Below are 72,089 nucleotides of genomic sequence, written 5' to 3' on the forward strand. Positions count from 1 at the left end.
TTTTTTTTTATTGTCGCATTTTGGGATTTTTGACCTCTAGATTTCTTGCTGAGAATTATGCATAGTACTGTTAGTGCAATTGTCTCAGTGTAACCTTGGATTTTGATGATTGGGTTTAAATTAGGTTTTTACCTATTGTATTTTATGTATATGTTTAAGTGTGCATACATTTAAAGAACACACATAGAGCAACTTTCGAGCTTTGATTGCACGACTAGGTTGGCTACTCCATGGCTCGAGATTCATAGAGATCAGATAAAGTTGTTTAAGATAGATCGAGGGATCGCAAGACAAGAATAATTGACACAACAAAGACAAAATGAAGGAAGTAGACTTCAAAGGAAAAGGGATGGAGGATGGCACATAGAAGAGTTATGACGAGTGCATCTGAAAGGAAGAAGACTTAATGTGAGGTCAAGCTACAAGGGTATGTCCCCAGGGTTGAGTGACTTGTACCAATGTGGGGACGAGGGTAGATCTCAACTTACGCAAAATTAACCTTAGAGAATTGTAATCAAGGTTTACCAATTGGTTAGTATTAGAGATCAATCAACTAATAACTAAGAAATCCAATACACCAAATTAATTCAAGGTTTGAGGATTTATTGATTGATTGAAATGTGTATTTCAGTCAACTAGATAGTTGATTGGACCCATGAAATTAGCAAATAAAATGATTCTCTTCATGGTTGAGTCGATTGGGTAAATTATTAATAGCATCAATTGACTACTGGAAAGTTTTTGGTCAACTAATGACCTATGAGGAAAGTAAAAAAGAGTCATTACTGTTGGATAACGGTTGAGTAGTAAGGACCAACCAACTATTGGGCAATAGACAACACTTACAACAAGGTCTCAAAGGCTATAAATGGAAACTCGGAAGGAAGTTTAACTAATGGCAAAATAATATTGGTCAAACATCTATTAGAAGTCTTATTCTCCCTATAATCTTTTTTTGTTGTATTCTTTGTAATCCATAAGTGTTGTAAGAAGTTTCTTCACCTTTGATTTAGTATTGAGAAGGAGAAAGATATAGAGGCTTTCGAGATCGATCCACTTGAAGCATCCTAAACATGGAGTAGAAATCAAAGGTCTCTACCATGTTGCATCACCTTGTTCATTTTGTCTTCCTATCTCTTGCGTATTTGGTCTTTATTTTGTGTTGTTATTAGCCCGCCTTGTAAAGCAAAACACAAAAGAGAAGCATGCTAACTACTCACCCCTCTCCTCTAGCTGACCATCACATCCTACAAGTGTTGGTGGAGTTTCTTCAAGATTTGCATGTACCTAGCTTGGTTGACATTTGCCTATATTTTTTGCTCTAACGTTATTGTAGTTTTCATATGATAAGTGAAGCTAGCTTCACAACAAACCTAGTTTGTGTAGAACATGACACATATCAAATACAAATATGCTAATAACTTAAATTGTTTATCTAAACATAAAAAAATTATAATTGATCTCAATCACTCATGACCTAATTGCCCTAACACTAATGGTCAAGTCTTCGCCTAAGTTGAGGACTCCCCTCTCTTGGATATAATTTCTCAAACACAATTCACTTAAGAGTTTACTTCACAAGTCCTTTTCCATGAGGGCATCTTTCGTTAGGCTTCTTATCCCTTTAACGCACCCAAGCACTCAGCTAATTTCATATCTTGTCTTTCACATTCTGCCTGCATAGTTTGCCGCCTCTAATTTAGTTGCACTCTCTTGCTTTTCATCTTGTTTGTCCCTCAAATGTCTTATATCATCTTTGTCCGATCTCTTATAAACTGAGTCATCGAGTCCTCTAGAACCTTGGTCATTCCACATTATTTTCATATGCATATCCATCAAGTCCTACACGATCCTAATTTAAACTGTCCTTAACATCAAATCTCATTTAAGCTTTTAGAAAATCTCATGTCATAAGATTTAATAGTAAAGATCAAACTATTTTATTTTATTACTATGCTAAAAATAAAATAAAATGCTACAAATAAATACCCTGAAATCCTTAATTTAAACATATTGTATTTATTTAAATCCCTCAATGAGTAATTTTTAAATTTTCTATAAAGCACATAAAGGATGGTCAACCATATTGTTTATGTTTCCATAAATTCGACTATTGTTTAAATTTTCTTAATGATTTAACATAAAAATTTTCTTAATAATTTAACATATATTGTTAACATCGAACTTTGTTTGTATGCTGCCCTCAGGACTGGTATAGTGAAAGTGTATAATTGTCATCCAATATCCATGATTTGATTTTCAATTATGATATATTTATAAAAAAAATTCCTCTAAATAGAATGCGCAATCAAGGGATAGGGATGCTGAGCCTTCCGAACACTTCTTGATTTTTCCTAGCTGCCTGATTAATTTTTTTTTCATGCTGCTTAAGTTTTCAGATATGTTAGTTTTTCTCACACAAGGGGTTCTACGGACAAACCAACCTCCGACGATCAATGGCTAGCAAAGACAACAAGAGCAGGAAGATCGACTTGCAGGACGAGGGACAGTTCATATTGCGAACATCTAGTTCAATGACAAGGCCACAAAAGATTCATCCCCTATGCCCCCTTGAGGTCTGCCAATGGTCATACCCTGCCCCCACTAGAATCTCAATTGGACAAGCTCAGGGCAGTGGTGTTAGAAAATCTGCAGCACTGCAGGATCATTTTCGAAAGCAAGACTGCAAGAGTATCAAGATTGAATGGTTAGTGCAGAATCTGCAGTTGCTAGTGCAGAAGGCCTTGCTAATCATGGCAGCCTCCTAGCGTTCATTTCTGGTTACTTGTTGCAGTAGGGAATTCACGTGTCTTGTTGCATACAGTGTGTAGATTTATCATCACACGTATGTCGCGCTCTTGAGACTAGCTGTTGCCAATTTGTTGAATACTACATGAGATGTTCAAATATCTTGCAACATCCACACAAGCAACAACGCCAATTTCTCAAAACCTTGTCTGCACCAACTGATGATAATTTTGATCTCCTGGTCACTCAAGTCTATAACACAGAAACAACTCTTCATAATAATTTATCGAGCAAGGATCAAATATTATTCTATCAACAACGAACTGCATTAAGGAATTGTAATTTCCTGCTCAACAGAGAACCATCTATCATTATGCGGCACTCCTTAACAGTGGAAGCAAAGTCAGTGCGTAGAAATTGGCCGTCATCTTGAAGCAGACAGTGGATCATGTTTTCTTTGAAAGCGCCATAACATTGAAGTTCAAGGAGTCAGGAGTCATGTTGATCATGGCTTTTATAACCTTTGCTGCATCCTATCAAAAGCACTCATAGCATTAAACGTATAAGCAGAAAACAAAAATGTTGTACATGCTCGCTTGAAATTGGACAAATCCTATTAAGGTCACAACGCAAAAATTGATTCATCTTACCTCACTGCAGAGGCATAAGTGTAATTGAACACAACTAATACATGGATGCCGATTGTTTTAAGGTGGCAGTTTTACTTGACACTTGTGCCAAACCTTAGACTGGTAGACAGCAATACCAAAAATATACATAGATTTTGGCTAAATCATTAAGATGAAGGTTTCAAGACCAAAGTGATCAGCCAATATTAAAATAACATCCAGGATCATGTAGCAAATTTATATCTAAGCTTGGATAAACTGCCAAAAATCACAAAGAAAATTAGTAAGAGTAATCATGGAGAGGATTACATAGCTTTTGACCACAGACCTGAACAAAAGATATGGAAGTTTGACTCACAAATGATATGTTTACAATCATTTTGAATATCTAGAGAAGTTGCATATGTGACAGAAGGCTTGATCATCAAAAACACTAACTTATAGGAAATGAAGATACATATATCTACTAGTGGGAAGTTATCCAGTGTGCATGACAAAGTTGGAGCAATATAGGCGACCACAAAGCAGACACAAACACCGAAGGCTTGCTTACTTGGAGAGAGTATGGAGTCAAAGAGACAGGTAGGGGATAGGATACAAATCTTATTTACATAAGCATAGAGGCAAAGAGAAGGGAATGAAAGAGGGATCCCTCGGTCATTTTTTCCATCAAAAGTGATATGTCCCGATGTTCAAAATCTCAAGTCATACTAAAGTTTTGGTCTTGAATTAAAACAATACTGTTTCAATAAGGTGCCAATGTTTTGATGAATAACCAGTAGTAGATTGGAATTGAACAAGGAGATGAAGTGCAGTGTGTCGAGAATGATTTAAATCTTTTATCATGCTAGGCAAAATGATCGAAACATATCCTTCTAATAAATTATCATAATTCGATATCACTTAGTACTAACAATGTCCCCTTCTTTTGCTTCATCTCCTTCCTCCAAACTCCATCCAATCTATCGCTAGCACTATGCATCAGAGTATCAACACAATATTGGAATAATATCTTTTAAGTCAAAGACCGAAACTATGGCACAACTCGAGATTTAGAAATTTATAACTTTGGTGTTGAGTGATATCAAGTTCCAGTGATTTACCGAAATAATATGTTTCGACCATTTCACCTGGCATGGTATAAGATTTCAAACCATGTTGTGTCCCAAAGAAGAGATTAGAAGGGAAGAGAGGGAAGTGGCATTAACCTAGACTTACAATCTTTTTCTTGGATGACCCTTGTTCATCACCATTGCCACCAAAGCCACCTTCCTAACTTGGGATGGACAGAAACTTGAAGAAGAAAGTATATATGGAATTTTCATTCTCCCCTTGCTCCTCATCCAAATAAACATAATTTTCTCTCCTCTCTTGTCCTCCCCCTTTTCTCCTTCCTTTCTTTTATGTTCAATCTTGATCCCTCCAAGTAAACATAGTTTAAGAAGGGTACGTGGAGAGCTTCCATGTATCAACTGGTGAAAGGAAAACCCCTCTAGGTGGCTAACCATATCACTATCAGTTAGGACCATTTGCTCCGTGAGGTGAGCTACCTGAGCATGATAATAGACTTCAAAATTTGATAATTGATGTGTCTTGGATTGATTTGCCTTGCTCAAATGAAGGTTTAAGGGAAAATTACTCGAAATAGACAAGAATTCAATGGCCAATGCAAAAAAAAAAAAGAAAGAGAAAAGAAAAAGGCTCCTATTGTCAATTCCAGTATCCAATACTCTTCAACATAATTAATAAGCCAAAGAGGGAGCTGATCAAGGTAAAGGGTATGCTGGGTCATAGGAAGCGGTGAGTTGCCTCGGGGAAGTTGAGCCCAAGAAAATAGGTGTTGGACCAATAAAAGCATCATTGCCTATGGATGTTGGGCTGAATGATGAGTTCAGCAACAAGTATTGGATCAATAAGAGTATCCATACCAGCTTCCTTATCCAAAATGCATAATTTAGGGTAAAAAAATCACTTTAAATTTAGATATCCACTTTTCACTATACCATATATCAACTTCCTTATTTTTTTTCTCCCTCCTCTATAATATTTAGGGAATGAAATTCATTCCCTAAATTTAGAAAAGTATTATTCATAAATGCTAAATTTAGAGAATGGATAAGGTAGTTGATGTAAAGATTTTTTAGCTACCCTATCCAAAATTTAGGGTAAAATCTTTGGATAGGGTAACTAATGTGGATGCTCTAAGAGCATTGCGATCATGCTAACAGATGAACATAATAATGAAAGGGTAGTCTTGCTGTAGTGGCAAGTGATTTCTAGTGGGACTTTAGGCTTAGGTCCGCGACAAAAAGATAAATAAATAACAATAGGGTGGACAGAAAGAAAGAATGACTTGATTATGATTTGAGTTAGTGATTTTGGAGGCCATCTCACCCACCAGACTAGTGATTTTGTGTTAGAACCTTTTGCAGAGAGAAAGCACAAAGACAAGATGGATAATTGGCTTAATGTTCACTTGGCATTGACTCAATACAATCATTTAACATAAAATGCTTAATCTGACATAACAATAGGTATTTGATTGCGTTTTGTAAGACTTTGAACTTAGATATTGCTAACATATTAATACCAGAAACAGATGAATTTAGGTAAGTAGTTTCAAATTTTTAAGTCTGGTATCTGTCAGACTATCAAAGCCCACCGTGGACAAGAAATTGGAGTAATTAAATTATGTTTTTCACCCACAGGAACTAGTTTCCTAAGTTATTACTCAAATGCCAACCAATGCTCAGAACAGGTAATTCTATTAAGATTTCAGTATAGGAAAGGAAAGGAAAGGAAAAGGAAACATGAAAAAGTTGTCATTATCAGTCCAAAAAATTGAGAAAGTAATCTGAAATTCTGTTTAGATTATTTTTTGTCCAACTACATCCTTTGCTTAAGGTTTATTCCAACTACACATAAAAGTAATAACCAAGAGACATAGAAATGAATTTACCTGTAATAAGTTATCTGGGGATGATGGACCATGACTTACTGGTTTAGACTTCACTCCATCAAGTTCGTAAAGCTCTCCTGGAAATACATCAAGATTATGGAACTTTGCATAGACAGTAGATAATATGGATCCTTAACTTGTACACATTCATACAGAGTCTCTAAAACATATCCAAACCAGCAACTCAATATCATAAGTCTAGACTTTGGTTTAGCTAAATGAATAAATTGTACTAAGATGTGTTTGCCTACATCTAATTAAATCTTGAAAATTCTTAGTATTAACATATGACATCAAGCAATTGAGCTATGACATCAAGTTTTTAACGAGCGTATGCAAGAAAAATATGGTAAATTTGCCCTATAATGCATATGCAATATGTAAATGCGTATATGTACTCCATATTCTTAATATCCAAGTCATGTTTATCCCAACTCCCAACTATTTATCTTCATTGAGCTTGATGCAAAGCTATAGCACTGCAGTATCCAATTTAATGAAATTGTTTGTTACTAGAGCAACTAATGTTTTCTGCATCCTTTTATACCTCACACCTGCTCTAATAGATTCAATTTACTTATTATAGAATCTATTGGTAGTCTTTCAATATATTCATGTCATCTCAAATTATTCTCTCATTTTATCATCTAGTAAAATTATGGCTAATTTCTCTTGAATATTAATATTCTTTATTGTATCATTTTTAGTAACTTCATGCATTTGCTTTTTCAAATCTATTATATTAATTTTTTGTACATATTTCTTAACAATGTAATCCTTTAATATATAAAGTATGGCGCATGGTGACACAATCTTATAAAAATTTTCTTTTAGTCCAAGGGGATAAAACAATCAGAACTTCTTTATTTAGATCATTCATTCTTTATCATATTAATAATATAGATATCTATATCCATTTCTTACAAAATAATAAATCAAATATCTAGAAATATTTATAGGATTTCATATCTATTCATCTTAGCTATTTCAATACTCTTTTTTTTAATGAAATTATATTTGATTTATTGAAGGGGAGCCTTGGCGCAACGGCAAAGTTGTTGTCATGTGACCAAAAGGTCACGGGTTCGAATCCTGGAAACAACCTCTTGCAAAAAGCAGGGTAAGGCTGCGTACAATGGATCCTTCCCCGAGACCCCGCATGGCGGGAGCTTCGTGCACCGGGCTGCCCCTTTTTTTTATATTTGATTTATTCAATTTTAGTTTTAGATATATTAAAAGCTTTATTTTCTAAAGTATTTCTTCCATAAATCAAGTTTCGAATTTCACATAATTACACTCTCATTAGCTTACACAATATTGTTTATGAGTAATACAGACCAAAATGGCTAATCTTGAATACATTTACTTCATCAAATACTACAAATACAAAATAATAATAATAATAATAAAGATTTAGAACTAACCCCTGATGTAAATTCACAACACAAAAAGATCATGTCATACTCCAAGTAGCTTCAACACTTGTAAGAACACAATGAAGTATATTTTTTATCCTATCAATATAATTAAATTCAATATTTTCCCCCAAATTATCTTGTTTGTCAGACTTTTTTGTACTACCTTATCTAGGTTTTCTCAAAACCTAGAAGATTTTAATAGGAAGAGAAATAGGCATGTAGGACTAAGAAAGGAGGAATATGATAGTGTATGAGAACTAATTTTGAAACAGAAAGAAATAAAGAAGGAAAAGTTATCTTGAATTTTGTAATAACATATGAACTTATACTAACTAATATTTTTCAAGAAGAGAGCACATCTAATTACTTTCAACAGTGAGAACAACAAGTCGCAAATTGACTAATTGGAAGAAGAGATAGAAAAATTTATAAAGATTGTACGGCCGTTATTGGAGAAAAGTTAATCACTCAACAAAGGTTAGTGGTGTTAGTACGCGTCTCAAGTATAATATCATGAAAAATATGCATCTCCTCGATCAAGTGGTGAAAAATAAAGAATGAAAAGCAAAGTATATTCAAGGAGAGGGTAAAAGCACAAATATTATGAGAAATACATGGTGTCTTGAATATAACATAGGATAAAATGACATCAAATTTTAAAAATAGTAGTAGCTAAGAGCATACTCAATGAGTCAAAAGGATAAGTACTACTAAATAAAGAATCTTAGTGGTGGAATAAATAAGTACAGGATAAATTGAAGGGGAAAAAGCAGCCTATAAGTTATTGTACACTTGTACAAATAAAAAAAAAACAGTAGCCAAGAAGAAGGCTCAAAAAGAAATGAGTCTTGATTAAAAAAGGGGGAAAGGGGCATCTATACAATAGTTAAAGAGAGAGGGAAAAACAAAGGATCTTATATAAAATACATTAAAAATGAATTCGATAGGGTACTAGCGAAAGATGAGAAAAAAAAATAATGGAAAAGGTATTTTCATCAACTTTTTAATGAAGGATAGGTGACTAATTTAGCTTAGAAAATTTAAATAGGTTAGAAGAGTATAGAAATTTAAAGTTTTATCGGGGAATTCAAATTTTATAAGTAGAATAAACATTAAATGAAATGAAAAATAGAAAAGCAATTAGACCAGATGATTTTCCAAGTGGTATGGAAATGTTTAATGAAGCAAGGTACTGAATGGTTTACGAAGTTATTCAATCTGATATTGAAAACAAAGAAAATATATAATCAATGGAGGATAAGTACTTTAGTCCCTCGTATAAAAATAAAGAAGACGTACAAAATTGTGCTAATTATAGGACATTAAGCTAATGAGTTATAGTATGATATTTTAGAGAAATGATATAAAAATATTAAGAAAGAAGGCTAATGTGACTCAAAATCAATTCAAATTCATGTCTGAATGGTCAACAATAAAAGTCATACATCTTCTTAAACAACTGATTTAAAAGGATAAAGAAAAAAATCGGACTTACATATGGTATTCATTTTGCAAAAGAATGGAAGGGTTGATAGAGATGTTTTACATTGGTACAAGTAAAATGGTTGAAATGAAGGAGAACCTCAAGTATTCTTTATGATGGTAAGATACCCAGAAAGTTTAAAGAGAGATTCTACAAATCGACGATTAGACCTACTGCACTATATGAAACAGAATGTTTAACTATGAAACGAGCACACGAGCCAAAGATGAAGTCACAAAAATGAGGAGGTTAAGGTGGATCATGTCAACGTTATGCTAATTTATAAATCTCGGATCATGCTAATTTAAATCTATGACTAGAAAGATACTAATTTCAATCTTTGACTAGAAAGATACTATTTCTATCATGTCAACGTTATGATGTAGGGTGACAGTGACAAATTAGAAGTTGAAGGAAGAAAGAGATGAAGCAAAGAAAAAAGACATTGTCTGTGTTGAGTTATATTGAGTTTTGATAATTTACTGAAATGATATATTTTGACTATTTCATCTAGCATTGTACAAGATTTAAAACTATACTCGATACAAACAATGTCTTCTTCCTATGCTTCATCTCCTTTCTTCAACTCCAAATACATTACTAACATCATGCATCAAAACATTGGCATGATACCAAAATAGTATCGTTCCAGAAACTTTGACACTACTTAAGATTTTGAACCTTGGATAAGAGAGTTATCAACAACAAAGGAAGAGTAATAGGATAGTCTGAGATTAAGGTTGATATGCCAACTATGCTTGGTTATCGGTGTCAATGAAAATTCTAATTTTTTTAAGTAGGGCATAGTTATAGGCTTCATATTCTATGAAGATATGTCAATTTTAGTTGATTATGATTTCATATTTTCCAACATAATTATGATAAGGAAACAACTTCTATCTAATTAATCAAATCTAGCTTCTTTAATTAGATCTGCGTCTTCTTTCATCGCAGATTCTTCGTCTTCTCTCATCGCGGAGTGCTTTCGGTAAGTTTTTATTTTTTGTTTCTGTTAATTTATTTTTTTGTTTCTTTATCGTCGCGGCAACTCTCCGACAACGTTGGACGCGTCGCAGGGCGTCAGATGCTGCCGGAAGCGTCGTCGGACGCGTCCGCCAAAGTCCGACGTTGCTTCCAGCAACGCCGGTAGCGTCACTATGCTTCTGGCAACGCCGAAAGCTTTCCGCGACGCTACCGGCGCCACTGGAAGCAACGCTGGACTTCATCGGACGCACCGGACTCGTCCGGCGACGCTTCCGGCGGCACCGGAGGCCTCCCGCAAGGCGCCGCGTCCGCGTCGTCGCGCGACGGCATTTTTTTTTGTTTTGTATTTTTTTTTAGATTTAATAAATTAAAACAATTCCTAAATGGGATAATTTCAATAATAGGATTCATAAAGCCTAATAGGATAATAGGATTCAATAATAGATTTAATTTTTTTTAATAAATATTATTAAATATTAATTTATATAACAGATTTAAAAAATTATAATAACTATTATCATTTATCAGATTTAAAAATATAAAAAAAATATTTTAAATTTTAAAAATTATAATACATATTATTAATTTATATAAATCAGTTTTAAAAATATGAAAATTAAATTAAAATTTTAAAAATTCCAATAAATATTATTAATTTAATAATTTATGTATAAAACAGATTTAAAAATATAAAAAATATATTTAAAATTTAATTTTTTTAAACAAATATCTAATAAATTTTTTAATTAGATTAAGATATATAAAAAAATATTCTCAGACTTGTTAATGTTATATTTCATTATTTTGTATCGTATGGTAAAATTAAATTTTATTATCATGTTATGTTGTTATATATAATTTTTTCAGGTTATCTATTATCATAATGGCAAGCAATCCATCTTCGACAGCAACTGTCACTCAACCCGAATCCGGGATTCTTAGAAGAAAGTCAAATGACATTGGATGGGAGTTTGTGATATTGATTGATCCTAAGAACCTCGACAAAATTAAATGCAAGTTATGTGGAAAAATAATGTAGGGGGAGTGTATAGGATAAAGGAGCACATTGAAAATATACCTGAAAATGTATCTAGTTGTCGAAAAACATCTCAAAAAGACAAAAATAAATGCAAACAGGCTATTTTAGAAGGGAGAAACAGAAAGAAGAACAAAATAATGGAAGAACAAAGTTGTAGAGCAGAGGTGGCTATTTCTCTAGACGAAGAAGAAGGTCTTGAAATTGAAGGGATGGATGGAATTAAAAAACCTCTTCCACTTGGCCCCATGGATAGATATGCATCGGCAATTGCTCCAGAAAATGCAGGCTCTAGTGGAACTAAAGTGTTTCGCCAAAAAAATATAAATAAGGTTCTTTTCAAAGAGAGAACTCAACAAGTTCAACAATATGTTGGGAGATGGGTTTATGAAAATGGAATCTCATTCAATGCTGTTGATAATGATAGCTTTAAGCAACTAATGGAGGCAGTGGGTCAATTTGGATCAGGATTCAAGCCTCCAACTCAATATCAACTTAAGGAGCCACTATTGAAAGCCGAAGTTAAAAGAACAAAACAATTACTGAAGAAACATGAAGAAGAATGGACAAAGAATGGATGCTAGATCATGAGTGATAGAAAAAGAAGAAACATCTTAAATTTGTATGTTAATTGCAAGGAGGGTACTATATTTTTAGAGTCTAAGGAGTCTTCAGACGAGGCGCATACAGCTGAACTTATTTTGAGTATGTTGACAAGTGTGTTGAACAAGTAGGAGCTCAAAATATTATTCATATTGTAACAGACAATGCCACCAACAATATGGTTGCAGCTAAATTGATGAGAGAAAAGCGACCTGGGATTTTTTGGAGTTTATGTGCAACTCACACGGTTAATCTCATGCTTGAAAGTATTGGCAAACTTCCACGATATAAAAAAGTTATTGAGCAATCCAAGTCTTTTACCATTTTCATCTATGCTCACCATAAGACTGTCATTGATGAGAAGTTTCACGAAGACGAGAGACATAGTCCGGGAGTTACCAGATTTGCATCAAATTTCCTCACATTGCAAAGTTTGATTGAAAAAAAAAAAAAACTAGTTTAAGGGTCATGTTTACAAGTGATATGTGGGAGAAACGTAAATGGTCAAAAACAAATAAAGGAAAATTGGCTTACTCTACAGTGATGAGCATGAGTTTTTGGAATGGTGTGACACTTTGTTTGAAAATATTTGCTCCTTTGGTAAGAGTTCTTCAATTGGTAAATGGAGATAGAAAACCATCGATGGGGTTTCTATATGGGGAGCTTCTTCAAGCTAAAGAAAATATTAAGGTGGCTCTGAACAATGTAGAATCACATTATCAGTCTATCATAGTCATTATTGAGTTAAAAATGAAGGATAGACTTGATACATCATTGCATACCACTGTTTTTTTGTTGAATCCTTATTTTTACTATAAAGATAGTTCTATTGCTCTTTATGAGGAGGTCGCGATGGGGATTTTTGAATGCATGGAAACTTTACATGTCAATGAGTTAGATCTACAAGATACAATTATTAACAAGGAATTTCCAAAATATAGAGATAAGACTCGGTTATTTAGAAAAACATTGGCAGCAACAACATATGAAAAAAATAATGATACATTTGATCCATGTGCATGGTGGAGTGCATACGGTGCTCACACACCAAACTTGCTAAGGGTGACATTGAGGATACTTTCATTAACTACAAGTTCATCTGGGTGTGAAAGAAATTGGAATACATTTGAAGGAGTAAGTTTTAAACTTTCAGTCTTTAATTAAATTAGCTATAATTCTTAACGTCTATACTCTATATTCAGGTACTAACTATAATATCTACTTTCTCTATTTTTTTTAGATTCATACAAAGAAAAAAAATAGGTTGGATGCCAATAGGTTGAACAATCTAGTATTTGTCCAATTTAATGCTAGATTGTTGAACAAACAAAAAAGAGAAAAAGAAAGGAATGTCAATGTCCTTGCAAAAGATGCTTCAAATGCACAAGGTTGGATTATAAATGGTGGGGAAGATGATGAAGTTGAACTAGGTTCCAGACTCACTTGGCAAATGGTTGATGAAGCAAATGGAGCAGATAAAAATCTACAACTCCGAAGAAGCTCTAGAGTGAGAGAACTTCATGAAGATGATTTTGCATCCGAAGAAGAAGAGGAGGATCACAATAATGATATTGAGTTTGTGTCCGATGAAGAACAAGTTATTAAAAATTATGGAAAAGAAGAGGTAGAATAAATATAAGTCTATGAGATATTATTAGTTGTGTAATTTTGAACTCATTTTGTTAAGACATGATTTATGTTATTCAATAATTATATTTTGCTTAGTGGTTACTGGTTCACAATGCATTGTAATCTTGAATTAAACTATTGCTACTATTTTCTAATGTTTTCCACCACTAAAGTTGTTTTAGCTTATAGCAAAATTTTAAAATTCAAGTTGAATATATGTTCTATTGTTTACTACATGATTATGATAACTTACTACATGTTCTACTGTTCAACTATTTCTTTTACTCATATTTACTGAGTCTAGTATATTTCCTTTGCACAAAACTGTTAGTTTTCTTTTATAGTTTTTCATTTTTTAGTATTGGAAAGTGTGCATTTATTTCAACATACATAGTTAGATCTCCATTGCTATGAAATTGTTTAAGACAACATTTAGATTTGCATATGACATTGCCCACAGTCCACATACAACAAGGGATACCAAGGAATCCGCCTAGCGGCACCTAGTCCCCGCCTAGACGGTCTAGGCGCTAGGCGCTAGGCACTAGGCGCTGGTCTGCCGCCCGACTAACGCCTAGCGAATTTTAGAACCTTGAATTTAGCATTTACTCCTTCACGTGTTGCATTTACCAAAACAATATAATCTGCAAACAATATGCACCACGGTACTATGTCTTGAATGTGCCGAGTTCGTCCATAATTAGTGTAAAAATATAAGGACTTAGAGTTGATCCTTTATGTAACCCTATCGTTATTAGAAATGCTTCAGTTACTCTGCCTGAAGTCTTTACTCTGGTTGTTACATCCTCGTATATATTCTTAATTAGTTAAATATATGTTACGCTAATACCTCTCTTTTCTAGAATTCTCCATATAATTTCTCTTGGGATTCTATTATAAGTTTTTTCTAAGTCAATGAATATCATATGTAGATTTTATTTTTGCTACCAATATTTTTAAATTAATTGTCTAAGAAGACATATAGTTTCTATTGTCGACCTTCTAGGCATGAACTCAAATTGATTTTCGATCACTGTGGTCTCCTTCCTTAATCTTTTTTTCTATTACTTTTTCCTAAAGTTTCATGGTATGACTCATTAGTTTAATACCCCTATAGTGTGCATAATTTTGTACGTCCCCTTTATTCTTATATAAGGGAATTAAAGTACTTATCCTTCATTGATCAAACATTTTTTTCATTTTAAATATCATATTAAATAATTTTGTAAGTCATTCAATACTTTATTTCCCTAGGTACTTCCATATCTTTATCGGAATATCATCTGATCCAACGACTTTTCCATTATGTATCCCATTTAAAGTTTATTCTACTTCTGAAGTTTGAATTCTATGATAAAAATTAAAATTTTTATGCTCATTTGACCTACTTAAATTACCTAAGTTAAGTTGGCTACCTAAACCTTCAAGATTTAACAGTGATCAATATAAGGCATGAGTCTCAAAGACAATATTAGTTGATTAAGGCTACATACTCTAATTCCTCTCCACTCCGATGTCTAAAATCATGTAGCCTTCAAAATCTACAAAAGATGGTCCCTAATTTGTTAATTTATCCAATCATTGGAATCTTGAATGTGAGTCTTATGAAAACATGTTCAATTTTAATTTCCTCCAAGCATTTATAAATGATGTTTTGCACCATTCTCCCTTGTATATTTTGATATTTAGGGGTCTAAGTCATATCAACTCAAATTTAATTTCAAATATGGTTTAAAATTCCACGAGTCAGAATCTCAGCCTCTAACCTATACAACATGATTTTTGTATGCTATTATGTTGTACTAATATGGTTTCAATACTTATTTATGTTATTAATCATAACATGATTAATTTTTACTTAATATTTTATTGTAAGTAATTATTTATTTATTAATAATTAATTAAATTGCGAATCAATTCTTTTTTTCTAGTTGTATTTGTTGATTAATTTGATTCTTAGAGTTAAAATGCTTCCAACCAATTAAGATTTAATTTTTAGTTTTACTCTACTTCTTTTGTTCCATAAAATTTTATAATCTACTTAACTAAGAGAATGGGAGCTACACTAGTCTTCTATAAAAACTGAGACTTGTTTTTCTTCAGATTCTACAATATTGAAGTAATTTCAGATTTAAAGGTATTAGAGAAATTAATAATGCTTATGATTTGTTTTAGATAATTTTTTAACATTTGATAAATGCATGCACTCATTATAATTTTTCTTAATTATGAGCACTATAGATTCTACAGGTTGTAACAATTACATACTAAACATTCTAAAAACAATTTCATTTCATTCTGAATTATGCTCTAGTTTTATATACTTTAGTTGGTGATTTGATTGATACAATGTGTTTATAAATGATTTCAAATTTTAAATGTTTCTTAAATCTTTATATATTATAAATAAATATGATTCATGAACTACAAGTTCTACATAATTCATGAATTTTTAGTTTGAACATTATAACTTAAACTTTGTTTACTAATTGAGGTCAGTTAATTGTCACCTTTTAGCTTTTAAAATGAATGTAAATTTTTAGATTTATGTAATTGGATTTAAAATGTTCATGAGCATTTAATAGAATCTTCCTTTATTGTACAAAACTTTTGAATGTAGTGAAACAATTTAAAATTTTCTTGTTTGATTTTAATTTGGTTTCCCTTCGTACACATAACAACAATTATTAGAATGATCAAAAAAAATATAGAGATCTAAGCTATTTCAGTTTTTGTAAAAATGTAACATATGAAACTCAAATCGAACTCTAACAAATTTAAAAATTTTGATATTTTTATAAAATTAAATTTGAATTTGAAATTATTTTATATTTGTAAATTGAACCGGATAGAATTTTAAAAAATAATTTCAATAGTGCATATCAATTGCAAAATGTTTTAATAAAATGAATTAAAAATATAAAAAAATACTTGTATTTACTCTACTTCTTTTGTTCCATAAAGTTTTATAATCTACTTAACTAAGAGAATGGGAGCCACACTAGTCTTCTATAAACTGAGACTTGTTTTTCTTTCAGATTCTACAATATTGAAGTAATTTCAGATTTAAAGGTATTAGAGAAATTAATAATGCTTATGATTTGCTTTAGATAATTTCTTAACATTTGATAAATACATGCACTCATTATAATTTTTCTTAATTATGAGCACTATAGATTCTACAGGTTGTAACAATTACATACTAAACATTCTAAAAACTTCATTTCATTCTGAATTATGCTCTAGTTTTATATACTTTAGTTGGTGATGTAACGCCCCCGCCCCGGCCCGGGCGGGCCCCACCCGGATCGAATCGGGAACGCTACCTTAATTACCCATCGGGTTGACGACTAGCTCCACAGACCACCGAAGGTCCTTTCAGCGTGCTTTGTCCTCACTCGCACGCACTCTGGAAAATTTCCCAGGAGATCATCCATCCTCAGATTTCTCCAAGCCAAGCATGCTTAACTTTGGAGTTCTTAAGTTTGGGCTTCCGAAAAGGAAGGTGCACCTTGGTGATATGGATGGTACCATCTAACCTTTTAAGCCATACTTAACCAGAATCTCAAAACCGGGGTATTACAGGTGATTTGATTGATACAATGTGTTTATAAATGATTTCAAATTTTAAATGTTTCTTAAATCTTTATATATTATAAATAAATATGATTCATGAACTACAAGTTCTACATAATTCATGAATTTTTAGTTTGAACATTATAACTTAAACTTTGTTTAATAATTGAGGTCAGTTAATTGTCACCTTTTAGCTTTTAAAATGAATTTAAATTTTTAGATTTATGTAATTGGATTTAAAATGTTCATGAGCATTTAATAGAATCTTAGTTTATTGTACAAAACTTTTGAATGTAGTGAAACAATTTAAAATTTTCTTGTTTGATTTTAATTTAGTTTCCCTTCCTACACATAACAACAATTATTAGAATGATCAATGATCAGAAAAAAAAATATAGAGATCTAAGCTATTTCAATTTTTGTAAAAATGTAAAATATGAAACTCAAATCGAACTCTAAAAAATTTAAAATTTTGATATTTTTATAAAATTAAATTTGAATTTGAAATTATTTTATATTTGTAAATTGAACTGGATAGAATTTTAAAAAATAATTCCATTAGTCCATATCGATTGCAAAATGTTTTAATAACATGAATTAAAAATAAAAAAAATACTTGTATTCAACTTAATAAATAAATTTTCATTTAATCAAAGCCAGGTGTTGAATTCGGTAAATTATTGAAACTTAATATCATTCAACTCAAATAATGTCTCATTCCTATGTTTCATCTCCTTCTTTCCAATCTATTATCAACACCATGCACCGAAATATGCACAATACCGAAATAATATTATTCTAGTCAAAAATTGAAACTCCAACAAAGCTCGATATTTTGAACATTGGTGTCGAACCTAGTTGCTTTTTGACACAGACGAAAGCTAAGAAAAGGCAGAAGAAGCTCAATACAACCTTCTTTAGAAAATAATTCCTAAGATTTTATAACTATTATTAATGATATATTATGTTTATTTAAATAATAATTAACAATTTATTTATAATAAAAATGTATCTATTTAAAAAATTAAAAAATAACCTTAAAAACAAAATCAAGATAGTGCAAATCGCGACCATAGAGGACCACGACACGGTCCACACCATAGTAGAGTCGTAACCTTGCGACAACCTCGAGCGTGGATGGTCAATGTGCCCTTCGTACCCCTCCGTGCCCCCGCAGACCCTAGCACCCTCCTCAACCTCAAGGTGTCCTCGTGAGGCCGCCGTGAGGTTACAACGGCCTCGCGGTCAAGATGCCTATAAGGTACTGGTGTCGGTCCTGTCTCGAAACAATAAATACCACTAGTTTTGGGAAGCATGACACTATTTCAAACCCTGATTAAATCACTTGTTTTTTTTTTCATGTCTAGAAAGTGTCTTTTTTATCATAGTGAATATATTATCATCATTGATGATGACTACTAAAGTCAAAAGTCTGCAAGCATACATTCTTAAGCACTTAAAAACCAAAGATCTTGTGAACTTAAAGTATTTTCTTGGCAAAGGTTATTCACTCAGAGACAGTGAACATTATCTTTAGTCGAGGAAAGCAAGTTAATATTTCCATACATCCTAAACATATGCAATGTTTTAAATGGCAGTTGAGGTGTCCGCCCAAGTAGGAGGCAGACCTCAACCGCACCGCATTTGTGAAAGGCTATGATTTAGGCAGCGATCAAAGTCAACCTAAGTTTAAAAAAAACTTTGATTTTTCCACCTACCTCAAACAGCTGCCGCTACCATAGCAATCAAACTATTTCGGCTTCGAAAGAGAACTGGATGATTCTTCCAGGCTCGTCACCGGGCTTGGGTGACGTGTGGGCTCACGTGTGAGGCGATGGGTCCGAACTCATCGTCAGGCTCAGGCAACTAGTCAGACCCGTCCTCGAGATCAGACGACGTGTCCGGGCACGTCCCCAGGCTTAGGTGACATGTCCGGACGCATTGCCCAAGTTCAGCGACGTATCTGAGGCCAAGCCCGAAACATCAAACAGCACGTTTTTTTAACTTAGGATTTCATGGAAACTCTAGATTAATAATTTTAATCAACTCAAAGCTATGATTGAGATAATTTAAATAGGTTTAATTAAAGTCTAATAAAATTATACTGTTAATTTTATATATATATATATACAAAATTAATTTTTTAATTATTTTAAAAAATATTTAGATTAGTTATTTTTTTATTTTTAGTTAATATATTTTATAGTAATATTTTTTAAATTTCTTATCCTTTATTTAATTATTGAAATTTAATGACGGAGAATGAATAGTAAAATAATATTATGTATAAAAATAATAACAAAAATTCAACCACCTAGGCGGCTCCACCACTGCCTACCGCCATTTAAATGAAAATAGGAGTTGTTATTTGATCCAAGTAACTTACATCCACTAGGCTTAATATCTCATTTTTGTGTGTGATTGACCAATTATTTAAGCACTATTGTTAGGATCGATGTGTGGCTAGAGGGGGTAAATATTACTTGGAATTAAAAAATTTCTTTTTTGATCTTATAAATGCAAACCTTGGATAATCAGATAATCAGATAACAATTAATATCAAAGATATGCAATGGGAAAAAAACAATCAATAGTAAGACAATGTGTTGAACATGGTTTGATCAAGTGCTACTTCATGGCCTATGACTCAAGATAAATTACACTTCAAAATCCCTTATATGAAATAAGTTCCCATTGTAGCATAGACACACACATCTTTCTCGTTTACAAATGATATGAAAGTAATGCATAAAAGATAATTGAGTGCTAAAGGGGGTGAATAGTACTTTTAAAAGTTTTGAGAAATTTTAAAAGCTTTAAAGAAATTATTTAAAAATCTTATTGAAATGAGATGCACAACGGAATAGAAATTTAATTTTTCAATGGTTAAAAAATAAACATGTTTTATGAAAATAAAAGTAATAAAGATAAAAGGTAACGTGATTCAGAAACCTTAAGTCCCTACTCCGCGGCCTATGATTCATTAGGTGAATCAACCCTCAAGAAACAACCACTATACTTTCTTCTTTTTGAAAACCTTTAGAAGCGGAGAAACTTTACAACACTTTGACTTAGTTTGACTCGAGAATAATATTAAAATAAAGTGTAGAAAGCCAAAAGCAATGTAGCAAGCAAGCAATAGAAATATAACTTAAAAAATAATACTGAAATACATAAATATAGAGAATTGTCTGGGATATGAATGTGCCGTTGTGTGCAGAGAATTTCTAGAAGGAAGAATTGAGAGTTTTTTTAATTGCAATGAATGTATGTTGAGTGAATTGGACGTGCAACATAGGCCTCTATTTATAGTTGCAGTTCGATTTGATCTGGTCGACCAATTTATCCATCCTGGTCAACCAAATTGAGAGATTTGATTGTTATCCATAGCAGCAATTATCCTATTCTATTCGACTAACTTCATTCTAGTCGACCAACTTATCTGGTCGACCACCACTTTTGGATTCTAATCAACTAGATTGACTGCCACATAAGCGCTTTGTTTGGTTCACTTGTCAATTATGTCATCTGGTCAACCACATTGTATATGCTAGTCGACCAATCCAAATAAGTTTCGCTATTCAGACTTTATCTTTTTGCTTCATCGAGCATGTGGTCAACTAACACTCTTCATGTGGTGGGCCAACTCAAATAAGTTTCAAGTTTTGATGTTTTTCTCTGATCTTTTCTGGGAGCCACATCAATTGCTTGCCAAGCAAGTCATCAATTAGTACTATTCATGTGGTCGACCACGTCCATATGGCTTTATTTGTTGATTGATCTCCTACTGACTTTGACATCTAGTCGACCACCCATTACCATATGGTTGACCAACTTTGAATAAATTAGAATTACTTGATTCGTGCCCAAACATAAACTAGCTGCCAATGTGGTCAACTAAGTCCTACAATTTGATCCACCAATATTCTATTTTCCAAAATAGTAATAGATAAATATAGAATATTTGAAGTAGATAAAATAACAGTGAATGATGTTGAATAATGATAATTTTGATCAAACTTGATTATGACTTTAGAAGTCAAATATAGTGGAGTAAGTGTTTTGATCTCAGTTAACTCTTGTCAATTGCCTCTTTCACTTTTACTTCGAAACTCCTATTAGTCAAGTTCCTATGTTACAAGAGGCTACCCTTGTCCCAAAGTAAGGGTTGCTCCCTCATAGCCTGCTTTACCAGAAGGTTCTTTTCTGAACTTGGTAATTTTGCCTAGTATTCGATTGTGCTCAACCTATCATGTAGTCCTCAATCTACTGGGGCTTTTAACTTTGTCAAATGTTCGGTCCAATTGACTCATTTGGGGTCTTTTCTCCTACCAACTCCTGTTGGTCTTTTCCATTGTTCTTGCAACATTTCTATCAAGTTTTTCTGCACCTACACGTACACATGATGTTAGGTCACACAGTGACAAGGATTGCGGTGCCGTTTCGTGCCGGGCGGCACGGACAGTTTTTACCGTTCCGTCGCCCGGCCGAAACCTGCACACGACACACAGCAATTTCAGCGCGTGTATCGCGCGAGCGTGGGTTGTGCTTTCGGCGCGTGATACGCGCGTTGATGCGCGCCAGCACAAGCGACACTCGTCGCGACAGAAGGAATCGAATCGATTCCTTCTGTCGCGCGATCGATTACAGAAGGAATCGATTCCTTCTATCGCGCGATTCCTTCTGTAATCGATCGCGCGACAGAAGGAATTGATACGATTCCTTCTGTCGTGCGAAAAAACCCTATAAAACGTACCGATTAGCAGCAGCAGCAAGGCGGTGAGGCGAGGCGAGGGGCGGCGCGACGAGGCGAGGCGCGGCGCGACGAGGGGCGGCGCGACGAGGCGAGGCGCGGCGCGACGAGGCGAGGCACGGCGCGACGAGGCGAGGCGCGGCAAGGCGAGGCGCGACGAGGCGAGGCGCGACGAGGCAAGGCGAGGCGCGGCGAGGCGAGGCGCAGCGCGGCAAGGCGAGCACCAGGAAGGCGAGCAGCGGCAGAGGTACGATTCCCTATTCCCTATTCGTCCCGTCTCATATGCATCGCTGGCGGCGCCGAAGGCGTCGCCGGACCCCTCTGGTGGCCCCGGAGGAGTCTGGCGACGCCTTCGACGCCGCCGGACCCTGCGATCCGCCGCTGCCGAGCGGCGTGATCGCTCCCAACGACGAGATGGCTGTGCCCGTGCGTGCCCGTGTAGTGTGCATGTGTTTTGAAAAATAAATTGTAATTTAGATTTATAACAATTCCTAAGGTAGGCGTGATATTCCAAACAAGATTTTATAATTCCTAATTAAATTTTCTCAATAAAAATTAAAATATATAAAAAAATATATTTAAAAATCAAAATTTAATTAATATTCTGAAAAATTAATTTTTAATGTTTTAAATTGTATTTAAAAATTTTAAAAAATATATATAAGAAATCTGTTTACAATTTTAAAAAAAATATAAAAATTCAGATATATATTATAATATTTTTTTATTTAAAATTTAATTTAATTTTCTTAAAAAATAATAAAAATTCAGATTTATATTCTAATATTCTAAAAAAATAAAAATTCTAAAAAAAACTAAAAAATTAATTTTTATTATGATATTTTTATTATTTTATATTTTTAAATAATAATAATTAATTAATTAATTTATATAATTATTATATATAAAATAACATCTTTATGCTAATTTATATATTTATTATAGATAATATTTTTTATCTTAGAATTAATTTAAAATTTGGATCCATGAATATTAACTTTTGTACTTTTGTAATATGTTTAGAAATATTACAAGTCTTTTATTTTAAAAATCTTGATAAAGATATGTTGTCATGTTTATGATTCCTAATAAAACACTATTAATCTTGTGCAATTTTGATCGATCTAAATTGAGAAAGATGAATTAATATTTTTAGGAGATTGTTTCAAATTTCAGAAGTTGATGTTTTCATGTTTATAGTTTATATACTTAATTTGTAAATTTACAATGATAAATACATTTTTGACATTATAAAATGATGATCATTACCTAGAAATGTATATTATCCTTACTTTTTGTATAATGCATAGGTAATGGCATCAAAACAACAATCTCATAATCCAGCTTGGAGACACGCACGTCGATTAGAAAATCGATTTCATTGGCAATGTTTGCATTGCGATATGATTGGACGCGGCGGCGGGGTCACACGCCTAAAACAACATCTTGCTGGTGGATATCCGGATGTTTCTAATTGTCCAAAAGTTTCTCAAGAAGTTCGTCGTGCAATGAAAGAGGAACTTGATGGCAAAAAGACATTAAAGTATAAACAACAACGAGAACGTGAACTTATTGATAGTCGAAGTTCTAAAGAACCAATCTATGATGAAATGGAAGGTCGTGGTGAAGTTCCAAATGACGAAAACTTTTTAGCAGCTCTCAATGCCTCTCGAACTCAATATGACTATGAACAAAATATGCGACATAGAAGTGGCTCAACTACTGCATCAACATTAGGAAGGAGTGCAAGTGTTCGTATTCCTTCAACACAAGGTGGTATTGGTCGTTTTTTTCCTTCTATGGGAGGAAGACGTGCAGTCGATATTGCTGATATTGATCTACTAGCATTCCCAGACCAAGCTAGCAAACAGACTAGGATTGATGATGCATATTCAAAAGAGAAGAAGAAATCAATCGGTAAAAGTATTGCTAAATTTTTCCATTTTAATCATATTTCCCCTAATGCAGCAAACAACACATACTACCGTAGCATGGTGTCCAACATTCAAAAATCTGGTCATGGTATTCAACCTCCGACTGCATATGAAATTGCCGGTCCATATTTAAATGAACAAGTGGAGGAGATCAAGACTTGGATCCTATCATGCAAAAAACAATGGAGCTTATATGGGGTAACGTTGATGTGTGATGGCTGGACAGGACCTACACGGATGAGCATCATCAACTTTCTACTATACTGCAATAGAAAGGTGATATTTCATAAATCTATTGATACAACTACAGAGTATCATGATGCACCCTACATATTTCGTTTGATGGATAGTGTAGTTCACGAGATAGGTGCAAAACATATAGTACAGGTGATTACAGATAATGGTGCCAACTTTAAAAGGGCTGGAGAGATATTGGAGCAGGGTATCAAACATTATTTTGGACACCATGCACAACACACTGTATCGATCTAATGATGGCAGATATCGGTAAGCTCGATATAGTGAAGAAGGTAGTGAAAAAAAGTCAATCTTTAACAAAATTCATCTATAATCATCATTGGGTTCATGGATTAATGAGGAAATTTATTGATGGGGGGATTCTGCGACCAGGAGCGACTAGATTTGTCACTCACTTTCTACTGTTAAAATCGTTGAATCAGAAATAAGTCGGATTAAAGGTCATGTTCTCTTCTGAGGATTGGGAAGCCTCTCGATATTCTAACACGACTGAAGGTAAGGAGGTGCAAAAAATTATTATGTCTGTCAGATTTTGGGACTATATCGCAGATATTCTTATAGCAGTAGAACCATTGTACGTTATTCTACGTAAAGTTGATATGGACAAGAAGCCACAAATGGGCAACGTTTACCACCTAATTCATGAAGCAAAAGAGGAAATTAAGAGACGTCTACAATCACCGACCAAGTATCAACATTACATTGATATAATCACTACAAGATGGGATGATCAAATGGGAAAACCTATTCATTTGGCCGGTACGTATTTTTTAATGATAACGAATTTTTAATATTGTTATTAATAATTATATATGTTTAATTATTATAGGCTATTATCTCAATCCGGCATATCAATATCGTTATAATCTTGGCACAAATGATGATTTATTAGTGGCCCTCAGACATGTAATATCAAGACTGCATACAAACACAAAATCAATTGCTGAGACTATTAATGAAAGTCGATTATTTCAAGAGGCATATGGTTCTTTTAGCGATCCTATTGCAGTTTCATGTAGATATAAAATGGATGCAGGTAAATATAGTAAAAATTATTACTAATTATTGTCAACAAATATAAATAATTATTTTAATTTTGTTCTTATTTATCTTACAGCTGGGTGGTGGTTTACAATATGGAGGATCGACTCCAAATTTAAAAAAGATTGCAGTACGAATTCTCTCACAGACAACGTCTTCAAGCAGTTGTGAAAGAAATTGGTCAACTTTCTCCCTCATTCATACAAAAGTACGAAATCGTCTTTCTTATCGTCACTTGGAGAAGATGATTTACGTTCATTATAATATACGTCTTCAACTAAGAGCAATAACAGAAGAGCATGAAGAACAGGAGTCTGGTGATGTAGACCCATTTGATATTGGATTTGTCCAAACTGAGAATAATCCAATGATGGATTGGTGGAGCGCTGTTGAGGCTGAGAATCCATTACTTGATGAAGCAGGAGACCCACCACGACCATCTCAATTTCTTACTCAACAGATTGAAAAAATACAAGCTAGAGGAGATATCTGCGAGGAAGAAGATGATGAAGCTTTTGATAAGAATTTCGATTTTCTGGATCTCGGTCTAGGCATTCTCAAACATCACAAACCCAACCAAAGTCCATAGATAAAGGCAAAGGCAAAGCTCCTGCAATTTTTACTAAAAAGAAAGAAAAAGGCAAACCTCCTGCTTTTATGGGAAAGGGTGAATTTAGAATTAAAGAAAATCCACTCGATGCAATTGATGAGCAAGAACATGATGACAGTGATGAAACATCATCACCTTCTGACACTGTAGTCCGACGAGAAGTTCGAAATGAGGATAGTGATGTTGATAGCAGTGCGAGTACTCATGGAAGTGATGACAGTGGTGATGCATCTAGTGGTAAAAATTATGTCCCCCCTACTCTAGCACCAGAGCCATGGACATGTGAGATAGATTACACACATGTAACTCAAGATGATGATCATGGAGCTAGAGGTAGTACTATTCAATGTCAACGTCGATATAAGGGTGACAAACAAAAGAAAGCTCATAATTATCAAGATATGCGGGAGAGTTTAGCTGAGATTGATTCTAGTCAAAGTTCATCATACTCGCAACCTTCTTATTATAACTCTGATGCATCATATGGTGATCCGTCATACCAGAGCTCGGGGGCGTATGCTTATCCTTATCCTTATCCTGTGCCTGTACCTATACCCGTTCCGATTTCAGTGGTGCCAGTTCAAATCCAACATCCAGTGATGAATCGAGACACGCTGATGAACATGTGGAGAAATCAATATCAATATTGCATGTCATGGGATGCTTATTTAATCTGGTCATTGGAGAACTATGGAATTGACCTAAGCAGAATGTCACAAGAACCAATGCTTCCATCTGATTCACGTCACTCCTTTTGGTATTAATAAGGTAACATATTATGATGTATCAATTTTAATTCAAGTTATTCATAGATCAACTTTTTTTAAAGAAAACTATATTTAATTATTTTTTCTAACCATATTAAGTTGTTCAATAATTGAGAATTTATAAAATTAATATACAACTTATTTTTAAATTATACACAATAAACATATTTATCTAATAATTACTTTATATGAATAAAAAAATACCGAAACAGTATCGGCACGGAACGATACGATACCGAAATCGTATCGTTCCGGTCCGGGACCGAAACCTCGGCACAGGTCGAGATTTTAAACCTTGCACAGTGACTAATGTTACATCACACAATAATTAACTTTAAAGCATTTGTCATACATTAAAAGATTACTTAGTGTCTCCTTACACCAACAATAGTAATAGAAACAATATAAATGAACCAAGACTATCCCCTTCAAGGCTATCGAGAACACTTCTAAAATGCAAGTTAAAAGCTTGTCATTAATCCAAATTCTTGTATTTCGTTTATAGTTGTAGTTTACAATACTTGAAAATAATTTGCACATCAATACTAAAATGTCGATTTTGAATACTTATATACAAACGTAGGAACTCTTTCTTCTCCAATCAACTCAATATCCATCCAATCAACTCAATCTTCATCACTTGACTCAAAATCATATTAGCCGACTCAACTCAATAATTACTAACCTTCTCCACCAACAATTGTGTCTTCAATCAACTCGCATTATTCATCAATCCACTCAAATATTTAGTTTTTGACTCCAACCTCATCAATCGACTCACATTGTTCATTAGTCAACTCAAATTTTTAGTTTTTAAATCCAACTATCAATCGACTCATCTGGATAGTCCTTTAACCTTTTCTTGTTACGACTATCTTTAATTGACTAATTAGCATTCAGTCAATTCACTTGAATAACCTTGTGAACTTTTTGCATCTTATGGTCCTTTTGTTGTATCTCAATCAACTCAAATCATATTGCCACGTATGCCATTTAGTAAAGAACAAGTCTCGAGTCGACTCACAAGCATTCTAGTCGACTCAACTCAACCAAACATAACTTGAGTCAATTAAGTTGTCAACTTTAGTCTACTCAAGCCCAAACAAAACATTTGTGTTCACAAGCAATGACTATCGAGTCGACTTGACTATTTAGTTGATTGAGAAACTTTTAGTCACACGAATCGACTTGACTTCAAGCTTATTCTTTGACTTTGTGCCAAACCACATGTTCTTTGGTCAGTTATATGCCTAAGTAGAAAATTTGCAGCCAAAAAGGTCAAAATGACATTCACTTGTACTCTTATTTCACATTCCTTGATGTTGATGATATTCCTCCCTCGAATGCTTCTCGACAAGCCTTTAATCTTTAGGAGTATTCTAGCTTTCCATGTTAGCCCTGCCTTCAAGTTTTACTCAATCGATCAGGTCCTTAAGTCATTGAATCAACATGTCACAAACATATCTTCCTCAACACTTATCGATTAATAGCTATTTGCTCCACAAACAATCTACTGAGAGTTCACTCCTTTAAAATTTCATTGTTTGCCGATGCCAAGGACTTCTTAGATTTCTACCAACACCTATTAAACTTCTTCCACATTTGCCAAACACCCCATGGATTTTTTCTCTGCTAAGTCTCCAGTTACCTTGACTCATTTAGACTTCATCTGCCAAGCATCTAATCACTCTAACCAACTTGAACTCTTTTAAGTATCCAGCCAACTTGATGTAATTTCTAAAGTTCTTGCGCAACACGCTTGACACTCATTACTAAGTTTAACTTGAACCTTTTATCAACAACTTCAAAATCATATATGCCAACAATCTCCCTCTTAACTTAAGTCTCTAAGACACGATTGTACCAACAAGTATATCATGATTAGTAGGAAGCAGGGTATGAAATGTCGTTTCGTGCCGCCCGGCACAGACGGTTTTTACCGTTCCGCCAAGCGGCCGAAACCGGCACGGGAGGCGTCCCGGTCTCGGCGACGCCGGAGGAGACACGGGACAGCTCTGGCAGCGTCCTGCGACGCCTTCGGCGCCGAAGGCGTCGTGCGCAACACCTTCAGCGGTGCCGAAGGCCTCCGGCAGGGTCGCCGGACGCTTCCAGCGACCCTTCCAACGCCGCAGGACGCCCCCGCGAGATCGCCCACGATGATCGCAGGATCGGCAGCGATGATCGCGAGATCGCCCGCGATGATCGCGGGTGATCTCACGTACGCAGGTTTTTTTTCTTTTTTAATAATTATTTATTTTATTTAATTAATTTAAACAATTCCTAAAGAGGATGTGTGATATTTCAAAGAGACTTTTATAAACCCTAATTAAATTATCCTAATAAAATATATAAAAAATATATTTAAATTTAAATAAATTTTATTAATTAATATTCTGAAAAAAAAATAATGTTTTAAATTTTATTTAAAAATTTTAAAAAATATATAATAATTCTTATTTATATTCTAATATATTTTTTATTATTTTAAATTTCATTTAAATTTTTTAAAAAATTCTAAAAAATTTTTTAAAAAAAATCTAATAAATTATATTTATATTCTGATATTTTTTATTTTTTAAATTTTTTTACTTGATATTTTTTTACTATTTAAAATATATATTATTTAATTAATAATTAATTAAATGAATAAATAGTTAATTTATATAGTTATTAATATAACGTAATATCTCCTATTAATTTATATTATTATTATTATTATTATTATTATTATTATAGATACTTTCATTTTATTTTGAATTATTGATATATCAATTCTATTTAAATAAAATTATTTTTAATTATTTTTTCTAACAATATTAAATTATTCAATAATTGAGAACTTATAATAAATCAATATACAACTTATTTTTATATACACAATAAACATATTTATCTTATAATTACTATAGATAAATAAAAAAATACCGAAACTGTATCGGCACGACACGATACGATACAAAAACCGTACTGTTCCGGTCTTAAGACCGAAACCTTGGCACGGGTCGAAATTTTAAACCTTGGTAGGAAGTGACCTTAAAAATTAAAAGGGATTCCAGAATGTTCTAGGAAAATGTCTTTTATATTGTGACCATGATCATTTACACATTGTATGTTCATTGCCATGTTAAGTGTAAAGATAGAGTAGAGCTATAGGTCCTGTTGTGTATAAGCTTATCTAGATCAAAGAGTTAATGATCGAGATAACTTTCCTAGTAAAGCAATAAAGTTACATAGTGATACTCAAGTTGTCATGTGGATTGCTTCCTTCTTGTCCATGATAAGATCATGAAATATATTAAGAATGAATCTCACTTCACCCAGAAAAAGGTGTGGTCCAAGAAGATCTTCACAGCTTTTGTAAATCAAATGATCAACTATCTAGATTTGTTCACAAGTCGATGTGGCATTCTAGAATCACCCTTTGCCTTCCAAGCCCTTTGCATCTTCGGATTTTTTTTTTCACTTTTCTTTCCTCTTCTTCCAAATGAGAAAAGGATCAATGGTTTCTTCTGTTGCCCTTAAGAAGTAAATGTTGGCTTTCCCTTCTATATAAAACTAAACCACCTAACTTGTTTCCTCTAATGTTGTTGAACGTATAATCGTCTTCCCTTTTTCTTCCCTTTCCTTTCCCTCCAATAGCCACCAGCATCACATTGCAATCTTCACTGATCCTTCTCTAGGATCTAAAGGTCATCTTTTGAGAGGTCCTTCAATTGAGTATATCTATAATAACAAGATTTTAGGATATTTTTGACTAATTCAAGGGGAAGCATTGAGCAATAAGTTATAAGGCTCAATTATAAATATAGCACCATGAGGAGTGTAAATGAATAACAACAATAATGGTAATCTATATTAAGTTACAGAGGCCTACCTCTGATTAATAATTTTTTCAAAATTCTACACTCACATTTGGCTTCCACTAAACTAGAATGGGAAAGTCAGTATAACAAGTTACAACACTAGTTATTTTATGACAAAAATTAAATTATTACTATAGATTTAGTGGTCATTATTTCTCATTGTATGCTAAAAATTAAATTAATAAATTTACTCTTCTAAGAAAACAAAGGGTGAAAAGTTTTATATACTTCTTCCCTTAAAGGACTTTCTTTCACAAAAATATTTTTCTTTCTAATTTTCTTTCACTCCTAAAAAGCGTCAACGGACTGAATAAACCCAAGACAAGAAAAGCTCAAATACTTTCAAGCATGTATAGTGGACAAATAAAAAAGCTCAAGCCAAGATGAATATATAATACTCAAACTTATTTATTTAAAAGCTTACCAACTTTGTACTAAGTTCAACTATAGACATAATTTCATGTGTTAGTTAAACCTTGATATAATGGCCCAATACATGAAACTTATATAATTTACTCAGTTTAACAAATCATAAACAATAGAACCTTAAATTCATAAAACATATAAACAAACACTACACATGACAAGTTTCATGAGTTTTGCACATGAACATTAGCAAGCCATGTTCAGTACTATTAATTTTCTTCGTTTATTTTGTCAAGCTTAAAAAAATGTTCAAGCTTGTTTGTGTTAGTTTTTTGGTGTTGAACCATGTTGAACGAGCTCTTAGGATGCCTAGTGTTGAACTTGTCTGAGAACACAGTTCATATGTACCCTCCAGCCCCTCCTGCATTAGCCTCTTCCCATCTCAATAATGTAATCTTATCTTTGCCTACTCACCATGTACCACTACTACCATTATCTCCTGTCTCTTTTCAGCCTTTTCACACTTTTCCCCTTCCACCTGCGCTTCTTTATCTTCCTTTCACTCTTCTAGCTACTTCAAGTGGTTAACATATCTATGCGTAGGCAGACAACTGGTGGAAGGATAACTGTTAGCACCATGAGATTAGTATTTGTATGGACATGGGTTTAACAATCTGGGGTTAAACTGTCTAACTAACCAGTGAGCACTGAAAGAAGATTAAATTTGATAAAAACAGTTTGCCCTTTCGAGTATAATTTAATGATCCTGAGTGATATTAATCCAATAAACTAGCATATACAGTCATATCAACAGACAACAGCTATCTATCAAGAAAAAGTAAGAATTTCATTGCCCCTACCGTCAATGCATGTGAAGCAAATATAGTGTTCGTCTACCTCTGAAGCAGCCTGGTTAAACAATTGTAAATACATTTTAGAACTACATAGAAGGAAAAGCCAGTATTAACTGGCTGTAAATCAGAAAGGAGACAATTCAAATACAAATACTAGCTGCTTATTCAAGATCCTCCAAATTTGCATTACAGGGTGCATTTACTACATAATATAATAGAAATGCGATGCACATTTCATATTTTAGATACAATGTAGGAGCATACAAATTATATTTCATATTGTAGCTACATGCACTATGTAGGATGACCAACAACAACAACAACCAAGCTGGTCAGCTATATGGATCCTTTTACGCCATTGAGTTTTATCCCCTACGATATCATTATTTATATTTAAATAAATTTTATCTTATTTTATTATTGCTAACCAAGTTTTTTTTTTTGTCTTCCCTGTCTCATTTGATGTGCACATTTATTAAAGTTTCACATTGTTTAACTGGAGCGTCTAGAGTCGTCTACATATATGTTCATAGTATCTTAAATGTCTCTAATATTTTCATTTCTCTTGTCCATCATTATATGTCTACACGTCCACCTTAATATCCTCATCTTTATAACTTTCATCTTCTGCTAATGTGCTCAAGTCATAACACAATATTCGGTTCTATATAACATAGCAAGTCTAACCGTCATTTTGTAAAAAATTTATTTTAGTCTTAAAGATACTTTATGATCAAGCTCTCCTCCATTTCAATCATTCTGGCTGTATTCTATATAAGATATCTCTCAATCCCTCCATCGTTTTGCAAAAAAGATCCTAGATACTTAAAGTAACTCGTCATCTCTTATCTTAACAATTATCACATTATGTCTAACATTACTAAACTTAAATTTCATATATTCTATCTTTACTTTAAGTCTAAAATCTTTCACTTCTAGCATTTCCCGCCAAGATTTGAGTTTAGCATTTACTCATTCACGTGTCTCATCTACCAAAACAATATTGTCTACAAATAATAAATACCATGGTACTAGTGAGTTATCCTTGATATAACCTTATTCTCATGGGAAATACTTCAGTTAATCCGCCTTAAGTTTTCACTAATCTCATTGCATCCTCATACATATCCTTAATTAGTTTAATACATGCTATGTTAGCACTTCTCTTTTCTAAAATTGTCTATATAATTTCCTTTTGAGACTCTATCATAAGCTGACGAATATTATATGTAAGTCTTGCTTTTGTTCCAATACTTTTCAATTAATTGCCGAGAAGATGAATAACTTCTATTGTCGACCTTTCAGGCATAAATCCAGATTGATTTTCGGTTGGTCTCCTTCCATAGTATTTTTTCTATTACTCTTTCCAAAAGTTTCATAGTATGATTTATTAGTTTAATACTCCTATAGTTTGTACACTTTTGTACGTCTCATTTATTCTTATATAAGGGAACCAGAGTACTTACCCTATCAAGATTTTTTGATTTTCAATATCAAATTGAATAACTTTGTAAGTCATTCAATACCTTGTTTTCCTAGGTACTTCCATACCTCTATCAGAATATCATCTAGTCCAACTACTTTTCCATTTTTCATCCCATTTAAAGCTTGTTCTACTTCTAAAGTTTGAATTCTACGATAAAAATTTAAATTTTCTATACTCATTTGACCTACTTAAATTACACCTAAACCTTCATTAAAAAATTGATGAAAATATCTCTTTCATCGCTCTTTTATTTCATCATCATTTAATAGTATCCTATTGTATTAATTTTTAATGCATCTTATTTGGATAAGATCTCTTGTCTTCCTCTCTCTCATCTTAGTTATACTTAAATATCTCTTTCCCCTTCTTTTGTATCCAATTTTTAACATAAGCATTCATAGGTTTCATTTTCTTGGTCTCTTTCTTGGCTTTAGTTTTCTCGTTCTTACAAGTGCATAATCACTTATAAGTTGTTTATTTTTGCTTGCACTTTCTCCAGTATTTTCTCATTCCACCACCAAGATTCTTTATATAATGATGCAAGTCCCGTTGAATCATCAAGTACACTCTTGGCTACATTTTCAACTTTAATGTCATCTTATCTCATATCGTATTTAAGTCACTATATATTTCTCCTAATACTTGCTCTCCTATCCTCTCATTAAATATGTTTTGTTTACCATCCTTTAACTTCCACTATTTAATTTTAGGAGTTGTGCACATTTGTCCATGGTTTAAAGTGTCATGCTGAAACGGTCGAAACGGGCGAAACGTCTCGTTCTGCTTGGTGAACAGCACCGGCACGACCTCGGCACCAGACCCACAACAGGTGCGACGTGTTGCGCGACCCCGTGGTCACAGTGGAGGGGTCGCTCGATCCTACAACAGTAGCGGAGGGGTCGCATAACCCTTCCGTTGCCGTCGTTGAGGCATCGTGCGACCCTGCGGTCACTACAAAGGGGTCGCACGGCCAACGTGGTCGCGCAGAAGGAGTCACGCAATCCCCGCAACTATAGCTGATCGCGCAACCCCGCGACAGCGCCGAAGTCGTGCGGGCTCGCGAGTGGTGTCGGATTTCATATTTTTTTAAATTAAACTTAGGTTAATTATTTTAATCAACTCTTAGCTATGATAGAGATAATCTAAAGAGACTTTATTAAACCCTAATAAAATTATCTAATTAGTTTTATATTTCATTTATTTTAATTTTAAAATTATAATAAATTATTTATTTATTTATTTATCTATTTTCATATCTTTTCATTTTTAAAAGATTATTTTTTATCTTGTTTATTTTTTAAATATTTATGTTAAATATTTTAATTTTTAATTAATATATTTTATATTTAAAAAATATCGAAACTATATCGGTACGGCACGATATGGTACCGAAACCATATCGTTTCGATCCAGGACCGAAACCTCGGCACGGGTCGAAATTTTAAACCTTGCATTTGTCGTCTATTGATATTATACTTGAGACGCATATCCAATACTACTCAACTTATGTTGGATAGTTATCTCCAGAAATAACCTTACAATTTTTATAAATCTTTCTATTATTTTTCCTAATCATAAGAAAGTCAATTTGTAAATTATTATTCCCACTTTTGAACGTGATTAAATATTCTTCTCTTTTCTTGAAAAACATATTTGCTAGTATAAAATCATATGCTATCACAAAATCCAATATAATTTTCGCGTTTTCATTTTTTATTCCAAACTCATAACCCCCATGTACCCTATCATACTCCTCATGTTTTAATCTAACATGCTCATTTAGATCGTCTCCTATTAAAATCATTTCAGTTAGTGATCACCATTGTCTATTCTCATAAAAAATACATATAAATACAAATCCATGTTGCACACTGAGTTGGACGCAGTAGAATTATAGAACCTAGGATTATACCATCTCTTCACTACACCAAGTTACAGTTTTTGTTATGATTGTACAAAAATAGTTTCACAAAGAATAAACATTATACCATAAAAGTGGAATGCTGGGCAATTTAAGTGATGAATTTTCCAGATTTAATACAAATTCCAAGTAATTACCTACAATTGTATTCATTGCATAGACAAACTGTCAGAATTGATCTCCATATTTGAATATAGATATAAGCCAACTTAAAATAATGATTATATACTATTACTACAAAGATCTGAGTGGAAAATTATGATTGTACCAAATTTCCAACTAAAGATCCGTGACATCAAAGGTTATGAAACACACAACTATCAAGAGTCTTCCTTGATGGTAAAAACATTACAAGTCATAAACGACTTAATCTGTTTGTACTGTATAACTGAGGCATAAAATCCTTCAGCCTTATTAGATATTTATGATTCAGTCTAACTAAACATTTACAAAAACTAGCATTAGGAGTCTATTACAGTGTCTGGGTAGCTTTAGAACCCAACATAAAAATCGTAAGTGAACTAACCTCAGTGTCCCCAGCAGTGGCAGCAATTGAATGTGCATCCTCCATTTCTTTGTCCTTTTCAAGAACAGAAGCACGCTGACAAGCAGAAGCAGACTACAAAGGTTGCACAACAAAGAATATATTTGGAAAATTCAGTAGAAAATATCAAAGATTTATTCCAACCTCAAATGGATTTAAGTTGGCTGTTGTTTTGAAAAACCTATCCAAAAATGATTCCTCAACTACATAAGAAAAATCCAACAGTAGAATTAGACAATTTGAGTTGAAAGGCAATAACGACAAGGATAATCCAACAAAAAAATGTTGAAAAGCTAAGAAACAGTGGCTTAATGCACACAGCTTGAGAACGTGATATCCAGTCAATTAATATATAAAAGTTAAACTATAAGAAAATAGACTATTGCCATTTCTGGGACCTAATATATCAAATTGTAAAGGAGAAACAAAATGATGGGATCAGGCATTGCAGTCATAACAAAAGTATGCATCTTCACATTTGCTGAAACTGAACCATGATTTAGTTATTTAACTGAATGGAGGTTAAAGCATGAGCTGATCATCTTTCAACTAGACCAGATTTTTCTTGGTAAACATATTCTTACAACTGGACTTGAGGGCATGGGCTATCTATACTATTTTAATAAATTAGTCCTGTGAAAAAATACTCACTAAGGTCAAACAACCATATGGGATTATTTAGTTTTAATTATAACTCATAAATTCTTTTAAGTGAGTTGAGTTGGAGTATAGCTTCCTTGCAACAACTTGGAATGGTTCTGCACATCTTGCAAACATCTTCTACCGGTGAAGGAGCTTCTTCAAGCTCGGCAGCTCAGCGATGACTCACTATAACTCCACAAAGATCACAACAACTCAAAACTGCTCGGCAACGAATGCACAATTTGCAATACAACTATGTGAGGCTTTTCCTCAGCTCACAAATTGCTCCATGAGGAATACATGAGGTCACGAGTGTTTCCTTTAACTTGCAAATTCAAAATGGATGAAATCTCAATCAGCTTCTGTCGAGCGAGGAAGCCACCAAATAGCTCCTCTACATATGTAGCCAAATCTTCTTTTATTTTCTCTCTCGTTTTCATCTCCTTCCTCCAACCCTAATTCATCATTGACACCATGTGTCGCCATTGTAGCATGATAATAATATCGCATTGCTCATATAGAATTTATTTTCAAGATGATTGTTCATCTTGATGGTTTGGTTGGTAATATTACTATAATTAAAAAATTTTGACGTTTACCTCAATACTCTAATAAATAAAATTTCATTAAGGTTTTTATCATAGTTAGTACATAAAGTCAAATTATTCACGAGGCTATTTAAGTATAATGTTAGTTGAAGGTGCCAATTGATTAAAAACACAAGTTATTTAGTGAAATTAAATCTATCACATTGAAGTAAATTCATAGGTAGAGAAAATTGGACCTTATTAGATTAACCACAGGATTATTGGATAAACTATTGGATTAATGGCCTTAGTCCAATAAATTTAGTCTAGAACATATGAACAAAGAAAATCGAACAGCTAGTTACCCAACCCCTTCCCTTCCTGTGGCCATAGAACAAGAGATGAGAACTCAATAGTTAGAGACCAAGCAACAAGGAGAAAGAGTCGTAGTGATCCCCTCTCTTACATCATTTAGCTGCAATTATACCTGACAACTTAGTCCTCCTATTTGTTGCAGCCACTGGTTATAAGAAAACTCAACCACTAAAGGCTAAGCCCTTATTCAACCAATCCCATTGACCAAGTCATTTCCCCTTATTCTATTTTCTTTCCTCTCCAATATCTTGTGTCCAATCCCATGCAACATTGGCCCTATAAGACTCAACTATAGAGATTTCATTGCCTCCCCAATCTAATTCCCCTCGTTAATCTCCCTACATCCACCCACTCATCTTACAACCCCTCCTCTCTTGCATGAGCTGCTAAGGGAATAATCTAACAACCATCATTAACCGAACCAATATGAGACCTAATCCAATGACCACACAATAACTATCCTTCTTATTAGTCAAGGATAGGGCATGGTAATCTTCTACAAGAGTAGTACCCCCACATCTCCACATTCTTATACCTTCTTTACCTAGTCTCAAATTTCTTCATTGAAGTATTGTCGAAAAATTTTAAAAATTTAGATATCAACAGCAACAAATCAGTGGGCTTTGGGTTGCAATTGGTAGAAAAATCAATAAACTAAAATAATATATAAAAAACAAAAATTTAATTAACTCAGTGATTAAAAATATGCATAAATTAGCATAATTGTAGTTAGATTAATTTAAAAATTCAATTTAATTTAATCATATTAATATATGATCTAAATTTTGATTAACTAAATTAATTTAATTATTTAAAATCCAATTTAATGTAATTCAAATATAAAATTTGATTTAATCAATTTTAAAATCTGATTTAAATAAATTTGAATTATTTGAATTCAGATTAAATCAATCTCAATTTTATTATTTATAAATAATTTTATTAGATTTAAATTTTGATTTAAAGTCACTTAATTGTAAATAAATTAATTAAGTTGAAATCTAATTTAATTTAATGAGTATTATTTCAAAATTTTATTTAATTTGATTAAATTACTTATCTTATTATTAACAATTTAATTATCATTTTAATTATTAATGTTATTAAAAATTCTAAAAATAAATTATAATTTACCTATACTTGATGCCACGAACGAACATCTTCATCTTCATGCCTTGACAAATAGGACTTTTTGAACTCACCACATAACGTAAAGTTACTTGCTACACACCAGAAATTACAAACGGGAATGACATTAACATATAATTCGTGATCCCTCCAACTTTTTGCTTCCCTCAAACAAGGTATGATGTCTTTCCTTAACACTCCAACCAAAGTTGAGAGAAAAATAACAAAGAATAAACTCGGCACAATCTAACCAAACCCTAATTTTTTTGTCAAATACACACATGATCTTCCAACATCATAAAAGTGATAACACAAAATTTTAAAAAAAAAAAAACTTTTCAATGTTAGATACTAAATTTTAGCCTATTTAAATTTTTTACATTTTATTTTTTAAAAAAAAAAATAGATGACTAATTAAGCTAAGTCGAAAGATTAAGCAAATAAAACTTCTTCTATTAACTTAAACTTATAACTTAGAGAAATTATTCAAACAAATTTCAATTTCAAATTATATTATAGCCTAAGTTTCATTAGTAGTTTACTATAGAAAGAGAGAGAGAATTTGGAAGATATCTTAAGTTTCATTAGTAGTTTACTATAGAAAGAGAGAGAATTTGGAAGATATCTTAGGTGTAGAAATCCATAGGATATTGTAATATCTTGATATTACTATTTTCATCTTGCTTCATAAGAGTTAATTAGAGGAAGCATAGAGACTATGAATCAATCAGTAGATTCAATTCTTTAAAAACATTATTAAGAAACAAAGGAATAGAGTTTAAAACATCAAAGCAAAGGATCCATTTTGTAATTTTTTTTTCCTACAAAACAAATATAATATTTTTATTATTTCAATTGTATAACTTTCCAATTTACAATATTGGAGTCGAGTGGAAGTTGATTTAGGATTAAGTGAAGTCCATCAAGCAGACATGATGATTAAAATCGAGTTCAAACCCAGCTTGATTCTTCTTCCTTGTCTCACCACACACTCCTCTCTTCTCCTTGATTCCTCTCATTCATCGCTCGCTCACAACGTCCATCGCCACACCCTTGCCCTTTCTTCCCTCCAAGGTACTCCTCTCCTCTCTTCTCTCCTTCGGTCTCTCCTCTCTCCTTCAGTCCCCCTTTCAATTTTCAACATGCATCGCTGCTATAGTGTCAAAGTTGTCTCCATTGTGCAACAAGTTGTCTTGTGTGTTGATCAACGAGAAGAATGGTAAAACTCCATTTGTGCCACTGGCACGACTTAACACTTTAATCCTTGGTTGACTTGCCTATTTTTCATTATAAAAAACAATTTTCCTCATCAGCTTAACATGCAGGTGTTAAGATATCGATCAATAAAAACTATGTATAAAAATTTACCTCAACTTTATAATTAAGTTTTTTTTTCTAAAATGACCATGCAATATGAAATTATCAAACTATTAAAATTAACTATCACAACCATTGTTCTTTCCAATAAAAAATTAGCTTTAAAACTCATAATGTCGTTATACCATTATGTAAATTAATGGTAATAATTCTATGGAGTGAAACCAATTAACATTAGCATATATGTGTTAAGTTTACACTAAGATAAAATTAAAAACTGATTCAATTTACTTCGAATTGAATTAGATATCATTTTTTTAAGTTCAACTATTAAATCATAATGATAAAATAATGAACTATTCAATCAAAACTTTAAGATGCTTCATCTCTCTAACAAACTCAAATGATTTAGTTTAAAAAAATAATTGAAAGTGTAATTTAATGCAGGATGTCCATTTTATTCAAAAAAAAGTCAAACTAACATTGGTCAAATTGAATTTTTCATACTTATAAAAAATTAATAGTATGTAAAAAAAAAATTTATTTGAAATTTATAATCTAATTTTTGTTTTACTTTTATATTTATTATTATATGTTAGTTTAATAAATAGAAATTTGTGACACTTTCCGTGGGTGTTTTAATATTCAGTACTACATTAAGTAGTAACGCATTGATAACAATCTATGGAAACAATCATAGGTGGTGATGGCCAATAAGAGAAGCTTATTCCCTACAACAAAATCAAGTAGACTCCCCTTTAAGTTCAGATTCATGGCCTCTCCCCCTTTTTGATATGATGAACTCATAGGGTAACATAGCTTTCTCTTATAAATATGTTAATCTTGTCATAAATTTTTTGGATTTTCATTTTTGTTGTATCATACTAATCTTGCTTCTTGTTATTAAATTGGTAGTAACTTTCTAGAGATAAAAATTATAGGATTCAATTTCTTTTCTCTATGACATTAATTGCCATTAATCTTAATTCTATTCTATATGGTTAGATATATTTGTTAACTTTTTCTATACGAATATTGGCAATCAAATTGGACACACACATGACACTCAGATGTATTCAAGTTGTTTTAGTATAACACAAAGGAATCATAAGATTCATGCTTGTTTAAATCAACATCACCCTGTTCATTTTTTGATTACATGTAGAAGTTGGAACTTTTATTTCTCCTAGTAATCAATGAAATAGATGCACGGTTTCATCATCATGGTATATGATTATGATAAATAATATGGAATGTCATGCCAAGATTTTGAAGGCCTCAACCTATTGTTGATACGGATACATTATTCTTATTGTCACACGTGCATTGATTTATATACTCTGTCACGAGTGTCATTGAGTGCAACACCATCAAATCAATCAATAGACCTATACCCCTGCAAGACAAGCACAGGGTGCTACTTAAGAGTCAGTGTGAGGGAAATCCAAGTTATGGTCTATTACAGCTAATTTACTTTATTTGATGGCATAGCGTAAAAGAACACTAACAGATATAGTTTATAGATTTATTGCGCTCTAGTTTTGTGTACAAGTTGTTTTCTTATGTGTACAGCCTTGCATATTGATAGTTTATATTTTGTTATAGTTGTGCTCTTTATTCATCGTATTTACCTAAAAAGTACTATTTTACTTACTTTTCACCTGCTTTTAGTTTTGCAGGGAGGTTGCAATACAAGATTAGAGTTTGGTCTTGAAATGTGAAGAAATTTTTTTAAAAAAAAAATTAAATCTCTTGTTGGTGTCATCTTGTGCATCTTATGTCGTATATTTTTGTCTGTGTTTATTATGTAATTGTATATGTAATGGTAATGTAATGTAAATGTGGCCAAGTATTTTAAATTTTGATATATATCAATATGTGATAAGTATACATAAATATTGGAGTTGTAAACAGGATTATATATTCAAAACACGAGAGACTGATCTTTTTTTAAAAATAATATAGGGATTTTTATTAGTTCAAAATTACCACATGGCTTGAGAGTTAACCATTTCTATCAAGAAAAAGTCCCTATCGGGGTGTGACAAGTATAATTCAAGTACTTAAAATAAAAGAAAATGTTCACCAGTTCCAATTATATATATTGCAAAGACGAAAGAAGACTGGTAGTTGTAATAGTTGTCTCATCATATCAATCAGATTACTAAACCTTTATTTCATGTCATTTAACACAATCAATTAAATTTTATCACTTGCAAACCGAAGTGAGCCATAATTGATTCATTCCTTGCATATCTGCATATGCAAAACTCTGAATAATCTCTCAGAATATTAAGGTGTTGATCTAATACTGCAAAGAACTGGCAAATATTCATCTACATGCATATCTTGTATATGCATGCACTCCAATCACCAGAAATATGTACTCCCTATCAGGCATTGATAGAAAGAATAAAGATTATGCACTCAACAATTCCTTAGGGTCAACCATGATTGACTCCAGAAGAAAGAGAATCTTCAACAACGCCACAAGTAGAATCATGAGAGTATCTTTTTTTGTAGCTCACCTAGTTTGATTTGCGAAGTTGCATTTCCAAGAGCATGAAGAACACCAATTGTTCCACAAGCATTACCAACAGTTTGTTTCAAGAAGTATACCTTGTTAATTTGTGCCTGATAGAAAAAGGGAAACCTCACATATCAAAATCACAGAAAGTAGCATATTGCATTAACTCCATATTAAAACTCGCTAGGTAGAATCATTTTCAAGCAAGCATTCTATATTCCTGAATATGGGAAACCTCAGTCATGTAGCAAGTAATGTTCTACTAAGCATACAAAAAATTTATAAAAAACAATTGTACTCAATAATGAACATTACATAGTATGCCAATTTTAAAACTTTCATTTGTGTCAAAATTTTAGCCTTAATCACACGATCAGCAGTATGATCCTGTGTCCAAACTAGACACTTCGAATCCAAAAGGTTCCAACATAAACTCAAATAAATTATAATGCTATATAATTTCATTAAACATCTTGTTTTCCTCCAAATATAAGCCCATAGATATTGAAAGTAAATTATAATTTTGGAGCAACATCTTACAAAAATATAACAAGCATCTTTTTACATTAGATAAGCGCATGGGATTTGCAACATTTATTTAGATTAATTCCATAACTTTTAAGAACCATACAAATAATACTCTCAGAAATTTTTTTTCACATCTCCATTGATACATTTTTATTAGCCACTAGGAATGGACTTGGACTTAAGACTAACATAATTCTTGTTACTCCTTTTTGTTATTATTAGTGTTTTGCTAGTTCATCTCCTCTTCCTTACCCTTCTCTTTCTTGTGTTTTTATTTCCTTCCATAACCCCAGACAAATCGAAGGATAAGAATCTTCATGTCTTAACTAGTGTCACTCACTAATTCTTCTCTTTCCTTCCTCTCTAAATTTAGTGTTTCATCTCATTCTCATGACTGACAAACAAAATCAAAGTATGAGTCATGAAAATATTTCTAAAGGTACACCAAGACAGATCTTATTTTGGTTGTTACCAACAAAACTATGTCAGCAGAGACACAATGACATTTACTTGTTCTAATAAAGTATCAATATCAGTCCATAATCAAAATAATAAATTTCAGTCACACTGATAGTGCTGTTTTGCACTTGCAAACTATAGAGCATATGTTCATGCAATTTGTAGGCTAGAAGAGTACAATATAAGAAATTATGTCTAGTGTAAGCAATGAAACTCCATGTCCTCTCCACTAACTTCTAATAAAACAACAATCAATCTTTATCCCACTAGATGAGGTTGGTTACATGGATCTTTCTACGTCATTGATCTTGATCCCCTACTATATCATCATTTATATTTAAATAAATTTTATCTTGTTTTATTATTGCTAACCAAGTCTTTTTTGGTCTTCCTCTTCCTTGTTTGATATGGACATTTGTCATAGTTTCACATCGCCTAACTGGAACATTATTGGTCGTGTACATGTCCGTACCATCTTAAACGTGTCTCTCGGAATTTTCTTCAAGCGAGGCAAGCAAGAGCGGAGTGAATTGCCTATAAAATAAAAATTAACCTTTCCCAATCTCTCAACTCGGATTAGTAGCACAATTATAACAAAAGAAATTGAACAACTAAAAATAGAAGAGACCAAGAAATTAACTTAATTACAACCTAAATGATTATTAATCCAAGGCACTGAAGAGCACTAGTAGATCTCCTTCGTTACAGGCGGAGAAGTCTCTTATAGACGTTGACAGCTCAGAAAATAGATTAGGAAAGATTACAAGAGTTGTAGTTACAATTGTTATTTATTTCCTACCTCCAGGGTCATTTTATCACTCCTAGAAAATCTTATCCAAGGATGGAAGGTGCCTTCAAGAGGGTTTAAGGCGCCTTCAATTGGTTAAGTTTTTATCCATAGTTATCAAAAGCGAGAGGCGCAAAAAAGCGCTCAAGGGTCTTGGGGCTTAAAGCGCAAGGCGAAGCGCGGGCTTTATGGAAAAAAAGCGTAATAAACAATATGACTCTTATATTTATTAAAAATCTTTCAAAATGTCTTTGAAAATCCAAATAACCAAAACAAATATTCTTTGATGAAGTTGTAGATTATTGAAAATCACAAGTCTTTGAAAATATAATAGAGGAAATATCAAATATCAAAATAATCATCTTCTTCATCTTCATTGTCCAAATCTACGTCATCAGCTCCATCGCTTGATTTGTATCCATCCTCTTCTTCAGTTTCATCATCAAGATTAATTTCTTTTTCATTAACAAGACTAGTTTGAGCTGAAGATAGTTTTCTTTTTGCTGATGCAGATAATGATGCCCCTTTTGAAGAAGCTGCATTTCGAGATCGAAAGCCATATGCACTTTCACCAACCCCAGATGCTCGTGCTACATCACTCCAACGCAAATCTTCACCTTCGTAGACAAAATCATTATCATTGTCTTTATCACTGTCATCCAATTTACCCAACAACCATTCATTACTATCATCTATCTCTGACAAAGTAATAGGATCAATTTTGTCTCGCATGTCATATCTTCTCCTCAAAGCTCTATTGTACTTGATATATACCAAATCATTCAATCGTTGTTGAGACAACCTATTTCTTTTCTTAGAATGCATCTACAAAACAAAATTAAAAAGTAAAAGGTTAAGTTCATAATATAAGTTTTAATATGTATAAAAAAAATTCCAACTTACATGTTCAAAAACACTCCAATTACGTTCACAGCCTGAAGAAGAGCATGTGAGGTTTAAAATCTTCATTGCAAAAGTTTTTAATTCAGGAGTTGATGCACCATAAGAAGACCACCAATCAGCTTAAAATACAAAAACATATAAATTATAAGATTAGCTTTATTACCATCCAATATTAATATTGCATAATCTATTATTTATAAATTTACCTGGTGATTTTAAAGTTCTTTGTCGGATAGCCATTGGCAAACCAAAAAGTCCTTCTGCTTTCTTGTATTTTTCCAATTGATTCGTGATCTTATCTTGTAAATCCTCACCTCTCACTAATCTGGATATGCACTTGTACAAACCCTCCATCACTTCTGTATCATTTTCTATATCAGAGTTTGAGTAAAAACACTCTGGATTCAAGAAATATCCAGCTGCGTGCAAAGGTCGATGGAGTTGAATGTTCCATCTTTTGTCAATGAGTTCAAAAATGCTACGATATTTCTCTTCATTATTGTTAAATGATGCAGCGATAGCTTCTTTGGCCCTGTCCATTGACTCATAGATATAACCCATAGGAGACCTTTTTTCACCATCTACCAGCCGTAATACTTTCACCAATGGGCCACCAACCTTTAATGCAAAAACCATATTTTTCCAAAAAGAAGGCATCAATATCACTTCTGCTACACGTTTTCCTGCAACCTCCTTAGAAAATCGACTATTTGCCCACTTTTCAGATGTAAACATCTTTCTCAAATTTGCTTGTTGTACATGAAATCGCTTTAAAGTTAAAAAAGCGGTTGCGAAACGTGTCTTTGCGGTTCTTACCATGTCTCTCTGTCCAGTAAACTCTCTCATCATGCTCAATACTTGTGGTCTGTTGTAAATATAACCATTAACCATCAACGCTCGTTCATGCAATTTTCTGAGATGAGGAATTTTGAATATATCCTCGAGCAACAAATCTAAACAATGTGCTGCACAGGGAGTCCAGTACAAGTGTGGAAATCGGTTTTCCAAAAGACGACCTGAAAAAACAAATAAATTTAATAAAAAATATTAAAAATATAATTCAATTATAATTGAAACTTGAAAGTAACAAAAATTTAAAATATCACCTGCACTGACATTACAGCATGGATTATCTGTTACAATTTAAACCACATTTTTTTCTCCAATGCGATACACAAATTTAGAGAGTAACTCAAACATCTTGTCCGCTGTGTGAGAATAGCCTGAAGCATCAACTGATTCGACAAATACACTTCCTTTGGGACCATTCACCAAAAAATTTATAAGAGTCCTACCCTTTTTATCGGTCCATCCATCTGCCATGATTGTGCACCCAAACTTAGCATGATCTTCTTCATGGGATTTGAGAAGCGAGTTCGTATTTGCCAACTCCTTCTTCAAATACTTAACCCTCACTTCATGATATGATGGAGGTTTCATCCCTGATCCAAATTGTCCAATAGCTTCAATACAAGGCTCAAAAGAATCATATTTTACAGCATTGAAGGGAATTCCAGCATCATACATCCATCTTGCAAATTTCTCAACTGCAATATCTCTTAACTTCTTTTTATTTTCATCAAATTGTCCTTTATTTTTTGCACGTCTTTGCTTGACAATTTCATCGACATCTTTCATAAAATAAAGGTTAATAGGTCCAGTTTGTTTGCACTTTTTACCTTGGACCGTAGGATGGTTGCTTGAATCAGATATTGGTCGTTTCCCTTTCACTTTAGTTTGATGATCATCTTCTTCATGTTCTTCCAAATCTTCCAAATTATCAACATCATCAGAATGAGGAATTTCATCCATTTGATTCTTCAAATTACTCTTTTTTTGCATGAACTCTCTAATTTCTTCTTTAACATGCTCGGGACATTTCGGACAAGCTTTTACATTTCTATTGCCCCCAACTAAATGTAGCTTGTGTCGATAAATTCCACCATTTGTTATTTTATCACAGAAAATACAACCAACAACATTTGGGTTTTTAGGATCCGAACATGTTGCATAATTCCAAGCAATATCCTTTCGAGTTGATGAAGTTGTTGTATTTGACATGGTTAAGAATCAATACTGCTGAAAATGAAATCAATAATAATGATCAATCAATAAATACAATGAAAAACAGGAAAAAAAAATTAATTATAGAATATAGAATACAAATCTGATTTATATGAATTAAAAAAATTTAGTAATTTTTTAAATTTAAAATTTATTTTTTATATATTTAAAATTTTAAATCTAATTAATACAATTTATCAAATTTGTTTATTTTAAATATATTTTTTATGTATTTAAATTTTAATTCTGATTTACTGATTTATTTGAAATTTGAATTAATATTTTTTTATTTTAAATAAATTTTGTATATATTTAAATCTGATTTATATAAATTAATTAGATTTTTATATTTAAAATATATTTTTTATATATTTAAATCTAATTAATAAAATCTATCAGATTTTTATATTTTAATTTTTAAAAAAATTTTTATGTATTTAAATTTTAAAACTAATTTACTGATTTATTTGAATTAATAAAATTTTTTAATATATTTTTTATATATTTAAATCTGATTTATATAAATTAATTAGTTTTTTTATATTTAAAATATATTTTTTATAAATTTTAAATCTGATTTATATTAATTAATAAACTTTATTAGTTTTTTATATTTTAAATATATTTTTAATAATTTTTAAATCTGATTTATATTAAGTAATAAAAATTATTATATTTTTTTTAATTTAAATATAATTTTATATATTTTATTGGGATAATTTAATTAGACTTTATAAAACCTATTCGAAATACCCTATTTAAGTGAGGAGTTCTTTAATTTAATTAAATGCAAAAAAAAAAACAAAACAAAAAAAAAATTTGACGCTGCGCTACAGGGCTCACGCCCGACCGCGACACCGTCGCGGCACCGAAACCGTCGCAAGACGCTGCCGGAGGCGTCTGGCGACGATGCCGAAGCCGTCGGAGGAGTCCGACAATGCCTCCGGCGCTGCCGGAGGCGTCCAGAGCCGCCGGAGGCATCGCGGGTCGCTGCCGCTGGAATTGTCCCGCGGTGCTGGAAGCTTCGCCGGATGCCTCCAATGGCGCCGGAAGCGTCGCCGGACGCCAGAGAAGCTTCCGACGGCAGGATTTCACCGAAGAAGATTTTAATTTTCACAGGAAGAAACGAAAGCAAGGAAAATACCTGGAAGGGACGATCGCGGCGACGTGAGGAAGACGAAGAGGCAGCAGCGATTTAAAGCAGAATAGCAGATGAACATTAATGAGGTTGTTTAGGGCTTTAAACTTATAAACAAAACAAATCAAAAAAAAAAAGGAAAGTAGAGAAAGTTTCGCGACGCGCAGCGAAGAGTCGTGACGCGCAGGGAAGCACCGCGACGCGCAACGAAGCGCACGCTTCTTGGAAGGCTTGCGCTTCCGAGTTCACAGAAGCGAGCCGCCTTCGCCTCGCTGCGCCTCGCGCTTAAGCGAGTGAATCGACCGTTTTTTACAACTATGGTTTTATCCGTGCGAAGATAAAACTTTATCTTTGTTAACGGTTGTCGGAAGGCGCCTTTAAGGGCTGGAAGGCGCCTTTAAGGGTTGGAAGGCGCTTTCATACTGTTCATCGAAGGTGCCTTCCAAGCCTTTGAAGGCACCTTCAGTACTGTTCAAAGCCTTTGAGGGTGCCTTCAGCACTGTTCATCCGAAAATGATTAACTTCCCTTGTTAATCATTTTTCGCTCTGTTCGCTTGGGTGATGCTCTGGCCATCCGGAATTGAACTCACCCGAACCCAACTCCGGTCTTTTCCTCGAGCAACCTTCCTCCCCAGCTTCTAAGTGTGCAGGGCTCCGCCACGCGCATCCTTCTCGTCCACCGATGTACTCTTTTACAGCACTTCGTCCTTCGGATGCATCGAGCCCGTCGACTCCCTTCCTGTGTCATCCTTCTCGCTGGCTGCATCTTCCACTCAACTTCTTGTGTTCCTAAGATCCTGCACCCTTAGACACAAGGATAAAACATAACAGGACCTAACTGAACTTGGTTGACCACATCAAAACTACCTGGGGTACTTACATATTCATCATGTCTTAAAGAAAATGATATGCATCTAATAGGTTGTATGGATATTGGATATCAATTAGTGAAAATATATAGATAAAAAAAAACTAACAGTTCGATACACGAAGCTCCCACCAATGCAGGGTCTCGAGGAAGGATTTATTGTACACAGCCTTACCTTACTTTGTAAGAGTCTATTTCCGATATTCGAAACTCATGACCTCTAGGTCACACAGTAGTAACTTTACCATTGTGGCAAGGCTCCCCTTCAATTAGTAGATATAGATGAAGAAAATTAACAATTGTTATGTTTTATTAATCATCGGTTGTGTTAAGTAACTGTGATAGTTCAAGCTACAATTGCATTCACAAAAGATCCCAAGTATCACTTAAAAACCAAGAACATTGACACCAAGTACAACTTCACAAGAGATATGTCTGCATAAGAAATTCAATATATCTCCCGACACAAGATGATTACATATCCTTTCACAAAGCTCATATTTAGGGATGTTTTTAATAGTAATGTTAAATATTTGGGCCAGCATAAAGCTTAAAGTAATTGTGATTTACCTGTTGAACAACTTGTGGTTCTTTCCCTTTATATGTGTTTAACAATATTTATTATTTTATGTGAACGCCTACCAAGTTCAACATTTTATTTTAGAGAGGATATGCATAAATATATGTACACTAAAACTAAAAGATATGTAGAAAAGATATAAGATTTCCTTTTCACAAAAGCAATCATCTTCATTACTTTTGGAGGATTCAGACGAAGAACATTAAAGTTTAATTATTTACATGATAATTTAGAGTTTAAGCTTAAAATATTAATGTCTCCACCACATTAAGGAAAAGTGGTCCTTAGAGTTAACCATAAGTGAATGTTATAGAAAATAATTGACCCTCCCTATTACCATGATGAGGATTAAACAAAGAACAAGAAGTGTATGTGAATTTAAATTACACATTTAGTATGTTAAAAATTTAAGACATGCAATATTATAAAAAGCTAAGACATACACTCCATAGGAAAGAAAAATACTATAGTATGCAATTCATGATGCATGCATATTTTGAAATAACGTATCCAATGGGTGAAACAATCGAAACATATCATTCTCGAAAGTTACCAAAACACAATATCATTCGGCACATCTTCCACTGCTTGGTCTTCTTCCTCCTTTAACCTCTAATCAATCACCAACACCATGAAACATCAACACGATATCAAAATAATGTCATTCCAATTAAGGACCAAAAGTCTAGCACGGTTCAAGATTTTAAACCTTAAATGCATGTGTTAATAAAGGGTAAGAAAACCCATGATCTCAACTTTGTCAGTGTGAGACCCTACATATAATTAATACCCTGATTGTGTACCCTTAAACTCATGTTTATTTCTTAGAATTTATATTTAGTGTTTGCTAGTTTATAATATTTTCCAAAGGATCATATATAATGTAATCTCCTTAGATACTCTAGAAAAATAGATTAAATAAAAAGTGCCAGGATAGAGAAAGAGACGGGTGATACTTACAAACTAATTATCACACTGTTGTATTTATGGGTCAGCTAATTATATTTATTTTTGTAATAAAACAAATCTGAGTACAAATAATAATACAATTAAATAACTAAGGCCACAAAGAGATACAAATTTTATAAATGATTTAGGGTATAACATACATGCTTAAAAAGTTATTACGCATATCCTCTTAACATACGTGCATATTCTCAAAGTATACTAACCACACCCTTTGATCAATTATGCACTATTTAGAGATAAGAATATCAATTGATCCCATCATATCTGTTGGAAGATTTAAGAATAAGGTCTGAGTCACCCATGAGGAGTCAACCTAGTTCCATTTGGAAATTTGCAGTTATTTCATCTATGTGAGTAACAGAAATTTGCAATCAATTCATCTATATAAATTAAAGAGAATGCAAAATAGTGATTTATAACAAATAAATATCATTTCTTTTTCCCATGATATATAGGGTATATTTACCTGAATGGAGAATATGAAGGGAAGAGGGAAAGTAACAAGAAGGATGTACAGAGTGATAAACCTCCATATGTAATTGTCATTCTTTCTCTCTCCCTCCTTTTTCACCCAAACGAAACTCTTAGTCTCTACAATGAAAAAGATATCCAAGTTGTGAACAAAAGATTTGTATATTGTGACCTCTTCTTATACTATTGACACAATCAAAGGTGATAGATTTGTTTTCAGCAAGAGAAACCAATAAGTAAGACTTCTCCTGCAATAATGGATAGGATGAGCGTCTGCTGCATTTATGCTTTCATAGTGTATAACACCAGAGTACTCAAAATGTGAACACTGAGTATCACTCAGTATTCCTTTTACAAGAACCTGTCTGGTTGGTCATTTACATGTTCTCCCACCTGAAAGTTTAATGTAGCACAATCTATTTAGAGTCCTCCAAGAGTCTTCAATTGATCTTGTAGAGTAGTTTGGCTCTTGTTGATTATATGGGACTTCCCTGTCTACTCTTTTAAACTATTATAGTAATTACTTTGTAATTATTCCTCACATGATGCATTTAAGTGAGTTTGGCTCACTTTTCCTTTTCAAAAGGAAAAAAAAAAAGAATATTAATGGTCATAAGAACTTCTTGAATAAAACAAGAAAAAACATCTTAACAGTCACTAAGCCTACTCTTACGACTATGACACAAGGGTTAAGCATTCAACATGACTTGGAGCATTTTTACAATAAACTGAATGTATATCTTTAGAAACCGATTCCAAATTCTCTATTGCAGATACTTGGCTATCATAACAATTTGCAAAAACTTTGGCCATACACAATCAAAGAAACACATAACATATTATAGAATCCGTCTTTCTAGCTTCATGGATCCCTATATAGACTTTGAACAATTAAAGATTCACAGAAGAAACAAATTGCATCGGACGACACATTAATTACCCTCGAGCAGAGATTAGTATGGATAATCCGCACAACTTGCAATATGTATATACGCACCTTATTTTCATCTACTGGGATCAGCTTTGGATCGGCTACCCTCTCTGCTTCCGCCTGGACCAACCAGGAGACCAAATCCTACGTTAGAAAACAAAATTCTTAATAAAAACAATGAATCGCAACAGAGTGTGACCTCCGAATCCGAGTCAGAAGAGTATGGAAACAGGAACAGCACAGCGAGCACAGGCTTAGGCACCATCTCCAGGAGTTCCTCCTCCAAGCCATACACGTCGTTGAACTCCACTTCGCCCTCCGGGACACCAAGACCCCAAATGAACTGAGATGAAAAAGAAAAACAAGATCAATTTTCTGTCGTATTAGATGAAACAAATAGGAGCAGTTTGGCTATTTCTTTCTCTAGGAACGATGAGAAAAGGCAAAGAACAGATTGTAAAAGCCCGAGAAAGAAAGAAAGAAAGAAAGAAACGGATCAGGTGAAGAGATGCAGCAATAACGGAGGCGGGGGAGAGATGAACCTGATTCATGACATCGGGGTTTGCTTCGAGGGGAAGCCATCGTTTCTTTTCTGATGCCATCTTCTCGTTGCTCGACCAGATATGAGAGCATACAAGGTGTAACAAAACATCACAGGCAATCGCGAGGGATGTAAATATTTGTGCCAATGGGCCAGTGGCGGATCGGGCTGGCTAAGGAAAGCAGTGATGTAAATGGATGGAGCTTCAGTTTTCAAATGGCTTAAACGACTTCGGCCCATGAATCAGCATGAATTAGCGTTTGTGAATAAATTTGATGTTCAATTTAATAAAAATTTATTTATATTCATTTAATATATATATAATTAATTAAATAAATAAATTTAAATAACTCATTAAATTAAATAAATAAGCTTAAACACATATATATTCAGTTTGTAAATATTAAACAACGTTCGTAAACAATATTCACAAAATATATTCATTAATAGGACTCTTGTAAATATACTAAATAAACAATAAAATAAACAAATAAGTTTGAATTATGAAGCTTAATAACCAATCAAATAACTAAAAGTTTCAAATAATCAATCAAGCTTGAATTAAGAGATTAATAACATCTAAATGAACTAAGCTCGAACTAAGCTTAAGTCAAACTTAAATTAAGAGCTCAATAACATCTAATCGAATCAAGCTCATGTTAAACTTCAAACAAGCTCAAATTCATAAAAAAATAAATCAAGTCAAGCTTAAACAATCATTTCAAAAGCTTAATTTATTTTAAGTTCAGCTCGGCTTAGCTTAATTAACTTATCAAATAAACTTGAACACCCCTCAATTCGGCTCAACTCATTTACAACCCTAAGCCCACTAGCTCAGTCTTAGACTCTTAGTTAGCTTCAACTGTCAACTTCAATGGCATGAGGTCTGGCCAGCATGAATCTAAACCTACTTACGAATCGAGCCAAAATCGAAACCAGACAGTGAACTAATTATCCATTGATCTAGTTCAATAGACTCAATTGACAACGGGCTTCTAGACATGGACCGATTAAAGGTTGAGCCCCAAGTAAATCTTCAGTTAACCGTCTATTTATTTATAAAATGTTTTTTTAATTATTTTAGAATTTTTAAATTATTTAATAATATTTTAGTGATATTAATGGTATAGTTTAATATAAATTAACTCATTTGTTTAAAATCTTTTAATATAAAAATATTGTTATTAAATCAATTTTTTAATTTATTTGTCTTAAAAACCATTAAATTTATTAATCTAACTCTCTTAATATTATTTATTAGTGTTATTTTATCTTTTTTATTATAAATTATTTGATTTATATGATATATCTAATAATAAATTTATGATATAATTTATTTAACAATAAATTGTATATATATAATAAAGATTATCAAACATATAAAATTAATCAAAATATATAACTTATGGTAGTAATATATAATAATATTAATGTTAGCTAAAATTTATTAATATAAAACAAAATTAAAGATGATTCAAAATTTAATATAACATTATTTTGATTTATTTGACTCTCAATGTTTTTTGGAAGCTCAAACACAAAAATAATAAAAGTATTTAATGAACTACATTATTTTAATTCAGAAAAATAGATAATTGATTATTTCGAACTATCAATTGTAACTGAATTAGACAAATAAGATTAAAGGTCGATATGTTAAAAATAGTTGAATCGATAATTCCAAGCCGTCGCACGATTAAGTCGATATGTACCCAGACTCAATATTCTCTTAATATTTCAAAAAAATATATTTGTCAAGTTATTTAAAAAGGTAGATTTAGTTTTATTTTTAAAAAAGAATTTGTTAAAAAAACTAGTGTTTTTTATTTTCAGCTAGTTGTTTCGGGAGTAAAGTAGAGAAAAATCCCCAATCAAAATTTGAATTTTGCATGCAATCTCCACTCATAAAAAACTTTGTTTCCATTCCCTGCATGCAAAGTTTTATTTGCTTCAACTCCCTCATGCAAATATTGTGACCTAAATTACCCCTCAGATTTTTTTTTGTACAAAATATCCAAAAATGAGTATAATTTAAAGAAAATATAGTATATTTTTTATCCAATTGAGTATCATTTAAAGAAAATCTAGTATATTCGAGTATATTTTTAATTAAAATTGTCCTTCATATATTTTAGGTATAAATAGTCTAAAAATAAATATAATTCCTATTTAATTTAGCATTTTAAACTAGAATCGAGTATATTTTCTATTAAATTGAATATGACGTTTTTCCTATTTAATATAATTCTTCCTAAATTCATTACCATTTGAAAAAAAATCTAGTATATTTTTCATAGTATCATTTAAAGAAAATCTAGTATATTTTACATCTAATTGAGTATCATTTAAAGGAAATCTAATATATTTTCCATCTGAGGTGGAAAAAGAATCGTACTCAATTTGATAAAAAATATACTAGATTCTAATTTAATTGTACTGAATTTAAGAGCATTTGTACTCATTTTTAGACTTTTTATACTTAAAATATCAAGGGTAATTAGGTAAGTATATTAGACCAGGGAGTGAAAAGAAAGATTTTTTCCAATGGGGAGTGCATACAAACTTATATTTGCTAATGAGGACTGCATGCAAATTTTCCCGGCCATCCAAATATTTGTTGGGAACATGAGGTCCCACCAAAGATAACTAAAACTAAAATTTTTAACTTGTGTCAATCAAACATTCCTTGTATGTTAAAAAAATAATAAACCTAATTAACCTCATTTATAACATTGGGATGACGCCCAGAACCTTCCTTGCATATTAGAACATTAGATAAAACAATTAGATGAAGCTAAATTAATATTCATGGATCAAAAGTCGCTAGGTGCACAAACTTTTTTTTTTTTGTTTTGTCCCGTCTAAATTTTACATCTCTATTTGTCTCCCAGTATTTTTATCTTTTATTCACTTAACTAGAGATGATTAATTCAATCGTAAATAAATTTTTCATCGATGATCAGATAAATTAGAGAAACACAAATGAGTCATAGGAACGATCAAATACCATGAGAGATTTGAGCACCATAGATATTTATGGTAGGAAATAGGAACGTGGACATACCCATATTGCCACTTTTATTTGGGACAAAATGTCCCTTTTATCCCGAGGAGCGTCTAAGGATGATATTGAGGGGTTTTTGTTCAGATACATGAGATTCATTTTCATCATGTATGGAAAAACATCCGGAACGAAAAAGGATTTGCTTTGTGGATCTTACACGAAGGTTCATCTTTATAATTTCACGCCAATAGCAATCTCTCCTCTCCGAATTCCACAGCAACGAGGTATGGTTTAATTATTTTATACAATTTTATTATAATTCTTATATTGATATCAGAGTATTATGAATTATATCGTAGTAGTCGAATTTTCCGGCCACAGGGTGCCAAGTCATGGAGGTGACTAGAAGGCGGAGTCCTCACAAACCCTAGCCGACATGCCCTTGTGCTCCTGCGGCCGACAACTGTGTGTCACATCAGAAGAGTACCGGAGATCGTGTTATGGCAGAAGGATGTCGATGGAAGAGTCATAGGGAGATCTACGACAAGGTCGCAGGGCTGTGACTAAGTCGCTCGCCGACAACAAGAAATCGTGACAACCTCATGATTTCCACCGGAGCCAGGCTCATGTCACATAGGTATGTTGGCAACGACATTTTTGGAGCCGGCGAAGGTATCCCAGCTGGCCGGCGATGTGTCAGTGGCTGGGACATACTGAAAAGTGCTGAAAATCACCTCTCATAGTTTTTGCATAAACTGTCAATGACGATGTCATTGGGCCAAGGGCGATCGACATCCGACATGAGGAAGGACCGACGATTGTCATGGTGAGCTAGCAATTGGCCGTCATGGCCAGCAACCGCGTCTATCATGATTGGCAACGGTGTCTATCGTGACTGTTAGAGGTCATGTGGAGATCGTCGTAAAGAAAGTGGAGTAAAAACATATGCTACAGTAAATATAAATATGACGAAGCACAGCGTTGGAAGAAAAGTTTGACTTTTACAAATTAAACAAAATAAAAAAAAATAAAAACGAGAGTAAATCTTCTCTCACGAAAGAGATAAAGAAAAACGAGAAAAAAATATTTATTTTTCCTTCTCTCATGAAACGGAGAAAAAAAATTTTAAGTTGAATTTTTTTTCCTTTCGTTTGTATTGGTCTAATTTTAAACCAAACTATTAATTAATTTAATCAGATTAATCGAATCAGACTAAGATTTAATTTAAATAATTAGTTAATTTAACCATATCATTTTAGTTCCATTAATTAGATCCCGATCTTGTTTAAACCAGTAATTGGTTTAACTGAACTAGTTTGATCCAAAGCATAATCAAATTTGGTCAGATTAACTAATAGGTCAGATTTGATTAATTGGGCTTAGATAAGATATGATTAAATGATCAGATTTATTCTATTGAGTCAAACTTGATCAAATATATTAGATTTATTCTAATGGGTCAGACTTAAATCAATGAGCATTGATTTGATCAAACAGATCTGAGTTTACTCAATAGGTATGAGATTGACTTAAATGAGCTTAGATTAAATAATAACAAAACATAGGTATAGAAGATTCCTGTCTAATTAGATTAGTTATAACGAGGACAATAGATCAAGTTTAGGATTTGGATTCCCAATCGACTGATCCAATAGTACAGTCGACTTAGATTCCTAAACATTGAGAAGATTTATTTTTTTTATTAATAATGTTGGTTTTATACCTGTATAAATTGAATTCAGCTAATTTTTATACTAGTTAGTTGATTTTGTATTGACTTATTTAATTTCAATTTACATATGAGACGACCGATTACCACCTTGACTCGTTGCGAAGTGCGACGAAACTAGCTGAGGGGGAAAATTCAGGAGATAAAGTATAGCCCTGATTATGAAGTTAGTGGACACATTGGACAGCTCGATAGTTTATTTTAGAAATTTGAGCAGGAAGATTTTTCAATATTGGACAATTACACGATATGGACTTTAATGCGTTTATTGCTGGTGTATCCCAAGATGGTAGTAGACTATGTATGAGCAGTGGCGGATTTACACATGGACCCGGGGGGGCCACGACCCCCCAGTCCATGTGTAAACTTTATTAATATTAGGAATAATATTAATTATGAGTAATAATATTATTAGTAAATATAAATTAAACATTTTGATTAGAAAACATATATGAGTTCCGAATTTTGCAAGAGGCGGTGGCGTCGTTGCAGCGGCTCCTCTCTTCGGTGTTGTTGAACCAATGATCGTCGGATGTTAGACGTGGAGCGGTGGAGGTCTAGTGCGACGAGAACATTCTCAAGCCCTATTTGAGAGAAAGGTGCAATTTCCTTCTACTCCTTGCTCCTTAGTTCTTAGGGTTTTGAAACTCTTAAGTCTTAAAAGTTAAAACTGAGAAGGGAGAAAGAAAAAGAAACTATTTTTTTTTATGTTTCCATGTTCTGATGTTCATTTCTAGTTTTCTACCACACTATGAAGGTTAGCTGTTAGGACAAATTCATATCTTCATTTATGAATGAGGCAAACTTGCAAGGTAAGAAGAACATACACAAAGGACGGGGGAGATAAATTTCCAAAGTTCAAAGATCAAGATTCCATAAATTTTGTGAGAAAAAAATCTTAATAGTACATCACATAGTCCCCTTGTCCAGTTGTCTGTTTGCTGCTAAAGGGTGAGGTTGCTTTAGAATTTTTTCTAAATCCTATAATATATTCACTCACATACAAATATATTATATTGTAATTGGCATCCAATATCCATGATCCATCAATGGTCCTACTATTTAGCTGTCGTGGGCCATGGCTTTGAAGCAACCCTTGCAGCTTCTTTCCCAAAAACAAAATTATCTAAAGTTCAATTTTATTAGATTCCTTATTTTGTTTGCTTTTCTCTTGTTTGTTGCATTCTTTGATTTTGTTTGGCTTTCTCCCACTAAAATGATTAATTTTAGACATTTTAATCAAATCTTGTTATTTAGAAATTAAACTACCTAAATGGCTAAATAGTTGAAATTAGAATTGTTGATTTAATATTTGATGAAATGATAAAAAAGCATGATTTTTTTTTGATGATTTGTTATTATTCACTAACTTAATGTTTTATTTAATATTGTTGTTATTAATTATTATTCACTTATTTGAAATAACATGAGTTTTCATTGTCAAAGGCTTCATATACTTCAAATGAGAAAATTTGTTACGATTGATAAGTTTTTTCAAAGAAAGAGAGCAAATGAACATGATCCAGCTACTCCTATATCCCCATCAACAAGATCAAATAACAATGATCTTCCATCTGAAATCCCCCCTAAAAGATTCAAAAATACAGAAACAGAAGAGGTTGATCTCCATTCTTTAGAGCGTGATCCAAGATTGCGTCGACAAATTTGGGAATATCATCCTAACCAACGAGAGGAGATTCGTCAAGCTTATTTGAATTTGAAGGCATATCAACCTATTCTTCGAGAATACCAGCTAAAGATAAAGCATATTGTTTTTCATGTTTTATCTTCAACAAGCCATCAGGATACTCAAATCAAACTGCATTTACTGTTGATGGATTTGATAATTGGAAGAAAGTTCGAAATGGAAAAGCTTGTGTTTTCCTAGGCCATATAGGAAAAGATAATGTATCTTCACCCCATCGTAATGCTAAAAAGGCATGTGAGGATTTGATGAACCAACCACAACATATATCAAGGAGATTTGACAATTTTAATGATGAACAAGTCGCAACTAATCATCTTTGGTTAAAAGCACACATACATGTGGTGTTGTTGCTTGCACTTCAAGGAATTCCATTTAGGGGCCATGATGAGAAATCTAGTTCATCTAATTGTGGTAATTTTCTTGAATTTTTGGATGTGCTAATTATGTACAATGACGAACTTTCAAAAGCAATTGCGAAAGCTCTAAAAAATGCCAAGTATACAAGTCACGATATTTAGAAACAAATACTTCATGTGATTTCCATGAGAGTGAAAAATGTAATTCGTGAAGAAATTGGAGTTGCCAAGTATTGCATAATTGTCAATGAATCTCGAGATGAATCAAAAAGAGAGCAAATGTCTATAGTATTGAGGTTCGTTGATACTAATGGATTCATTCAAGAATGTATTTTTGGGCTTGTTCATGTATCTGAAATTGCGACTTTGACTTTAAAGAATGTCATATATTCTACTTTGGCTCACTATAATTTGGATATTCAAAATATTAGAGGTCAAGGTTATGATGGTGCTAGTATTGGTTGCTACTCGGAAAACCTAGAGGTTCCACTGTACAAAAATTTTGTACAAAGGTCTGAACCTTTTCCTAGCTACCATGTGTTCTTTTAAATTAAATTTTGGATCGCCTGCGGAACTTAACACGTTTGATCCAAAACTTAATCTATTTGTTCTTTTAGGTTTTGACTTGGATCTCCTGCGGAACTTAACACGTTCGACCCAAATCACCTTAAGTTATTAATTCCATTAAATATTAATTTCCATAATTGATTCCCAGTACTGACATGGCGAGGCACATGGCCTTCTTGGATATAGGAGCAACCACCACCGACTAGACAAAACATTTTATGGAAAGCTAATATTTAATTTCCTAAAATAACTTTAGGTTAACCGAAAGGAACAATCAAATCACAAGGAAAAGAAATAAACATAAGAACACTACATCGAAAATAAATTCAAAATACTAGAATCGTAAGCCTCTTGTATTTGGTATTATTTCCAAAAATAACTAGTATGATGCGGAATGGAAAAATTACTAGTTATACCTTCTAGAAAGACCTCTTGATCTTCTACCGTATTCCTCTTCTAACCTCGGACGTTGTGTGGGCAACGATCTTCCGAGATGAGAAACCACCAATGCACCTTCTTCTCCTCCTAGCTAGGTTCGGCCAAAACAAAAGAGCTTCACCAAAAATGAAGAAAAAACCACCAACCAAGCTCCAAGGGATGCAAGCTTTCTCTCCTTCTTCTTCTTCTTCTCCAAGTAGTATCCGGCCACCACAAGAGCTCCAAGCCAAGGAGAGTTTCGGCCACCACAAAGAGGAAGAGGGGAAGAGAGGTTTGTTGGTTGCTACTCGGAAAACCTAGAGGTTCCACTGTACAAAAATTTTGTACAAAGGTCTGAACCTTTTCCTAGCTACCATGTGTTCTTTTAAATTAAATTTTGGATCGCCTGCGGAACTTAACACGTTTGATCCAAAACTTAATCTATTCGTTCTTTTAGGTTTTGACTTGGGTCTCCTGCGGAACTTAACACGTTCGACCCAAATCACCTTAAGTTATTAATTTCATTAAATATTAATTTCCATAATTGGTTCCCAGTACTGACGTGGCGAGGCACACGGCCTTCTTGGATATGGGAGCAACCACCACCGACTAGACAAAACCTTTTATGGAAAGATAATATTTAATTTCCTAAAATAACTTTAGGTTAACCGAAAAGAACAATCAAATCACAAGGAAAAGAAAAACAAAAGAACACTATATCGAAAACAAATTCGAAACTCTAGAATCGTATGCCTCTTGTATTTAGTATTATTTCCAAAAATAACTAGTATGATGCGGAAAGAAAAATTACTAGTTATACCTTTTAGAAAGACCTCTTGATCTTCTACCGTATTCCTCTTCTAACCTCGGACGTTGTGTGGGCAACGATCTTCCGAGATGAGAACCACCTAGCACCTTCTTCTTCCTTACAAGTTTCGGCCATCAAAACTTCTCCTAGGATGAAGAGGTTCGGCCACCACCACCATGCTCCAAGGGATGCTAGAAAAGAGGCTTCTTTTCTCTCCTTCTTCTCCTTCTTAGTTCCGGCCACCAAAGCTATCTCCACCATGAGAAGGTTTCAGCCACACAAAGGAGAGGAGAGGAAAGAAAGGGCCGGCCACACCCAAGGAAGAAAAGAGGGAGAAAAATAATAGAGTTGTTCATCCATGAAGGCACCTCTAATCTTTTATAATCCTTGGTCTTGGCAAATAAGGAAATTTAAATAAAAACTTCCTTAATTCTTTTGTCATGAAAAGGAAAATTTATTTAATTAAAAATAATTTTTCTCTTCTAAATTTACAATGGTCGGCCATTATACAAATCTCCAAGCAAATAAAATTTTAAACACAAATTAAAACTTCTTTATTTGCTTCTGGAAATTTATAAAATTTTTCCAATAATTTTATCCCTTCATGATTGGTTAATAAAAAGAAATTTTATAAATTAAAATCTTTCTTTTAAACATGTGGATAAAAAGAAAGTTATCTCTAAAAATTAAAATCTCTTTCAATCTACAAATAAGGAAAGATATCAAATCTTTTCTTAATCTTTTGTAGAAACTTATAAAAGAGATTATTTAATTTTTAAACTCTTTTTTAAATAATGAACATGTTTAAAAAGTAAAGTTTTCTTAAAATTTAAAATCCACCTTTTAATCAATAAATAAGGAAAGATTTTAAATTTTTAAACTCTTTTTTAAACATATGGATGATTTACAAATAAGAAAAGTTTTTAATAAAAATTAAAACCATCCTTTTAATCTACAAATAAGGAAAGAGATTAATCTCTTCTCTTAATCTTTTGTAGAAAGCTATAAAAGGATATTTTAATTTTTAAATTCTCTTTTAAATCATGATATCCACATAAGAAATAATTTTAATAAAAAAAACCCTTTTAATATTCTAGTGGTCGGCCACCTAAGCTTGGGACCCAAGCTTTAGCAAGCCACCTACATGACTCATCCACTTGGTCTTGGCCGGCCCTAGCTTGGGTTCCAAGCTAGCTTGGCCGGCCCCATTGGATGGGTAAGAAGGTGGGTATGCGGTGGGTATAAATCTCTATATACTAGAGGCTACGATAGGGACCGAGAGGAGGAATTGGTTTTGGTCTCCCGATGAAATTAAGCATCCCGTGTTCGCCCCGAACACACAACTTAATTTCATCAATAATAATTCATTCCACTAAAGAACTATTATTGAACTACCGCACCAATCCCAAATTACATTTTGGGCTCCTTCTTATTATGAGTGTGTTAGTCTCCCTGTGTTTAAGATAACAAATGCCCACTAATTAAGTAAGTTACTGACAACTCACTTAATAAATATCTAGCTCCAAGAGTAGTACCACTCAACTTCATCGTCATGTCGGACTAAGTCCACCTGCAGGGTTTAACATTGTCACGCCCCAGAGGAGTCTCTGTCCGAGAAATTTCGGCAGCATCTCCCCTATACGGTGGATAATCTGAAACTTTTCTACATCTCACAAATACCTCAGCCACAGGCGGCTGGAATAATAACAACAAAATAAAACATCACCACGCAGTTATATATAAGTAATCACAAACAATAGTACTCTGACTCGAAATCCACCCTACTCAACTACACTCGTAAAACTCAAATCCGACGAACTCACCTCTTCTGCCTTCCAGGCAGGCATGTAGTAGAATAAAATCCAAATTATATCACAAGTCCATCAAACGAAAGGATTCCATACAATATCCATATGTAAAATCCAAAAAAAACAAGACTAAAACAAAGTCTGATAGAGAAAAACTAAAATAAAATAACAACTCAACCCAGCAGAGGACTAGCACTACGTGCTATGGGGACCAACGACTGGAACTCCCTCCTGACAGCATCAACCTGAAAATAACAACAATGGAGGCGGGGTGAGTCCAACACTCAGCAGGTACAATTGATATGCAAAGTAAAGAAACAACACCTAACACTAATCATGCGTACGACTCCTGCTAAGAAAGACAAAAATGCATCTGAAGTAAACAGGAGAATGCTGTACTAACCAGGTCCTGAGTATAAGGATCAAACAGTCCGAGTGGTATAGGAATCACATGCATGTCAAACATAGGTATCCAACAATATGCAGCATATAAAGCAACCACAAACACAAGCAATAAATGCATCATGCCAATGATGCATCCTAGTCACCCCTGACGCCAGTCGATCATCTCATACAAAAGTGAGGCCGAGTGGGTAGGGCTGTGACAACCGTGCACTCTGTCGTCACTACTCCTGATGAGTGACCGAGTGGACGGGATGCTGTCGGAGTACACCTATCCTCCTACCCCAAATCATAAATGGGGGAGCGCAATGCTCTCATCTCCCGGTACTCAAAGACGGGGAGGAATCCCTGCCGGATAACACGTTGTGTCACACTACCCATGAGCGGACCAACGGTGCCTAACAGAGTCCCTGCTGCAACACACTCAGCCTGAATCGACCACTAACCCATGAGTGGTGGTGTGTGCAGATCCATGTAACTGGCGATGTGCTCAACAATAATGGAGCAGACTATCGCACAGCATGCAATCATGCAAATGATGCATGGCAATAACCATATAAACATCCTGACCTAATCCATATATATAGAAAAGTGCACCCTAGGTCAACGAATCGAATCAAAGGTACACAGAAGGTATAAAAACCTAGGTCCTGAACATGGTGAAGCATGGTATATCACTACCCCCTATAAGCATGTATAAACAAATAAAGTATACATGGGATGCAAATCAAGCAATCAATCAATCATGTATCAGATATTGGGTAGTGACTAACCGAAACAAATAAAGGACATAATTAATGCCATATGTTAATTTCATTACTAAGCATATCAAAGACAAAAAGTCAAAAGTACCCGCCTCCAATCGAAAAGTCCAAACTGGTCCAAATACGACGTCGAGATACTCGTCTCGCGTCAAGGTCCTGTGTCAAACAAATATACTTTTTATTTAGCTAAAAATCTAATTGTATAGCTAAATAAAATCCCTAAAATAATAATAATAATAATTTAGGGCAAAACCCTAAACTATAAACCTCAACCTACCGCAATGTGCATAACCAAACGAAATCTCAATTAGGGTTAGGAAACCCTAATTGCTTAACCTATTCCTCCTACATACTCACCAAATCTGTGGTAGCTAATAAGATCCTCGACCGGGGAAGTCCACAGTCGTAAGACGGTGGCCGCAGCTGAGTATGGCTAAAATTTAATACTCCACTCAGCACTTGCCAGCCCGAAATCAGCAGAGCAGTAATGCCACTGATCGAACCTGCAACCCTCTGTAAATGGAGAACATCTGGTGATGATCCACGGTAGATAAAGGACAAGAACAGATCACAAAATCAAGATCTAAACCCTCACCTTGCTGTCACACTGCCGAATCACTACTGCTCTGAGGAAGTGGCAAGGTTCGGAGCTAAGGCACAAGTGTAGTCGGTTGTCGGTGCTAGGGCACAGTGAAGAGGTGTTGGCAGTCGGCGTCGACGTCGCCGTCAGCGCGATCGGTGACTGTGAACCCAATCTAGGGCACAGCGGCGGTTGGCGTCGCTGAAGGGGAGAGGGATCGGGAGGCAGAGGAGTCGGCTGACCCTTGCTCAAGCGCCGGCAAGAAGGGAGAATCGGGAGGGCGGCTCGGCCGGCGATGACTCGCGGGTCGCCGTTGCTTGGGCAGGGAGGAAGAAGGGAGGCGGCGTTGACGCTGGGTCGGCACTGCTTCGTGCGGTGTCGGCTGTGGCGACGGCTCGGGAAGGAAAATGGAGGAGAGGCGAGGGGAATCAGGTTCGGCAAGGAGGTGAAAACCGTCGCATAGCAGCAGTTAGGGCAGAAGATCGGGGGAAAAAGAAGGCGCGGGGGAACAGTGTCGGGGAACGGCGTCGGGCTTAAAACGCAGTGAGGAGAAAAAAAGAAAAGGAAAGAAATAAAGAAATAAAATAAATAAATAAACATTTCCTCGTTTAAAAGGGTCGCCTAAACAGGCTTTTCCGGGCCCCGTTTTTATCCCCGTTAACTCGTCCGTACGAGCTCCGAAAAATTCCCGAAAAATTTCCAAAAATTCCGGAAAATTCCCTTATTCATATTCACCTATTTCCGGTATTTTACATTCTCCCCCACTTATAAAAATTTGGTCCCCAAATTTCATTATCTACCATCAGCAAGTACCAACAACAGATATAAATGCTGAACGGTAAACTAAATCACATACCTCCAGTGAAAAGATGGGGATATCGAGCTCTGATAGTGTCCTCGAGCTCCCAAGTAGTCTCCTCATCCGAATGATGCTGCCATCCGACTTTAACCAGCTGGATAGTTTTGTTCCGCAACTGACGCTCTTTCCTGTCGAGAATCCGTACCGGAACCTTCTCATAAGTAATGTCAGGCTGAACTGGAATTGGAATATCTGCCAGCACATGGGTCGGGTCATGTACGTATCTCCTCAGCATCGATACGTGGAATACATCATGAACGCCTACCAGGAACGGTGGTAGTGCCAATCGGTAAGCTACCGCTCCGATCCTCTCCAAGATCTCGAAAGGACGAATGTACCGCGGAGCTAGTTTACCTCTGAGGCCAAATCTCTTCACCCCTTTCGTGGGTGAAACTCGCAGAAATACATGGTCGCCAACAGAGAACTCTAGTGGTCTGCGTCTCCCTTCAGCATAACTCTTCTGGCGGTCCTGCGCCTCTGACATCCTCCGTCTGATAGTACGGACCAACTCTGCATCCTGCTGAACTCTATGAGGTCCCATCAACTGGGCCTCTCCAACCTCATCCCAGAGGACGGGTGCCCGACAAGGTCTATCGTACAACACCTCAAACGGTGCCATCTGGATAGCCGAATGAAAGCTGTTGTTGTAGGCAAACTCTACCAACGGCAGATGATCCTCCCAACTGTCTCCAAAATCCATAACACACGACCTCAGCAGGTCCTCTAAAGTCTGAATGGTCCGCTCTGACTGTCCATCTATCTGCGGATGGAAAGTTGTATTGAAACAGAGCTGCATGCCCAAGGCCTGTTGCAGACTCTGTCAAAAACGAGACGTGAACCGAGGTCTCTATCCGAAATAATAGTCAAAGGGACACCATGTAATCTAATGATCTCCTGGCGATACAGACCTGCCAATCGATCTAGAGAATCAGTCCTCCGGGTCGCTAAGAAGTGCGCAGATTTGGTTAATCGATCAACGATCAACCAAATCGCGTCATGACCTCGTTGTGTCCTCGGCAAACCCACCACAAAATCCATGGTAATGTGATCCCTCTTCCGCTCGGGAATAGGAATCAGCTGAAGTAAGCCGGCAGGTCTCCGATGATCGACCTTCACTTGCTGACAGACAAGACATCTAGCTACAAAATCCGCGATGTCTTCCTTCAGGTCGTTCCACCAATAAAAACACCTCAATTCTTGGTACACACGGGTACCGCCTGGGTAGATAGCAAATCATGAACGATGAGCCACCGGAAGTAACTCCTATAAGACCGGTTGAGACTGAAGTACACATAATCTACCTCGGAAGTGTATAACACCCTCCTCGTCTCGTGTGAACTCGGTCTGCTGCCTGGAAGCTATCTGGCTGCAAATAAACTACAAATACTGATCAGCAGCTTAGGGCTCTTGTATCCTCGTCTTGATTAACGACTGAGCAACCACGGTAACCAAAGTACCCTGCTCTGTCTGTCCTTACCCCTCAAGGCCCAAATTGGAGAAACCTTAAATCAAGTCTGTGACCACAACTCGGTGGCAAGCTAAAGTCCCTCCGGACTTCCTGCTAAGCGCATCGACAACCACATTAGCTCAGGAACTCCATCCATCTCCTCTGTCAGAGATTAAGCTCCTTTTGAGTGAAATGTATTTGAGACTCTTATGATCAGTGAGAATCTCAAATGTGATACCATATAAATGATGTCGCCAAATTCTTCATGGCAAAAATAATGGCGACTTGCTCCAGATCATGTACAGGGTAGTTCTTCTCATGTTCCTTCAACCGACGAGAACATAGGAGACTACCATATCGTGCTGCATCAGAACAACTCCCAAACCCTGAAGAGATGCGTCGGTATAAAGTACAAATTCATCCTCTCCAGAAGGTAAAACCAAAACTGGAGCCGACACTAATCTCCGCTTCAACTCCTGAAAGCTGGTCTCGCAATCCTCGGACCACGTGAACTTCACGCCTTTCCTGGTAAGGCATGTCAGCGGCATAGCAATACGCGAGAAACCCTCGACAAAACGTCGGTAATATCCTGCGAGTCCCAAAAGACTGCGGACCTCCTACACTGATTTCGGCTGCTTCCAACGGTAACAACCTCTATCTCCTGTGGAACCACGGTACACTCCTACTGGTGACCGTGTGTCCCAAACATCATAACAAAAGACAATCTAAACCAGCACTACTGCTAATCACATATAGATGTTCTCGTCGAATCATCTCTAGATCTATGCGAAGGTAGTGTACGTGACTCACCTCGGATCCGTAATAGATCACAACATCGTCCACAAAGATAATGGAAACCTATCCAAACATCCTCGACATACCAGGATCATCGAGTCCCTGAAAACATCTAAGGCACTGTAAGCCTATATGGCAAAACCAAGACACATAATGTCCGTATCACAAACATTCCCATCCATAAGATCTCCGAAAATAAATCGAAAAATCTGATCATCAATAACATAAATCACCAAAGAATAAATCCTCCAGGGTGAGAGCAACGCTCCATCACAGGAAACACCACATATGTGGGAGCAACGCTCTACCACAAGAAATCCTCAATATGTGGGAGTAACACTCCACCACAAATAATCTGAAATATGTATCTGCAATAAATATAGGAGCAATGCTCCGCTACCAGCAATCCGTGATATATGGGAGCAACGCTCCACCACAAAACAATACCTAAGTACCCCAAGGCACCTAACTATCCAGCTAGAGACTGTACAAGATCTCTCTACCACAATTTCGCTGTGGTTAGCCTAGGAGATAACAACCTAGAAACTAATCAAATCCATCATCAACTCTATCAGGATCCTAGTGGGTCATCCACTGATAGGAAAATTAGTTGATGGGTTAATTCAACAAATGACATAATGCAGTCACTCCACATTCTGCATTCAGTATAGTAGAATCATCATACTGCTACCAACGTATACACCTAGCACACATACTCACACAACATATGTATGATCAATAAAATCCTCCAATTATTATACACCAAACATACTCACAACTCAGGTATATTCAGTATGATACCTCCAACAATACATACCGAACACGTGTGCAAAATCAATGTAGGTAAAATCAACAATACACCTCAAACAACACTCACATGACATATCTTCATCTATGCCAAGACTATAACCAACATATACTTCCAATAAAACATACTAAACCCAGGTGCACTCACAAATCAAACATAATCAAAAAGTTACCTCAGATACCACACCAAACACATATGTACATATCCCAACTCAGATTAAATCGACAAAATGCCTCCATCAAAACACCACCGATGTACTTATACTACATCTCGAATTTAATCAACAAGATATCTTCAATAATTCATCCAGATACATACACCGAACTACATATCTAATGAGGAAAATTTTATCATCATAAATCCAAATGTACTCTTCCAGTATACACTAGTAACGATTGTATCCCATAAGTGTTAAGCAAGTAGCTCTACACTTCCTTACATCAGCGGGGTCACATATCCCAAAGCACCCTCCAAGTTATCCCACCAGGTATATACAATCCACGGTCAAAATCTTCATGGAATAGGATACATCGATCCTTTATAACCTATCCAAGCCGATAATGATATATGGCTAAATCAGTCATTTTCACGTCAGTACAAAACATGTACTCAAATGTGCTCTAGATACATAACTAAGCACAAATAACCTAAAGGTTCGAACCTCTAAAAAAATAGAGTATGGCAATCCTCTACTGATCAACCAACAAAACTAAATCATTCATCTACTAAATTACAACAATCACATAACTATAGCCTCATCACACACTAGAATAGAAATCCCAGCACAAAATACTTGCGTTAAACTCCATATCAAAACCTATAATCAATCTAAACAAGCTCCATAAAACGGTTTAAAAATTCAGCTCACCAAACGTGAATTGTTAGATCAACAACATAACAAAATCCACTTCCTCCATGAGAGACCAAAAACCCTAGCTTGTAAAAACCTACATATCACACATACATAACTGCTTGCAAATCCTCCGTGCATATCAAAATCTCCCAGCTTCCTAAGAAAATCATATGAACCCACAAAAATTCTACCGTCACAAGCACCGACCATAATATAATCCTTGAAAATACTCAATCCAAAACACCCACTTGACAGCAAACAGACAATCCTCCACACAACCAACAGACTCCAAACAACTTTTCTAACCAACACAAAACTTGCCAAAAAAAAATTAGCAGCCCAACAAAAATCTACAGCAAATAACAAGCCAAATACTAATATAAACTCACTGCAGATAAACAGCTGCCAGAGCCCCACCACACAAACCACATAAAAGCATCATTTAAACTAGCTTAGAAGAAAACCTAATATATGAAAGACCACTTCTATCCAAACAGCAAATTCCACAAGGTGCCTTATCAATCTCACAAACACTTTCCCCCAACATCATCCAGATATTTCCCATGATAACCTCAATCTTCTCCCAATAGAATGATCAGCGTATATCACCTTAATGTTATCAAGGTGAGTGTGGATGCTTAAAAACTTGACACCTGCCCTCTATGGAAACATGAACCATTTCCCTAAAATAGAATTCAACTAAGCATATAAGGAAAACCTATTTAAGAAATGCTTTGAATGTCAGCCTAAAGAAAGCTCAGCAGAACTTTGCTGGTAATCCTTGACATGCAATGAACGTTTGCAATATCCAAGTACCAAATGAAAGCATACCCTTAGTTCAAAGATTGGACAACTATAAAGTTCAACACAAGAAATAAGTATTTCCTTAAAAACCAAATTTTATCACTAATTATGTGATTGATAGTTTGGAGTACCAAGAAAAAGACCAATACTCATATAGTAATTATTACTCATGTATTACTACAAGTATCAAAAATTATAAAATTACCTTTATATCTAAATGCTGTCTGGAGATATTCCGTCACTGTCCAGTCCCCATTTTATCTCAGAATTCCGTACGAGAAAATCACCGGAAATCCAAATAAATCCGAAACGGAAATCCGAAACATAACCATATCGAAAATCCGATAATGCCCAGTTTGACTCGCAAACGTGGCTAACCCAAATATTCAGAATACCAACAACAGGTATCCGATAAATCTCCAGAACACCAAAAGCAGGTATCATAACCCGCTCTGATACCACTAAATTGTCACGCCCCAGAGGAGTCTCTGTCCGAGAAATTTCGGCAGCATCTCCCCTATACGATGGACAATCTGAAACTTTTCTACATCTCACAAATACCTCAGCCACAGGCGGCTAGAATAATAACAACAAAATAAAACATCATCACGCAGTTATATATAAGTAATCACAAACAATAGTACTCTGACTCGAAATCCACCCTACTCAACTACACTCGTAAAACTCAAATCCGACGAACTCACCTCTTCTGCCTTCCAGGCAGGCATGTAGTAGAATAAAATCCAAATTATATCACAAGTCCATCAAACGAAAGGATTCCATACAATATCCATATGTAAAATCCAAAAAAAACAAGACTAAAACAAAGTCTGATAGAGAAAAACTAAAATAAAATAACAACTCAACCCAGCAGAGGACTAGCACTACGTGCTATGGGGACCAACGACTGGAACTCCCTCCTGACAGCATCAACCTGAAAATAACAACAATGGAGGCGGGGTGAGTCCAACACTCAGCAGGTACAATTGATATGCAAAGTAAAGAAACAACACCTAACACTAATCATGCGTACGACTCCTGCTAAGAAAGACAAAAATGCATCTGAAGTAAACAGGAGAATGCTGTACTAACCAGGTCCTGAGTATAAGGATCAAACAGTCCGAGTGGTATAGGAATCCTGTATGCATGTCAAACATAGGTATCCAAACAATATGCAGCATATAAATGCAGCAACCACAAACACAAGCAATAAATGCATCATGCATATGATGCCAATGATGCGTCCTGGTCACCCCTGACGCCAGTCGATCATCTCACACACAATAGTGAGGTCGAGTGGGTAGGGCTGTGACAACCGTGCACTCTGTCGTCACTACTCCTGATGAGTGACCGAGTGGACGGGATGCTGTCGGAGTACACCTATCCTCCTACCCCAAATCATAAATGGGGGAGCGCAATGCTCTCATCTCCCGGTACTCAAAGACGGGGAGGAATCCCTGCCGGATAACACGTTGTGTCACACTACCCATGAGCGGACCAACGGTGCCTAACAGAGTCCCTGCTGCAACACACTCAGCCTGAATCGACCACTAACCCATGAGTGGTGGTGTGTGCAGATCCATGTAACTGGCGATGTGCTCAACAATAATGGAGCAGACTATCGCACAGCATGCAATCATGCAAATGATGCATGGCAATAACCATATAAACATCCTGACCTAATCCATATATATAGAAAAGTGCACCCTAGGTCAACGAATCGAATCAAAGGTACACAGAAGGTATAAAAACCTAGGTCCTGAACATGGTGAAGCATGGTATATCACTACCCCCTATAAGCATGTATAAACAAATAAAGTATACATGGGATGCAAATCAAGCAATCAATCAATCATGTATCAGATATTGGGTAGTGACTAACCGAAACAAATAAAGGACATAATTAATGCAATATGTTAATTTCATTACTAAGCATATCAAAGACAAAAAGTCAAAAGTACCCGCCTCCAATCGAAAAGTCCAAACTGGTCCAAATACGACATCGAGATACTCGTCTCGCGTCAAGGTCCTGTGTCAAACAAATATACTTTTTATTTAGCTAAAAATCTAATTGTATAGCTAAATAAAATCCCTAAAATAATAATAATAATAATTTAGGGCAAAACCCTAAACTATAATCCTCAACCTATCGCAATGTGCATA

The 72,089-nt window shown here is 34.3% G+C and overlaps 2 protein-coding genes across 3 annotated transcripts; both read right to left on the reverse strand.

Moving 5' to 3' along the window:
* Positions 1-2,941: 2,941 nt before the first annotated feature.
* LOC122052335 (ubiquitin carboxyl-terminal hydrolase 3-like) lies at positions 2,942-52,349 on the reverse strand. The gene is made up of 9 exons (XM_042613810.1): positions 52,219-52,349; positions 51,876-52,019; positions 51,743-51,796; positions 41,980-42,085; positions 35,607-35,665; positions 35,445-35,519; positions 31,518-31,566; positions 6,337-6,413; positions 2,942-3,281 (listed from the first exon to the last, which is right to left on the reverse strand). Exons 1-9 carry the CDS (start codon positions 52,276-52,278, stop codon positions 3,195-3,197), a joined length of 711 nt encoding a protein of 236 aa, XP_042469744.1. The 5' UTR covers positions 52,279-52,349; the 3' UTR covers positions 2,942-3,194.
* LOC122052333 lies at positions 42,478-46,746 on the reverse strand. 2 transcript variants are annotated; one of them, XM_042613809.1, is made up of 2 exons: positions 44,862-46,746; positions 42,478-44,774 (listed from the first exon to the last, which is right to left on the reverse strand). In XM_042613809.1, the coding sequence occupies exons 1-2, from the start codon at positions 45,544-45,546 to the stop codon at positions 44,626-44,628; spliced, it is 834 nt and encodes a 277-aa protein (XP_042469743.1). In that variant the 5' UTR covers positions 45,547-46,746; the 3' UTR covers positions 42,478-44,625. Both variants share the same exon structure in this region; 1 of them encodes a protein (XP_042469743.1).
* Positions 52,350-72,089: the final 19,740 nt, after the last annotated feature.

This window comes from Zingiber officinale, chromosome 3A (genome assembly GCF_018446385.1).
Source record: "Zingiber officinale cultivar Zhangliang chromosome 3A, Zo_v1.1, whole genome shotgun sequence".
Lineage (NCBI taxonomy): Eukaryota > Viridiplantae > Streptophyta > Magnoliopsida > Zingiberales > Zingiberaceae > Zingiber > Zingiber officinale.

Excerpts from the sequence above, each read along its gene's own strand:
- LOC122052333 (XM_042613809.1), bottom strand. The coding sequence starts at position 45,546 with ATGGTTAATGGTTATATTTACAACAGACCACAAGTATTGAGCATGATG. Across the intron at positions 44,775-44,861 it reads AAGAACTTTAAAATCACCAG|CTGATTGGTGGTCTTCTTAT; the intron begins GTAAATTTATAA and ends TTGTATTTTAAG.
- LOC122052335 (XM_042613810.1), bottom strand. The coding sequence starts at position 52,278 with ATGGCATCAGAAAAGAAACGATGGCTTCCCCTCGAAGCAAACCCCGAT. Across the intron at positions 42,086-51,742 it reads TCCCAGTAGATGAAAATAAG|GCACAAATTAACAAGGTATA; the intron begins GTGCGTATATAC and ends TTTTTCTATCAG. Across the intron at positions 35,666-41,979 it reads AACTTCGCAAATCAAACTAG|TTGAGGAATCATTTTTGGAT; the intron begins GTGAGCTACAAA and ends TTTCTTATGTAG.